The 72,089-nt window shown below is 37.7% G+C and overlaps 5 protein-coding genes across 12 annotated transcripts; 3 read left to right on the top strand and 2 right to left on the bottom strand.

Annotated features, from left to right (window-relative positions):
• The first annotated feature begins 23,176 nt into the window (after positions 1–23,176).
• On the top strand, positions 23,177–32,598 carry LOC105057191 (probable potassium transporter 9). Of its 3 annotated transcripts, none has more exons than XM_019854876.3 (10): positions 23,177–23,316; positions 24,237–24,337; positions 24,586–24,820; positions 24,910–25,155; positions 25,284–25,337; positions 26,682–26,942; positions 27,326–27,378; positions 27,486–27,609; positions 30,275–30,529; positions 31,041–32,598. In XM_019854876.3, exons 2-10 carry the CDS (start codon positions 24,296–24,298, stop codon positions 32,111–32,113), a joined length of 2,343 nt encoding a protein of 780 aa, XP_019710435.1. In that variant the 5' UTR covers positions 23,177–23,316; positions 24,237–24,295; the 3' UTR covers positions 32,114–32,598. The 3 variants fall into 3 exon arrangements, with proteins under 3 accessions (XP_019710435.1, XP_010937991.1, XP_010937992.1); XM_010939689.4 differs by lacking the exon at positions 23,177–23,316 and adding an exon at positions 23,859–23,981; XM_010939690.3 differs by lacking the exon at positions 23,177–23,316 and adding an exon at positions 24,001–24,130.
• Positions 32,599–33,430: 832 nt separating this feature from the next.
• Positions 33,431–41,849, top strand: LOC105057190 (uroporphyrinogen decarboxylase). Of its 6 annotated transcripts, XM_073248508.1 has the most exons (8): positions 33,431–33,670; positions 34,569–34,690; positions 36,175–36,285; positions 36,842–37,030; positions 38,382–38,507; positions 40,424–40,822; positions 41,526–41,542; positions 41,618–41,849. In XM_073248508.1, the coding sequence occupies exons 1-7, from the start codon at positions 33,556–33,558 to the stop codon at positions 41,535–41,537; spliced, it is 1,074 nt and encodes a 357-aa protein (XP_073104609.1). In that variant the 5' UTR covers positions 33,431–33,555; the 3' UTR covers positions 41,538–41,542; positions 41,618–41,849. The 6 variants fall into 6 exon arrangements, with proteins under 6 accessions (XP_073104609.1, XP_029123969.1, XP_029123968.1 ...); XM_029268136.2 differs by having other exon boundaries at positions 41,488–41,849; XM_029268135.2 differs by having other exon boundaries at positions 41,526–41,849.
• A 5,193-nt stretch (positions 41,850–47,042) lies between these two features.
• LOC105057189 (CBL-interacting protein kinase 18) lies at positions 47,043–50,627 on the top strand. Its single transcript, XM_010939686.4, has 2 exons — positions 47,043–47,272; positions 48,660–50,627. The coding sequence occupies exon 2, from the start codon at positions 48,997–48,999 to the stop codon at positions 50,335–50,337; it is 1,341 nt and encodes a 446-aa protein (XP_010937988.1). The 5' UTR covers positions 47,043–47,272; positions 48,660–48,996; the 3' UTR covers positions 50,338–50,627.
• A 9,050-nt stretch (positions 50,628–59,677) lies between these two features.
• On the bottom strand, positions 59,678–61,568 carry LOC105057188 (adenine/guanine permease AZG1). The gene has a single exon (XM_010939684.4). The coding sequence runs from the start codon at positions 61,531–61,533 to the stop codon at positions 59,890–59,892; it is 1,644 nt and encodes a 547-aa protein (XP_010937986.1). The 5' UTR covers positions 61,534–61,568; the 3' UTR covers positions 59,678–59,889.
• Positions 61,569–70,345: 8,777 nt separating this feature from the next.
• Positions 70,346–71,888, bottom strand: LOC109506616 (CBL-interacting serine/threonine-protein kinase 14). The gene has a single exon (XM_073248940.1). The coding sequence runs from the start codon at positions 71,815–71,817 to the stop codon at positions 70,489–70,491; it is 1,329 nt and encodes a 442-aa protein (XP_073105041.1). The 5' UTR covers positions 71,818–71,888; the 3' UTR covers positions 70,346–70,488.
• Between the last annotated feature and the right edge of the window lie 201 nt (positions 71,889–72,089).

Here is a 72,089-nt window from a genome sequence, read left to right on the forward strand (position 1 = left end):
AGAGCCGAACTGGAGTCAGCTCGTCAAAATACTTCAGCTCTTAAGTTGAAGGTCAAAAGCAAGAAACACTCCATTCACCGACTTCGATGGGAATGAGATGGATGCATAGCCGAACTCGAACCGAATGTGGACGACATCAGGCCAGCCTTGAAAGGTTGGCATTGGCCGAAGAAGAGTCATCTTCCGTACGAGCCGATGCTGAGTTGGCACGAGTCGATACTAAGCTGGCGAAAGTGGAAGCAGAGTCGGCGAGCGAGCCGTTAAGTCGAGCAATCGAGGACTTCAAGGATTCAGCAGAATTCAAGAAAGAGATCCTCGAAGACGGATTCGTCTCTTACTGCGCTGGGTATGAAGATGGTCTAGATGCAGTCGAAAAATTATATCCGAATCTCGACTTGAGCAACATCGTACCTCCAGGGTCGGAAGATGAAGCTACTGAAGAAGATGCAGTGTCGGCTGAAGGAAGGACACCGACAGCACCAGAAGTCGTCCAAGTCTCTGAAGCTACTCCAGAGAAAAGAGATGAAGGCAGCGACTGATGATCGGTGTATCTTTGTTTTTCTTTTTGTAATCAAACACTTATAATCAGACTTTGGTCCAATTTTGTAATCTTCTCTTTATAATGAATGAAAAAAAAATTTTCAAGTTCAAACTTTATTTTATTTGTCTGCAATGTAAGTAGTTATTTAGCTATCGAACATTAATCGATGAAACGAATGTTCGATAAAAATTTGTAGAATCATTTATTAGTCATGTAGTTATTTTGATGTACTTTAAGAATTAAGATAAATGATAATAAGTCGAATACCCTGGGTCTGACGTTTAGTCAGATTTGTACGTCAAGTCATTTGATAATCGATGGCAAGCCGAAAATCTTTCGATTGGCTGTAGTCAAGTCGGTATAATTTCAATCCGACCTTGGTCGTATTGGCATAATATCTCGCTTAGTTAGGACTAAGTCGGTATGATAGTCTTTCGACTATGATCGGCTTTTACAATGAAAAGCTGAGGTATATTTAATATCGAGACATAGTAACGTGCCCAAGCCTGAATAACTATCTTGTGCAGGTAAGGATAAAGGTTGGAGCACAAGAAATAAAAAAAAATCTTTAAAATCTGATTGATAAAAAAATCGCTACAATTAGATCACAAAGAGGTAGAATGCCACACTCAAGAAAAAAAAATGTAAGTGATAAGTTCTAAAGTTTATAACTCGCCACTAACACACAGGGGTTAGATAAGAGAATTCAGCAACACTCATTTTCATTTGAAGTCTTAATTGAATATATAGATTGCCTTCCTTTATATAGATATAAGAGAGAATATAAGGCAAATTCAGTAAATAGAAGAGAATAACAGAATTTTACTACTATGAAAATGATGGTGACTGCATCTTGCTACTATAGAAATGATGGTGGCTGCATCATGCTATTATGAAAATGATGGTGGCTGCATCTTACTATTAAGGCTGTATCTTGCTACTATGAAAATGATAGTGGCTGAAAATCATGGTGGCTGCTTCTTGCTATTAAGGCTGCATCTAGCTACAAAGAAAATGATGATAGCTACTAAATGATGAAGTAGAAAAAAATAAAACAACTTTCTAAACTTGATCTTTTTCAAGCAATAATTTTTTTCAAATTTCTACCAAGTCTGATTCGCACCACATCATGTTTCTATGCACGTGAGCAAACTCATCAATTTGGCTCTTGGATCCGCATATGGTATCTGATCATCTCTTTCTTCATGATGGTGCATATCATTTTTCTCTTGTTGAATAGGATTTGCCGTCAAATCCAAGTCATCCCCATCATCCAAACTATCCTCAAAGTAAGGAGAAAGATCTCGAACATTGAATGTAGTGGACACATTGCAGTCACCAGGCAATTCAATCTTATAAGCATTGTTATTCACTTTCTCGGAATGGACCATCAGCACGCGGCATGAGCTTAGATTTTTTTTGACTTGAAAATCATTTTTTTGCGAAGATGTATCCAAACAAGATCACCTGGAGCAAAGTGAACTTGTTTTCTTCCTTTATTGGCTGCCTTCGCATAAGCTGCATTCTTCCTCTCAATCTGCTCTTTGATGCTCTTATGCATGGACTTAACCAACTCAGCTTTCTTCTTCCTATCTATTCAAACTCTTTCGCTGATTGGAAGTAGTGCCAAATCAAGTGGGGTGATAGGATTGAACCCATAAACCATCTCAAAAGGAGAATGCTTAGTAGCATTATGAATACTACGATTGTAAGCAAACTCAACATAAGCCAAACACTCATCTCAATTCTTCAGATTCTTGTTAACAACAGTACGAAACAAAGAAAAAATGGTACGATTTATCATTTCAATTTGACCATTAGTTTGTGGGTGGCAAGTCATGCTGAAGAGCAATCTAGTACCAAACTTCTTCCACAAGATCTTCCAAAAGTAACTCAAAAACTTGACATCTCGATCAGACACAATACTCTTTAGTACACCATGCAGATGCACTATCTTCTTGAAAAATAAATCTGCAACATGTGAAGCATCATCGATTTTGTGGCATTGCACAAAATTAAACATTTTTGAGAATCAATCCACAACCACCATAACCGAATCCTTCCCTCTTTGTGTTCTTGACAGCCCAAGTACAAAGTCTATACTCAAATCTATTCATGGTTGATTTGGTACAGGTAGCGGCATATACAACTCTTGTGAAGTCTCTTTGCTCTTCGCCTTCTTGCAGGTGACGCATCTCTTAATGACGTGATGCACATCATGAATCATGACTGGTCAATAGAAGTGCTCTTTCACCATCTCCAATATTTTCTTCTCTCCAAAATGACTCGCCAATCCGTCACCATGAGCTTCTCTTACCAAAAGCTCTTGAATGGAATTGCTAGGAATGCACAGCCGGCTTAACTTAAACAAGTATCCGTCATGCTTGTAGTAGCCGTTTACAGCTCCTTTCTTGCACTCCTCATAAATGCTTGCAAAATTTGGGTCGCCCTTGTATTGACCTATAATCAGCTCAAATCTCATTAGTTTAGCACTAAGCAATGAAATCAAAGCATACCTCCTGAAAAGTGCATCAGCCACGATATTGACATTTCTTTTTTTATATTTGATCATATAAGGGAAGGTTTCTAAGAACTCCACCCACTTGGCATGTTTACGATTCAACATGCTTTATTTTTTCAAGTGCTTTAAGGACTCATGATCAGTATGGATGACAAACTCTCTTGACAATAAATAATGTTGCCAAGTCTCCAAAGTCTGAATCAGAGCATAGAACTTCTTGTCATAGACAGAGTAGCTCAAGCTCGCACTATTCAGTTTCTCACTGAAATATGCCATGGGACGTCCTTCTTGCATCAGAACAGCCCCAATGTCCACATCGGAGGCATCACATTCTACCTCAAAAGCTTTAAAAAAATTGGATAAAGCTACAATGGGTGCTGAACTCAATTTCTCCTTGATCAACTCAAAGCTCTTTTGGGGTGCTTCAGTCCACTTGAATTCTCCTCTCTTCTTGATGCATTCAGTGATAGAAGCAAGAATAGTGCTGAAGTTCATCACAAACCTCCGATAAAAGGATGCTAGGCCATGAAAACTCTTCACTTCAGATACATTGGTTGGAACAAACCACTCCTTGATCACTTTCACTTTTTCCTCATCAACTTTCACTCCATGTTGCGACACAACGTAGCCAAGAAAGACTATGTGATCTTGACAAAAATGATACTTTTTGAAGTTGTCATATAGCTTCTCTTGTCGCAGAACCTCAAAAATCCTCATGAGGTGCTCCATATGCTCTTTCTAATTTCTGTTAAAAACCAGAATATCATCAAAATATACAACCACAAAATCATCAATAAACTTACTTAGCACATGATTCATCAATCTCATGAATGTGCTAGGCACGTTAGACAAGCCAAATGGCATGACCCTCCACTCGTACAATCCAAACTTGGTCTTGAATGCGGTCTTCCATTCATCACCTTCCTTCATGTGAATCTGATGGTATCCGCTCCTAAGATCTATTTTTGAGGAGACCTTAGCTCCATACAACTCATCAAGCATATCGTCCAGTCGCGAGATTGGATAGCAATATTTTACTGTGATCTTGTTTATCGCCCTACTATCCGTACACATTCGCATAGATCCATCCTTCTTTGGTACCAACAGAGCTAGTACTGAACATGGGCTCATAGACTCCTTCACATACCCCTTCTTCAAAAGATCCACAATTTGTCATTGCAACTCTTTGGCTTCCTTAGGATTGCATCTATAGACTGGTCTATTTGGTAAGACAGATCTTGGAATGAGATCAATCTGATGCTCGATCTCTCTGATTAGTGACAATCCTTTTGGTAATTCTTTCGAGAATACATTTATAAATTTCTCCAAGATCTCCTTCATTTGTGGCGGAAGAGAGACTTCTTCACCTGGAACCTGCTTGGCTACAAGAATAAAAATAACTTCATGGTTAGTCAAAACTCACTTCACTTCCCCCTTGTTGGCAAACAGGTTCTCTTTTTTGTCCTTCTCGATCACAAGCTGATCCTTCTGGATCTGTTGTGGGTTAAGTGGTGCCAACACTATATTCTTTCCATCATTGATAAATGAATAGGTATTTTTGAAGCTGTCATGAATAGCCCTCTGATCGTACTGCCAAAGCCTTCCCAAAAGAAGATGGATGGCTTTCATAGGAACCACATCACAAACAACCTCATCCTTGTTAGACTTGCCAATAGAGAAAGGTACTACAATCTGCTTTGTAACTTTCACATCACCATCGTCAGTAAGCCATTGCAATCTATAAGGATGGAGATACTTAATGATCACCAGGTTAAGTTTTTTCACCAAAGTAGTGGAAGCCACATTGGTACAGCTACCCCCATCAATGATAACACCACATACCTTATCATGGATGGTGCATCTGGTATGAAAGATATTTTTGCACTGCTCATCATCCACTTTGGTCTGTAAGTTCAGGTTGCGGTAAATAACCAACAGCTCTCCTTTATCTGCAAACTTCACATAATCTTCTTCCACCTCTTCCAAAATAGCCTCATCTTCACTTTTAATTTTCTCTTGTGACTCTCAAATGAACATCACCCTCTTGTTTGGACATTTAGAGACTATATGATCGTAATCAAGACACTTGAAATACTTGATATCTCGGCTTCGCTTGAGAGGCTGCGAATTCCCGACCTTCTCTTTTTCTTTGGCTGCATCTATGGTTGCTTGCTGGAATCATTCTTTTCTATTTGTTTTGGAACCACCTTAAGGACGGACCATGGTGATAAGGAAGATGAGTTGGTGGTTTTACTCAGCTTATTTGCACCATGCTTGTGCTGTCTCTCCACCTTAACAGCAAGTTTAATCACATCGTCAAGAAACACATAAGATTGCAACTTAATTGTATCAGCAATCTCCTTGTTCAAACCTCCTAAGAACCTTGCAATGGTCTATTCTTGAGGTTCTTGCAAATCGTACCTCATCATCAGTATCTCAAATTTTTTGACATAATCCTTAACACACATACCCCCTTGTTTCAAGCTTTGTAACTTAATATACAGCTCCTGCTTATAATATTGAGGGACAAATCGTTTCTCCATGATCCGCTTCATAAGCCTCCAGCTCCGGATCTCCTCTTCTCCATCCCTCCTACACTGAGCTTTCACATCCTTCAACTAAAGATTAGCATAATTAGTGAATTCAAGGGTAGCAAATTTATATTTTTTTACCTTAGAATAGTCTTGACATTTAAAGATCTTCTCCCCACGTTACATCCATTTCAGATATTTTTCGGGTGAGCTGTTTCCTTTAAAGGATGGGATCCTCATCTTAATATTGTTTTCTGAACTCTTTTGCTGTCGCCTTTGCCATGGGTGTTCCTCCACACCATCATCATCATCGAGTTCGTCATACTCCTCTTCATCATCGTGATCAGCTCGTCGTGGTGCTGGATGGCCACGCCGCTGTGGTGGTAGAAAAAGTATTGCCAACCGCTCAAATGCTTGTGTTAGGCGATTGAGTTGCTCCATCATCTCTTCTTGATACCGTTGGAGCCCCATAATCTGAGCTTGTTCCAGACTTATGCTTCTAGGAATAACAAGAATCTCGTCTCCTCCAGACATGATTTGGATGTCAAATACTCCCTCAGGCTCTGATACCAAACTGACGTGCTCAGACCTGAATAACTATCTTGTATAGGTAAGGATAAATATTGGAGTGCAAAAAATAAAAAAAAAATCTTTAAAACTTGATTGATAAGAAAATCACCATAATCAGATCACAAAGAGGTAGAATGCCATACTCAAGAAAAAGAGAACGTGAGTGATAAGTTCTAGCGTTTATAACTCGTCACTAACACATAGGGGTTAGATGAGAGAATTCAGTAATACTTATTTTCATTCATTGAAGTCTGAATTGAATACATAGATCGCCTTCTTTTATATAGATATGAGAGGGAACATAAGGCAAATTCAGTAAATAGATGGAAATAACAAAATTTTGCTACTATGAAAATGATGGTGGCTGCATTTTGCTACTATGAAAATGATGGTGGCTGTATCTTGCTATTAAGACTGCATCTTGCTACAATAAAAATGATGGTGGCTGAAAATCATGGTGGCTGCATCTTGCTATTAAGGCTGCATTTAGCTATAAAGAAAATAATGATAGCTACTAAATAATAAAGTAGAAAAAAAATAAAACAACCTTCTAAACTCGATCCTTTTCCAAGCAATAATTTCTTTCAAATTTCTGTCAAGTTTGATTCGCACCACATCATGCTTCTACGCACATGAGCAAACTTATCAATTTGGCTCTTGGATCTGCATATGGCATCTGATCATCTTTTTCTTCATGATGGTACACATCACATAGTTGGTACTATAGCTTTTACAGTGAAAGCCGGTATGATTAATGTCGATTTTTACAGTAGAAAATCAAGATAAATTTTGAGTTGAAATATGGTAAGTAGTTTGGCTTTTACAGTGAAAATCGGTGTACGATCGATGGTTGATAGAAGACGAACATTCACCTATTGGTTCAAAATTATTTCAAGCCAAAATCATTAGTGACCCCCTCAAATGCTTTGTAATCATCAAAATCAATTCAAGGAGCAACAATCTCTCCCTTTTTGATGATGATAAAATACTTGAGTAAAAGCATATATAAAATATTGAACATGAATTTCAAATTTATGAAGATGCATCACTTCAATATCATAGTCAAGTATTTGAATAAAATGCATCATAAGCAGTTTGAAGATCAATTTGAAATTTGCTTATAAGTTCATTTGCTTTGAAAATTAGATAAAAAAAGAGCTGACGATTTTGGTTCTTTGACACATTTGCTTAACAATTTTGCTTATTACTAATTTCTTTATTGCTTATTGCTCATTTCTTTATTGCTTATTGCTCAAATTCAATTTTGATTCTCTACTTTCTCTTTTTGACAGCATCAATTAAGATTCTCTACTCCTCCTTTTAAGGGATCTTGAAAGGATAAATTTTTTTTACTCCTTCTTTTTGATAGCATCAATTAAGATCTTAAGAGATTTTAAAGATAGAGAAAAGAAAAGAAAGATGATAAAAAAGATATATTTTCTTTACTCTCCCTTTTTGATACTATATTTTACTTCTTTAGCACCCTTCTTTGATTGCTTATTTCTCTACTCCCCCTCAATATAGCAAACATAAAGGATATATCAACTTGCTCATCTAGAAGATATTGCAATTCATAGTATTTCTCAATACTAATATGAGTTATTTTTCATATCTCATAATTAAAACAATTCAATTTGATCACATTCATAGACATTCATTGAAAGTCAAAGCGCGCGCGCGCGCACGCACACACACACACACACACACACACACACACACATATATATATATATATATATATATATATATATATATATATATATATATATATATATATATTCAAAAATGACTGAATACAAAAGGTGTCCCAATACACATGAGTCAACTCAAAATATAAAAGTCATGGATAGAAACTATCCAAGAGTTAATTAGCCAACAAATATAAGGCCTATAAGATAGATCCTAGACATAGGAGATAAACTAATCTAGATCTAATAGATGTCATGGCTAGAGGGATCAGAATCTGAAGAATCAGAGATAAGATGAGGAGATGTAGGATCAAGTCCACGGACACGATCTCGATCGTATCTGCCTCGGCCACGGATATAGATACCAGCATGAGTAAAGGAGTGAGAGGATCCTGGAGCCTGAGAAGTTATGGACTGTGCTATAAGAGAAAGTCTGATGGTGTCCAAAGGATCCAAGGCTCTCGATACAGACTGCATCAGGGTACTGAACTGAGTGAAAGCGTTCTCACTGGAGCCCCTGATCTCTCTCCTCAAAAAATCAAAATCACTCTCTAAGACTCCTCGAAGTCTAGCCGCCTCTGCAGTTAGGTCTGAGACCTCTGTGATATCCTCATGCGGCTGGAGATGGGCTAAAACTAATACTTGCCCCTGAAAGTCTAATACTCTGCCTGTCAATCTCAAAATACATCCCTCAAGCTGCTCAATGCATACCGACTGATTAGTAAGCATCTGAAAAACAAAAAAAATATGAGAAATCAGAGTCTGATCTGAGTCACCCTGGGATGTCGATCTCTGAGCAAAGACTGAAGTGGCAAACTGCTGAGATAGAATAGAGGCAACACGTTGGGACATCATCTCAATCTGATCATCTGCTAGTCTGAACTCTGAAGGATGTGCCCTACTCTCTGACTGTGAAACTGAAGCATGCCTCCTCACAGACTCTGAAGGACCAACCTCATGATCAGATATGAACTGAATATCTGGGGATGCTCTGTGATCACGAAAAGATGAAGATGGTCCCTCCTCCTCTGCTCTATCCTCCGTTCTATCCTCCGCTCTCTCCACAACACCCTTTGTCCAACCGCCATCAGTCTTAAAAAAACTCATGCGATGCAGTGTGTGGCGGTTGATGGTGTCGGAATGAGATAGTCTAACAACTGCCTCTCCCTCAAAACTAATTTCGAACCTTCTAAAAACTAAGATGAGTGCCATACCAAAAGGCAAATGAGCTTTGGACCTGTTCAGGGTTTCTCTCATGGTCTCAAACATCAATGCTGGAAGGTTCAGGGGGTTTGGGTGATCACATGGTACATAATGCAAATATCCCTATCAGATAGAAGGTCATGTCTACCACTCATAGGGACAAACAGTTTGGTTACCAAGTGATGTAACAGTCTCATCTCAATAGAAAGAATCTTTGTTTCCAATTTATTTAGACTTCCAGTATAGGTTCTCCCTAAGATAATATTAATTCCTTCTTCTTTAATAGAGAGCTCTATATTGGTATAGCCTTCACAAGGCAAATACAGTATCTGTCCCAAATGTACTGGATCAAGGATAACATCAATACCTTTTACTGTAGATTTCACTGTTCCATTGCTATAGCTCAAATTTAAGTAAAATTTTCTGACTAGATCGACATAAGTATTTTCTTTTAAAGAGCAGTAAAATTTTCATCCTTTATACTTAATCTTCGATCCAATAGTGAATCCTTCTTTTTCAAAAAACTTGAAATCAATATTTTTTTCGAGTTTTACTTTTCGGTCAGATAGAGGTACCTTGCTTGGGCTGATTGGGGACTGAGTGAAAGTTGAAGCAGGACTTGGAGTAGGGATTGGAGCAGGAGAGGGCTCGGTTGCTAATCTCTTTCTGCGCACACTGTCTTCCAACCCGTGAACGGATTTTCTTCTTTGTGGTAGCTTCGTTTTGGGAGCCATTAGGTCAAGAGAGACTTGAAAGAAGCTTAGGAGACTAAATGTGAGGCAGAGAGGAAAGAATTTTGGAAAGAAAAAGGCAAGAATTTGAGGAGTTAAATCATCGATTTGGAGAAGAGGGGATGATTCTAGGGCAAGCTCGAACCGTCCCAAATGAGGAAGGGAGAGGAGAGGAAGTTGGTTCCTTAACGGGTGATTTAAGGAGTGAAAATTGATGGGAGGAGATATTTGAGAGAAATCTTTGATTTGAGAGAGAAGAGATGGAGAGCTTTTGGTTCGGTGGGAGGAAGAAGACAAAGGGTTGAGTCGGCTCAAGAAAAAAATTTCAATAAGAAGAGAGCGTCCGAAGGATTTTGACAAAATTGCAAGATTACCCTAGGATCGACCCTGGGGGTCGACTCATGGCACAGAAAAATTCAAAAGAAGGATGGAACAATTTCAAAAAAATTTGAAACTCTGAGAAAAGAATATTTATCCAAGTATTGATCATGTGAATGATAGTTTTGAGCTTTTGAGCTCTTAAGAAAAATGAGAATTGAGCTCAATAGATTTGGTTCAATGAATTTTTGGCATTAAAAATTTGGAATCAGAGAGATACTTAAGCTGATGGATCAAGGATTCCTAGTTTTCTCCTAATTTCATAAAATCTATCTTCACTTAAGGTCTTGGTAAAGATGTCAGCCAATTATTTTTCAGTATAAACATAGTCAAGAATTATTTCTTTATTTTGGATATGTTCTCTTATGAAATGATGTCTAATTTCAATATGTTTTGATATAGAATGCTGAATTGGATTTTTAGTTAGATTTATAGCACTAGTGTTATCACATCTTATGAGAGTTTCATTGAGTTTGATGCCAAAGTCTTCAAGTTATTGCTTAATCCATAAGATTTGAGCACAACAACTTCCGACTGCAATGTATTCAGCCTCGGTCGTAGACAGTGCTACCGAGTTTTGCTTCTTGCTAAATCAAGAGATTAAGTTAACTCCAAGAAATTAGCAAGTTTCACTAGTATTTTTTCTATCTAATCTACATCCAACAAAATCGACATCTGAATATCTTATCAAGTCAATTGATGAGTCCTTAGAATACCATAGTCCTAGAGTTTATGTACCATTTAAATATCTAAGGATTCTTTAACTGCATTCAAGTGAGATTCTTTCGGATTTGATTGAAAGCGAGCACAAAGACAAACACTAAACATAATATCTGATCTACTAGCAGTTAAATACAATAGAGAACCAATCATGCCTCTATAAAATTTTAAGTCTACATTTTTACCTCCTTCATCCTTGTCAAGTTTAAATGATGGGCTCATAGGTGTACCAATTGCTTTAGAGTTCTTCATTCCAAATCTTTTGAGTAGTTCTCTTGTGTACTTGCTTTGGATGATGGAGATTCCTTCCTTTGTTTGTTTGATTTGGAGTCCGAGGAAGAATATAAGTTCTCTCATCATGCTCATCTCGAACTCCCCCTACATGAGCTTAGCAAAATCTTGACAAAGAGTTTCATTAGTAGACCCAAAAATAATATCATCAACATATATTTGTATAACTAATATATCATTTTGATTTCTTTTAATGAAAAGGGTTGTGTCTACATTTCCTCTTGAAAAATCATTATTAAGCAGAAATTTGCTTAGCCTTTCATACCAAGCCCTAGGTGCTAGTTTCAAACCATATAATACTTTGTTTAATTTAAAAATATGATTAAGAAAAGCATGATTTTCAAAACCTGGAGGTTGTTCTACATAAACTTCTTCAGCAATATATCCATTTAGAAAAATACTTTTGACATCCATTTGGAATAACTTAAAATTCATAAAGCAAGCATATGCAAGTAGAAATCTAATTACTTCTAATCTAGCAATAGGTGCAAAGATCTCATTAAAATCAATTTTTTCTTCTTGATTATAACCTTTTGCAACTAATTTCACTTTATTTCTTATCACATTTTCATGTTCATCCAATTTATTCCTATATATCCATTTTGTGCCAATTATTGAATAATTTTTAGGTCTTAAAACTAAAGTCCATACATTATTTCTTTCAAATTGATTAAGTTCTTCTTGCATTGCATTTATCCAATTATAATCTTTTTCAGCTTCATCTATGGTTTTAGGTTCAAGATGAGAGACGAAAGCAAAATAATTGAATATATCTCTAAGTGAAAAGCGAGTTCTTACACCATGTGTAGGATCACCAATGATTAGTTTCTTGAAGTAATTATGATCATACCTCCATTTTTTGGATAGATCATTTATACCTAAAGGTTGTTCTTATTGTTCTTCACCTTTCTCATCCTGTTTGTCTTCACGTTCTTCATCATCTTGAATGGTTGAGTCTTTTAGAGTGATCTCTTTCATCCCTTCTATAAGAGGATCTGCATCATCAATACCTTCATTCTTCTTTGAAGGAAAATCGTTAGTTTCATCAAAAATAACATGTATTGACTCCTCTGCTATTAAAGTTCTTTTGTTGAAAACTCTAAAAGCTTTGCTAGAAGAAGAGTAACCAAGAAAAATCGTTTCATCAAATTTTGCATCAAATTTTTCTAGTCTTTCTTTACCATTGTTCAAAACAAAACATCGACAATCAAAAATATGAAAATATGCAATATTTAGTTTTCTTTCTTTCCAAAGCTCATAAGGAGTTTTTTTTTAAAATTGATCTAAATAAAGCATGATTTAATATGTAACATGCCGTGTTAATTACTTCCGTCTAAAAATATCTTGGAAGGTTGCTTTCACATAGCATGGTACGGACCATTTCTTCAAGAGTTCTATTTTTCCTTTCTACTACCCCATTTTGTTGGGGTGTCCTAGGTGCTGAAAAATTATGGTCAATACCTTTTTTATCATAAAACTTTTTAAAATCTTGATTTTCAAATTCGATTCCATGATCACTTCGAATATTTTGAATTGAATTTTTTTTTTATTTGTGACTTTTCGAAAAAATTTTGAAAAAATATGAAAAGTTTCATCCTTATGTGCTAAGAAGAAGATCCATATAAAACGAGAGAAATCATCAATAATCACAAAACCATATCATTTTCCACTTAGACTAGTAGTTCTAGTAAGTCCAAATAAATCCATGTACAATAGTTCTAATGGCCTAGAAGTTGAAACAATATTTTTAGATTTGAATGAGACTCGTGTTTGTTTATCCATTTGGCATGCATCACAAATTCTATTTTTTTCAAAATTCAATTTAGGTAAGCCGATAACTAATTCTTTTTTAATAAGTTTTGAGAGTGAATGTATGCTAATATGTGCAAGCCTACAATGCCAAAGCCAACTAGTCTCATTAATCTTGACATTCAAGGTTACTAGGCATTGCATGTTTATTTTGAAAAGATCATTTAAATATACCATATAAATATTATCATGTCTATGCCCAACAAATTTAATGCCTTGATTAATAGGACTAGTTACAGTGCAAACTGAAAATTCAAAAATGACTTTGTATCTTTTATCACAAAATTGACTGATGCTTAATAAATTATGTTTTAAACCATCTACTAATAAAATATTTTTAATATACTTGGAGGGAGTGATACCAATATTACCTATACCGGTGATCTTTCCTTTGCCATTGTCTCCAAAGGTGATTATCCCTCAATTTTTAACATCAAGTATGATGAATTGGGATTCATCACCAGTTATGTATCTTGAGCACCTGCTATCAAGATACCATCTCCGGTTTGCTCCTTGGGATGCAAGACATACCTATACACAAGAATCAAGTTTTAACTTTAGATACCCAAATTTTCTTGGGTCCTTTTTGGTTAGCCATAATGATTCCTTTTGGAACCCATATTTTTTTTACATTGAAATTTTTAGATTTGTTAGAAAAATATGAATAGGATTTGTGTCCTGTTCTACCACATTTAAAGCAAGTTATATTTGAAAACTTGTTGTATGATGAGTTTATAAAGATATTTTTCAAAAATTTTTATTTCTTTAAAGGGTTATATCTAAGACCGACTTTATCATAAATGGCCTTTTGATTGTCAAGTATCATGTGAAGTTTATTTGAACTTAAAGTAAACTTTTCAACCATTGATTTTAACTTGACAATCTCATTTTTTTAAGTTCAGATTTTTTTGAGACATGATTGATTTTTTATTTGAAATACTCTCATTTTTTTTTAGTAAAGATTGATTATTTGATTTTAATTCTTTGTTCTTTACCCCTAGCTTCTTTATTTCATCAATTAGGTCATAAAATACTTCATTAAGTTCTTCAAAGGTAAAGTCAATAGGAGTTTCAGTATTTACCTCATTTTCATGTGCCATAAGGCATAAGCTGGCTTGTTCATTTGAGTCTTCTTCTTTGAAACCTGACTCATTACTTCTACTCCATGTAGCCATTATGACCTTTTTCTTGTACTTCTTGAGACTCTTCTTCAGTTGTAGGCATTCAGACTTAAAGTGTCCCGATTTTTTGCATTCATAACAAATAAGACATTGCTTTTTATCCTTCTCTTTGCTATGTTCCCCTTTTGTAGGTGGCCTCTTCCTCATTCTTTGTCTTTTTTTCTTCAAAAACTTCTTAAATCTTCTAGTAATGAGGGTCATTTCTTCATCCTGCTCTTAATTTTCTGTATCATCGGATTCTTCATCAGGTTGAGCAGTGGATTTGAGGATGATTATCCTCTTCTTTTTGATATTTTTTTCTTGGTGTTGTTTCATGCTTAGCTCATAAGTCATCAGTGATCCTAGAAGCTCCTCCAAGGATAAGATATTTAGATCTTTGGCTTCTTGGATTGCGGTCACTTTGGCCTCCCAAGTCTTTGGTAAAGACCTAAGAATCTTTCTTACGAGATCACTGTTAGAATAAGACTTACCAAGACTTTTTAGACCATTAATAATATCAGTAAAATGAGTAAACATCTCAGTTATTGATTCATCATGCTTCATTTTGAAAAGTTCATATTTATGCACAAGCATGTTGATTTTTGATTCCTTCACTTGATTAGTTTCTTCATGAGTTACTTCTAATCTATCCCATATTTTTTTAGCTGACATGCATGTTGAAATACGATTAAATTCATTAGCATCTAGAGCACAATATAAAATATTCATGGCTTTAACATTTATTTGAGCCATTTTCTTATCAACTTCATTCTCTTTTTTTTCAGATTTGGTTGATTCCACACCATCAATTATTTTAGTGGGTGTGTGTGGTCTATTTACTATGATACTCCACATATCATAGTCAAGTGCTTGAATAAAGATTTTCATCCGAGCTTTTCAATAGGTATAATTTGACCCATTGAAAAGTGGAGGTCGGTTTGTAGACTGCCTCTCAGCTAATGAAGTACCAACTTGAGTTGTCATAGATCTTTAACTCTTTGATAGTTAAATCAAAGTAGAGCTAGAGCATCGAGCTCTGATACCACTTGTTGTCTAGCTGTGCAACCCAAGAGGGAGGATGAATTGGGTTTCTAAAAATTTGAAGTTAATTTACAACTATGAGAATTTTATAACAATAAGCAGGATAAATGTGGAGAGTAAAATTTATGCAAGGTGTAGAAGCTGGATGCAAGAATGCAAGAAGATAAGAAAATTTAAAAGGAGAGTAAGTAAGCACAACACAAATAAAAAGATTTATAGTGGTTCGGTGCCAACCTTGCACCTACGTCCACTCTCCAAGCTCCTACTTGAGAATTCAAATCCACTAAACCGTATTCAATTCGAATACAACGTCGAAATCTCCGACTCTAGTTATTCCAAGCTAGAACACTTATTTTTCAGGTATAAGCTAACCCAATACAATCCGATTCAAAGTTCAGATCAATCTTTCCATGTTTTGAAATCCTTCCAAAGTAAAAAATATCAACACAAAATAGAGTATAGCAGTTAGTCACACAGAAATACAGATGTAGCTCTTTTAATGAGCGAATAAAGCTTTAAATATACTTTACACAAAGAGAAGCAAGCTTTTCTGATTTTTCTCAAGATGGTTGAAGACTTGAATGAGCTCTTGAGGGGTTGGTGAATTTGAAATAAAAGATTCTTTAACTTCAAGAGGGCTCTTGCTTGGGGTTGAAAATGAATGTTTGAAGAATCTTTTCAAAAATCTTATTGATTCCCTCCTTTAAGTGCCTTTTATAACTTCAAATAATGGTGGAGAGTAATCTGGACTGAAATAGAGCCGTTGGAGTACATTAAATGGGCATTAAATACAGTCAAAATGAGCTGAAAACTTGTCGTTGCAGAATTTTTTCGTCACAGGGGTCGACTCATAGGGTCGACTCATGCTCATGAGTCGACTCATGGGGTCGACTTCTGTGGCACAGAACAGAAAATGACTATTCTGTAATTTTAGCCTACACAGCAGCAGAGGTCGACTCATAGGATCGACTCATGCTCAGGGGTTGACTCACAGAGTGTGCCAGCCAAAGAATTCAGCATGCCGTTCAGCCCCTTTTACCATGAGTCGACTCATGAGGTCGACTCAAATATATAAACATGATTTTCTTTCAAAATATATATTCAAAAATATTAAAATTACCTTCAATAGATTACAAATCTTGTGTTCTTACTCTTGAAGCTTCCGAATCAGAACTTGGTAAAATTTTGATTTTGCTCCTAAAGTATAATAAATCTTTTTCTAATCCAAAATCATTAGTAACCCCCTCAAATGCTTTGTAATCATCAAAATCAATTCAAGGAGCAATACAGTGTTTCTCCGACTTTTGGTTTTGTGAGTAGAGACGGAGAAGTCAAGTACTTTTTTAAGTCTTCGAAGGACTGTTGGCATTCATCCGACCATAAAAAGTTCTTCGTTTGCCGCAAAGTCTTGAAGAAAGGCAAACATCTTTCAGTCGACCTAGAAATAAATCGACTGAGCGAGGTGACTCTTCCATTAAGTTACTGTACTCCTTTTTGGAGCTCGGGTGCTTCATGTTGATGATAGTTTTTATCTTCTTAGAATTAGCCTCTATTCTTCGTTGTGACATAAGAAATCCAAAGAATTTTTCAGAATTCACCCCGAATGCACACTTAGTCGGATTCAACTTCATCTGAAATCGTCGAAATATGCTAAAGGCTTCTTTCAGATCCCGAACATGCTTCGAAGCTTGGGGGCTTTTCACAAATATGTCATCTACATATACCTCCATATTTCACCCGATCTGTGCTTTGAAGATCTTATTGACAAGCCGTTTGGCAGGTGGCTCTGGTATTTTTCAAACTAAAAGGCATCACTTTATAACAATCTATATCTTTATTGGTTATGAAGGCTGTGCGTTCCATGTTTTCAAATGCCATTCGAATTTGATTATATCCGGCAAAGGCATCCATGAAGCTTAAAAGTCGATGGTCTGAAGTTGCATCAACCAGTTGGTCAATTTTTGGTAATGGAAAGCTGTCCTTTAGACAAATCTCATTCAAATTCATGTAGTCGATATAGATCCTTCATTTTTCATTGGCCTTCTTACCATTACCATGTTGGCAAGCCAGTCGGGATAAGTGGCTTCTCTGATGAAGCCTGCTGCGAGAAGCTTATCGATCTCTTCGTCGATGACCTTTTGTCTTCAGAGATAAAAGGTCGTTTCTTCTATCTCACCGGCTTGACATTTGGATTGATGTTGAGTCGGTGAGTTATTACATCCAGAGAGATGCTTGGCATGTCGGTGGCCGACCAAGCAAAGATATCGACATTTATTCTTAATAAATTTATTAATTGCTGTCGCTCCAGATCAGACAGCTGTGATCTAATTGGACCATCTTTTCTAGATCTTCTTCTTTTAGTGGGATGAAAATAAGTTGTTCAGTTGGTTCACTCCTCTCTTGATTCTCTCTTTGGTCCAATTTGTTGACGGATAGAGAGTTTTTAGGTTTATTGTTTTGAGTGGAGACTAAGAAGCAGCGTCGAGCTAACTGTTGGTCTCCATGCATTTCTCCGACTTCATTCCTTGTCAGGAATCGGATCAATAAATGGTATGTTGAGACCACCGCGCTTAATGCATTAAGGCTAGGTCGTCCGAGTATGGCATTATAGGCCAAAGAAACTTGGACAACCATAAATGTCACAAAAAAAAGTGCTCTGCAGTGGTTCAGTTCCTGTGAGAGAAATTTTCTCTTCCACAGTCACAGCATCCCCAGTAAATCGGACCAATAATATTGAAATTCTTCTGAGTCGATCAGTCAGTAGTCGCTGGAGGATTTCTGAACTTTCACCTGGAGCCGGACAAGTCGATGCTCGATTTTTCAAAATTTACATTCAAAGTCATCCAACCACCATTGCCGGAAGACTCCCGGGGTGGAACCTCCCGATGAATTTGAAGGAGAAGCAGAAGGCGTCTGCGGTCGTTTCCCTTCCTAACACGGTGAAGATAGGAAGGAGAGGAGGAACGCCGTGAGTGATGGGTGGCACGGTGAGAGTGCCGAGAGTAGTTGTCCGTCTCGGTGGGAGTGTCGAGACGGTTGCTCTGAGGAGGAAGAAGGTGATCGTCGGGGAGGACGGCGGCTGTGCTTGGAGGGCACTGACTGTGCCACCAGTTATTCCGCCGGCGGCTGCTGTTGCTGCTGTTGGAGGCTTTTGACTGCTTCCGTCAAAACATTCGTCTGCTGCACAAGTGCAGTGATCTGGACATCCATGGTGGTGATCACGGGATGCGAAGACTAGGCTCTACTATCGAAGGTGGGGGAGGGGGATCTTTCCGATGGAAAGAGTGCCTCACCAAATCGATTGAAAGCTGGGCTCTGGTTTTCGGCATGATTGATTGCGGACTTTCTTACCGCCCCCTACTTGGCGCGCCAATCTGTTGAGGCCAACTCTATATTGTCTGTCGCCGATGATGAGTACCTGCAAAATAGCATCCTCACAGACCAGAGTTGTGTCCGACGGAGACCCTCCAATGCTTAAGTCAGAGTGGAAATTGGTGAACAGTAGTAAATTGAATATCGAGTATAGCAGAGTTTTGGTCAGAAGTGTCTTACCAGTACTGTTCCTTTATCCTCTTTTTATAGATGAATCTGATATAACCGTCAAGCACATGGTTCCACTTTTTATAGCGCTAAATTATCGAGTCATAATTGTGGAGTTAGTGGGTTGTCAATTTTCAGTAATTACCATGACACGTAGTTGACAATCGTTCATAATGGTTACAGCACGTTGAGCAGATTGATCGACTATATGTCGGTTATCTTGATATGTCGATAGAACGTCCGAATGACTATCGCTAGTAGTTCTGATATACCGATGGTCTTAAGTCAGAGATTGTTATGCTGTTGGTCGGTAGTAACCGAGTGTCAATCAGTTTGCTGACCATGAGTCGATGTCTGCTGATGCATAGTCGGAATTGTATATTCAGTTGGTCGATTGTTGTTGAGTCAGATGTCGGGGGTTAGTTGACTTAAGTCGGAGGTCGATTGACTTAACCCGACACAAAATAAATTTGAAGTTTCTCTCCTCTTAGAGTCAAATCAGAAACTCAAAAAGAAATGAAAAGAATAGTCGCATCTGACATCGGCTGTAGAATTTGATTTTCAAATTTTTTGGATCAGTAACTCCACTCCGAGAAATTCTTTGTGCAGTACAGGCGGTGTAGAAAATCCAACATGGAGTGCATCACCTCATTCGATTGGTCCACGTAGCCACCTTTTTTCAACGCATATTTAATGCCTACAGTTCTGCTTTTTCGTTTGAAAATTTTGAATGATGAAAATATCCCTACTCTTAGAAAAAATTATGACATCTTATGTCCATATCATGGCATCCTATATGCATATTATGACTTCGGCATATACAATATCATAATATAGCACAGAAAATTATGACATCCTGCCTATTATGACATCCCGCGTCAAATTATGATTTTTTGAATACATGATGCCATAATATGACTTAGGATGTCATAATATAGGAGGAGTATTTTTATCTAACCACTTTTTAATACCTATGTAATGTCTGTAGTTTTTTTTTTTTGTTTAAAAATTTTGAACGATGAAAATATCTCTTTTCTTTGAAAAAAATTATGATATCCCGTGGCATATTATGATATTCTGCGTCAAAATTATGATAATATGGATATAAGATATTATAATATGAAAAAAATTATGACATCCCATATGCAAAAAGTCATAATTTGATGCAAGATGTCATAATATGGCACAGAATGTCATAATTTTTTAAAAATATTTTTGTTATTCAAAATTTTCAAATAAAAAAATAAAATTACATACATTAAAAGTATATTGAGAAGTGATGACTATATGAATCAATCAAGTAAGATGGTATATTTTATATCAAATTTTTTACGCGGCCCATAATGTACAAAAAGATTTTTCATTTCACTCACCTTGACACAAGCTATTTAAAAGCGGAGGACCCAAAAAAGGAGCCCACTAAAGGAGAAAAATAAGATATGGCAAAAACACAGGATAGAAGTTGTTTCTTTTTATTTTTTTTCCGAACCTTTTCAAAGCCTCGAAGGGCTTTGTTGCTACATAGGATTTACCAGTTGCTTGAGAGGTTGAAAGCCTTGTACGCAAGCATATTTTCATGCAATCTTGTTTTTACTGAATAACAATATGATTTAAGTCTACTATAAAATTGATAGACCAATAAACTTTGAAAGTCTTGCGACCAGGCTAGTATCTTTAGTTGCATCATCTATTAAAATTAAAATTCGAAAACTCTCCCACATGGCCTGGTGCCAGTGAAGATCTATAAATTAACTTGATACAAAACTGCCCAAAGACGATGGGAAATAAATCTAATTAACCATTAGATTGGATTTGGATAGTAAAATTAGATCCAAATCTGATTGGATCGGATTTGGATTTAGAAAAATTCATACCAAAATTTATATATATATATATATATATATCTGTATGTATAACTATAAATGCATATATATATATATATATATATATATATATATATATATATATATATATATGTGTGCGCGCGCGCGCGCGCGCATTTGTGTCTATGTATTTTTATGTTAAATGTAAAAGAAAACCAGCGGTCAGCGAAACCAAAACCACGTGCTCCACCAAATTTATATCCATGTAATTTATAATAGTTTTTTATATCATATTTGTTATGGTTAAATATTTATATTGGACTTGATTGTTGTAGTATTTTTTTAATTTTTTATATATTTTAATCGTAGGGATGCCTACATAACGATAGTAATAGTTGAATAAGTGCTCGTTAATATATCTTTTTATCTTATTTATATCAACAATTTTTTTGTTCGTGCTTCATAAATATAATATTATATGTGCAATTAAATAATCTAAAAAATATTCCAAAAGTGTATCCAATAACTTGTTAAATGCATGATTTTCACTTGAAACTTGACTGGATAATGGACCTCTCTTAAATTGGATATTGGATATGGGTATAAAGATTTATTTGGATTTAAATCCAACAAAAGTACTTGAGATTTAGTGATGGATGTTTTCAAACATGACCAAATCCCATCTATCAACACCTCGATCTAGGGATGCAAATTGGTTGGCTCAACCTATGAGCTGGTTCAACTCCGACCTAATTAGATCCAACTAAATCTATGTTTAAAAACTTGCCTATTGAGTTAGATTAAAAAATTGGATCCAAACTAAATTTTGGGTCGAGCGAGTTTGGGTCTTCTACTTTTGAATTTGACCCAAGCCAACCTAATCCATATATCATCCAAGTCTAATTCAAGTTGACAAAAAATAGGCTCCACTCGACCCAATTCATATAAACTTTCTTCTCTTTCACTTTAATTCAAATTCATTTAATGAGCTCCCATCTAAACTAAATCATCTTTTTTAACTAAACAACTACATTTCATTTCATCTATTTTCACTTAATTATATTTAAATATTTAGATTTTACTATTTGTTTTGGTAAATAATTCTTTATAATACCCTCAAGTATACTAATACATATATTTTAAAACTTATAGTTAGCTAAAGGAATGGTCAATTACTTGAATGAAGTTAAATTGTTTTTGAATGAAAATTCAAGTTAAGTGGGACCTTTTTAATTTTATCTAATTTTTTTTAATGATCTTTAAATTTAATTATCAATTACTATAATTCAGTTTAAAAAATTGTAAGAAGCTTAACTTAAACTGTAATCCCAATCCGAACTCATCTTGAAGGGTCTTGACCAGATCCAAATAACCTGCTGAGTCTCAAATCTTTTCTGTGGACTTGATCGAATCTGATCTAATTAGCTAATAGGTTAGGTCTTGCACTATTGCTATAAAATCATAACTCGAATATGAAATCAGATTGGGTTTGGGTCTAATATTCCCCTATCTGATTTGTTTGCAGCCTTACCTCCACCCATACTGTATTATTCTCAAGAAAGCAAGAGGTATCCATATTTTAATTATTCAGGTCTAAAACGGACCTTCCAAGATTTGAATGTAAAATCTTCAGTTGCTGCGTAGACGGATGCAACTATTTTGAGAAACCCCAGTTCATCACTTGTACTGAATCATAAAAAAATATAGTTTTTATGTTCAAGGACATAAAAGAGCTTGCGAAGTCAAATCTGAAAACCTTCTTAAATGTAGCCAAAAAAAAATAATTACTCGGTAGGCTTTCAAGAAATCCTTACCTTTACACCTCCGGGACATTTGTCAGGAGAAAGGACAGCCGACCTTTTGGATTCGGTGAAACCGGAATATTTAAAAACAAACAATAATTAAAAAATAAAATAGAGATCAAAATAAGTTTTTCAAATGTCTTTCTTCCCGCTTGAGGTCTCCAACCGTCCCACGTTGTTGATTCTCTGCAACTAAAGCTCACACCCCACCCAAAAAAAACCACCTTTTTTTAATCTAATTAATTTAATTCTTTTTAGTTGCTTTCCCTTCTCCCACCTTTTTCTTTTTTTTTTTTTTTCACTCCCAAAAAAAAACTAGAACCCTAACCGGCTCATCTTTTTCTCCTAAGCGCAATCCTATCCTCTTTCCCAATTCCCATCTCTTTCCATGGATTTAAATCGAGAGCTCTGGCGGTGGGGAGCTGTTTATGCATCTCGAAATTACTTGCATTAATGGTGGCAGAGCAGCTCCAGAAGGATTAATTAGGATTCCTGAATGATTGAACTGTCGGAGGCTAATTGGAGTGTATGAAAGATCTTAATGGCTATCCGGAGAAGTAGATTTCCTGCGGAAAGTCCAAGAAGATAGAGATCAGGAGGAAAATAGGGACAAATGAGGGAGAGTGGTGAGTCTAATCTGTAAATTTTCCGTTATTTTAGTAAAGATTCAGAGAGAGAGATCGAACCAAGTGTGCCGAGTTCGGGAGCAGAAGCTTTCTGCGGGAATCTCTGGTGGAAAAGTTTGGATTTTTACTGCTTTAGAGACCAGTTCTTTAAATGGGCTGGGATAAAGTAGAAGACTTTGGGTTTTAAGTACAAAAGGGTTGGTGGAGGGCAAGGAGAAGAGGAGAAGCGGGGACTAGGGTTAGGGATTGGTCACTCACAGTGTTGGTTGTGGTGGAAAATATGCTGTTGGTAACGATCGCTTTCGGCTCTCGCTTGTCCAAGAACTGCAGTGTTCCACAAGGTTTGGACCACACCAACTCCCTCCAGTCGGGTCTTCTTTAGCTACATTGTTTCTGCTTCCTGCTTTCCCTTCGCTTCTTCGGAAAATTTTGGGTAAAAATTGTATCTTTTTCCTTCCATGAGGTGGATTTTCATGTCGGTTTCGACAATTTGTCAAACAACACAATTGTTGTGGTACGGAAGTGAGAAGATTTGTACAAAAAAAAGTGGATTGAGGGATTAAGTTCTTCAATTGTTTCTTATTTTCTGTTTACAGCCTCTTTCAAGTTTAACATTTACTCTGTTACCGGGCGGTTGGTTGCCTGTATTATGTGGCTGGAGATGGGAGAGATTGACACACTTTTCACGTGATGTTGCTCGCTCGGCTTTATCTCCATCTTTCAATTTTTTGAGGGCTCCACCATCTTGTTGCATGCTTTCGTTTTTGGCCTTCTGTCCCCTTTTCTCCAGCTCGAATCCCACTATTTTCGTTTATGACATTTTAAATTCCTGGTAAAATTTCTTGTATATGTCCGTGAGCATGCTTTCGGTTGCGTAGATGGATAGCTTTGTGCTTCACATGGTTCTGTCCTTTGCTTCTCTCCATTGTAGATTATAATCATACTGGGTGATTCTCTTACAGGAAAGTGGTTCACTTTTAATGAATGCATTGTGAGCATGGAGAAAGTAAGTTGTCTGTAGAGATGCCTTCCCCGTTTGTGTACTTGGATTTGGCCTCATGAGAGTGTAATGATAAAAAAATAGTGTGGGAGAGTGGTTTTCTCAGTCTTAGATACAGGACATAGAGAGGGACAGTGCGGGCGTGGGTGCGTGGGGTGGGTTTACTTACTGTGCTTTTATTCCGGTTGTCTGAAATCTTCTTTTGGGTTGTTCATTTTCTCCGGTAGCATCTATTAAGAAACTCATGCTGTCCTAAAGCAGATCTGCCTATGGAAGTGCCAAAACATAAAGGTTACATCTGAAGATCAAGTTCCAGTTTGATGATGGATCCTGAGTTAGGAAGGGGTTTGAATCCTCAAAAGGTTTGTTCCAAACCAACACTCCTGAAAAAAAGAAAAGAAAACTCTATTTTCATGCCATTATCAGTAATTTACATTTAGGTGCTGTACAATTTAGGGGTTTGCAATACAAGCTTGTGTTTCATCTTCTATCATGCCTAGAGCTTGTTCGGTTCTCCGAGCTTTGGTGATAACATGTTTTAAGCATTATCTAGATTTCTTTTCATATTTTTGTGGGTTTTGCTGAAACTTGATTACCTAATTGATTTCAGAAGGATTCTTGGAAGGCACTCTTGCTTTTAGCATATCAGAGCTTAGGTGTGGTATATGGGGATTTGAGTATATCCCCTTTGTATGTATATAAAAGCACCTTTGCAGAGGATATAACACATTCCGAGACAAATGAGGAGATTTTTGGTGTGCTTTCATTTGTGTTCTGGACTCTTACCCTTGTCCCTCTTTTCAAGTATGTTTTCATAGTTCTTAGAGCTGATGACAACGGTCAGGGTATGTATTGCAGCTTCTGAGATTTATTTTCTTGAAGTAATAAGTAAACAAGCTTGTCCTTTTATTGATATTTGTTCATGAGTTTGCAGGTGGTACTTTTGCTCTGTATTCTTCAATATGCAGGCATGCCCAAGTAAGCCTTCTGCCTAACAAACAGATTGCAGATGAAGAACTCTCTACTTACAAACTAGAAAGCCCTCCAGAAACAAAGAATAGGTCAAGGGTGAAAATTTGGCTTGAGAGGCATAAGAACTTGCACATTGCCCTGCTAGTAGTGGTTATGCTTGGTACCTGCATGGTAATTGGAGATGGTGTACTCACTCCAGCCATATCAGGTGCTCCCCTCCCTCTGCCCCCTCCCCGCCCCACCACCCCCCTCTCCCCCCGCCTCTTTCCTTTTTGATGCTTAGATTTCCACATTATTTGCTAATCTTATTCTCTTTTATTTTTTTCCCTTGCGTAGTTTTTTCTGCAGTTTCAGGGCTTGAGCTGGCCATGTCTAAGCACCACCATGAATGTAAGCTTTCCAGCTATCTCATGAATGTTTTTGGTTTCAGCAGCAGTCTATTGGTAGCCCTCAAAATATGACAGATCTCTAGATATAAGTGAGGACCCCATAACACCCTTATTATTTTTTAACCTTTGTTTGTTCTTTAGGGTACGAATCTGTATTAACAAGGCAACATCTAAACAATTAACAGGTTTGTAGAAGAAACAGATGACTTGAGTTTCATATACCAACATTGATGCTGTTTTTACTTTTCTTCATTTATTTATTTTTAAATTTCTGGTCAGGGCTAAGCTGCATGAAATCTTGTGATGTCAGGGTTGTGACTGTCCTTGTCTACCAACTTAAGGCCACGTGCATTCTTTCACAGCCATTATTTTCTGTTAGTTGTTTAATGTAGAGATATTTTTTTCCAGGAAATGTACATTTGCTTCTCTTTCAGTCTTCCAGTTGTACAGTATTTTGTCAAAACAAATATCGTTATCATGTTATGCTGTTGTACCCCCCCAAAAAAAGAAAAGATTTTAGCAGTTATTCATATTTCAATCTTTGCAAGCAGTCTTGTGATGCTACTCCCTTGAACAAGTTTATAGCGGAGAAAGAACTATAACAATCAGGATGCAGGACTTAAATAGCAACTACATATGATTAACACATTCTATTGTGTGCATAAAGTAACTATCTCCTCTGCTGTTCTTTTTTAAAGTTAATCAAAGTCGGCTAGTTTTAGGGAATGATATGTAAAGGAATTTTATGTTGCAACAAGCATTTAAAAAATTAATAGAAAAGTGTTTTGAATTGTTTGACATCTGGAGAAGTCCAAAGAAACCTGGCTTTGATGGTTCTTACTACTTCTCGAGCAAGAAACTAGAACTTCTACGTATATACCTGTTAGCTTGTTTATATAATGCAATTCCACTGGCATGAATCCAACGACACTACTCCCTTGAACAAGTTTTCAGGATTTAAATAGCTACTACATGTGTTTAACAGTTAACTTATTCTATTGTATGCATAAGGGAACTACCTCCTAGTTGTTCTTTTTTAAAGTCAATCACAATTGCCAAGTTTAATATGCAGGGCATGAAATAAAATATCCAAAGATATTTTGGGTTGCAACAAGCATTTAAAGAAGGGGAAAAATGCATGTTAGCTTGTTCGACATTTTTAAGAAGTCCAAAGTAACCCGGCTCTGATTGTTCTTATTAATTCTCAAACGATAAACTAGAACTCCCATGTATTTAACTGTTAGCCTGCATATATAATGCGACTATCCTGGCATGGATTACCAGTAATTACATATTCTCTATGTCTTTCTTTTTACTATCTGATGACTTTTCTTTTTGTATGCAGATGCTGTGGTTCCGATTACTTGTTTCATATTAATTTGTTTATTTGCACTCCAACACTATGGTACCCATCGGATTGGATTTCTATTTGCTCCAATTATTCTGACTTGGCTACTGTGCATCAGTGCACTTGGCATCTATAATATTGCTCACTGGAACCCACATGTCTATCAAGCACTTTCCCCGTATTACATGTTTAAATTCTTGAAGAAGACCAAAAAGGGAGGCTGGATGTCCTTGGGTGGAATTTTACTATGCATAACAGGTAAATTCGGTAACATGCATAAACAAGTAGAAATTATTTTTTCGCTCACTAAATCAGAAAATATAATTGATCTTATTTTACATGGGGATATTTATAGTTGATTTGGTTTTGAATAGAGTTTTCCTCCAAAATGAACTACATCACTATTTTCAAAAATGTCTCTAGGCAATAATCAATTTGGAGACAGTATTGGATGAAAGTCAGAACTATGTCAGATGAAATTACAAGGGCAGCTGAGTCGGTCTGTGAAATAAAATGAAACTAGAAGGTTTTATCAATGTCAGTGGAAGTTTTAGGGCAGAATGTGATAGATTTGTCTTGTATGAAATTGTAAAATAAAACTTGGATCAGTAGCTGAAATCTTGCATTGATTACTGTTGCAGGATCAGAGGCAATGTTTGCAGATCTCGGCCACTTCTCATACACTGCAATTCAGGTGCTTTTGCCTAGGATTTTTTCATTTGTTAATTTTCTTTTTCTTTTTTCCTTTTTGTCAGGTTATGACTGAATCTCCTATTCTGTACGATTGTGTACCTCTTGTAGATTGCTTTCACTTCACTAGTTTATCCAGCTCTGATTCTGGCATACATGGGTCAAGCTGCTTATTTATCAAAACACCATAAAATCTACACAAGTTACCAGATTGGCTTTTATGTCTCAGTTCCAGGTATGTATTGCATTTCTCACTTGAAGGAGCCATATACACGTGAATCTTTATTGGAAAGTAGTGACCTATATGGCTGCTTGCCTAACCCTCCTTCATATTAGCTAAAAGGACATTGTTCTCTGTTCATGCAGTTATTTTACTGAAAAGCAGGATGAACATAGTTGCTTGTAAGCTGGGCATATATGATTGCTCAGAAGTTCATGTTCACGCATTATTCACATGGCTAAATGCAAAACTGCCATGCATCGTACCATTTCAACTAAATGTTGAAAAAATTAGTTCATTTGACTTTCCTTTCTTGAGGGAAATTAAGAAACTACATTTAAGAGTGTAAATTCATGGAAGGAGAGTTTGACTGCACTGTATGAACTGGTTAAAGTGAAGTTACAAATATGAATACTAGAGAAGAAAGACACATTACAAGATAACATGTTCCAAACAGAGCAAGGTCGAATGTACATGGGAAAGCTGGAAGATGCCATATGGGAATTGTTCAAATTTATCGACTTGGTTTTGTGTGAAGAAGATCAATAGTTGGGGTGCTTCTAATATAGATATTGATGTGAATGAAAATAAAGGAGAAGTTAGTTAATGTTGATGCAGAATGGGCATTTAATAGACTTCCAAGTGGGCCTATTCGACAACAAGGTAAAAAAAGAATTAAATGCATGTCCTGCTACCAAGAGATATAATGAAGCAGTTACAAAGGGAGCTTTGTTGAGTTCGTTCATGTAATTTATAGATCCCATTGCAGACTTCAGAAAAGCCCGAGCATGCTTCGTTGGCGAGTTGTGAAGAAAATCCTTCTTCATGTGACAGATAATAATTTCCATCCTGGTCTTATTTGGCATAAATCGAGACACATTGCTTGGGAAGTGGCTAGGAAGAATTAAAGTTAATCCAGTTATATGTTCTCTTTTCTAGGAGATTTTGAGTTAACGACTTGCTCATTAAAGTCCCTTGATTTCGTCTACCAAGGGTAAATTGCTACCCGAGTGTTGATCAATATGTTTGGAACAAACACTAAATGCATAAATTGGTGTTAGTAAAATTCAAGTAGAATTGAGTATATAACTATATATGCTTCAATTCCAAGCACCTGTTGGAACTAGGTGGGTCATTGATTTTTTTCTTTTTTACTATTACAACAATATTCAGGAATAGTGTGTTTTCATAGAGCTGTGTAAACAGAGATACATCTCATTTTTAGCACCATTGGGTGGTTTGTTCTAACTGTTTCTGCAAAAATAGTGCCTAAAAGAGACATCTATAGTAGTGGTTTGGAACGTATGGTAATTTTGTTGCTTAAAGACAAATAAAGACTTTGAAGATAGGGATTTTGTTTCGACTTGTTGCTTGCTTTATCTGGGCAAATACTCTTCAGTCCTCTGGGCTGACTGCTGATGCTGCAGCCATCAAGAGCTCAACACAATACAACACACATAGACATTGTATTTGTCCTAACATATCTTTGCTGGTGGGAGCCTAAGATCTTTACAATCAGTGGATGTAAGGAAGGTGAGTCGCCCCTGTCAGTTTGCTGCATGATTGAGGTATGAGTTAAAACCCTATCCATCAAAAGTGGGGGTGATGACATAGATGCTTTAATTTAAATGTAAGCAAAGGTTGTATTTGCCATCAAATTGTAGAAATTCAGTCAACAAGTCATCATCAATTTCACCCACATTTGGCCATTTTTGGATGATTATGTTTGGCTGTCAAATGTCATGTCATAATTTCTTCTGTTTGCATTATCTTGAAGACAATATTTTTATTATTAGTTTCTCGATAGCAATATTTTAGATGGGAAAATATGACCTTTAAGAAATTGCCAATATCAAATGTCTTCGTGAAGCCAAATACTCATGAAGGGTTTCTCAGTATTATTAACCATATTATGCCAGTCCTGTCTGCTAGCAGATATAGTGGAACAATGATTTGAAAACCTTAAAAAAAGGGGCTTTTGTCATCAAATTTGTTTACCACAATGGGGAAAAATTAACTGAGTGAACACCCACAGAACACTGGAATTTGAGATAAGAAACCTGGTTCCGACCAGATATGAGGTGCATGTTCCTATAAGCGCAAAGCCCTCTTTTATCGTTTGAAGGTTAGTAGAGCAGCATAAATATTTAGAGCCCAGCCCAAAGTATCGTGCCCTGTGGTAATGCAAGAGCGTAGTCCTTCCATGCATGAGCAAGCAACATTTTTCCTCAATGCAAGTAACAGCAATTGCTCCTGTGTAACTCAAGTAACCAGCCAAGTAATATAGTTACTCCTTATCAGTAGAGGATTCTGAAGTTGCTGGTTCTTTTTCCACTTTAGCTTCTTTTAAGTCTGAACTGTATTAATCCACTATCTTCAATTTATTCCAGTGGCCTGAAGCATTTGTATTGCCTGTTGTAGAAGGAACATCAAGCAACTAATCTTGATTCCCACAAAATTCAAATACTGCTCAGATTAAATTGTAGTCCGTTCACAGTATTAATTTCTTCTAGTGTGTCATTTACTTCTTACCAAACAAACATAGAATAATAGTTTTGACATTTCTGTCTTTGTTTTCATTTATTAATTTTTTGATATTGTGTTTGATCTGATTCTGCTTATTTCTGCATAATCACTATGAAGAACCAAATTTGATTCTTAGACCATTTTTGATTTTTAGAGAGTGTAAGGTGGCCTGTGCTTGGACTAGCAATACTAGCTTCAGTGGTGGGAAGCCAGGCAATCATCAGTGGAACATTCTCTATCATAAACCAGAGCCAATCGCTTGGTTGCTTTCCTCGAGTGAAAGTAGTCCATACTTCTGAGAAAATTCATGGGCAGATCTATATCCCAGAGATCAATTGGATGCTCATGATCCTCTGCATAGCAGTTGCTGTTGGCTTTAGAAACACAAAACACATGGGCAATGCTTCTGGTATGTTTGAACTACTTAGTTATTATTTTTTTCTTTTGATATCTGCAGCCGTATGCCACTTATGATACTACTTCTTTCCAAGACGCATTCTCCACTCGACCAGCATTATAGAGCATGAATTAAATCAACAATAGCCTGAAGCCACTGTACTTTCAAAAAATCTTCAAATATTGCTTGCAACCATGATGTCCATCTTACCTAGATCACTTACCGGTTACCCTGTATATACTACTATTATCGCATAGGTCATACTTGTTTAATGGAGGCTTTTAATCTCTTCTCAAGTTTTCAATTAGAATGCATCAAAAACTATCATTTCCTTGTAATATAACAAGCATGCCAGATGTATAGTTTCCTTATAAACCCATGTAATTTCAGATGTTTATTCCTCTTTAACAGCCTGTACTTGTGCACTTAATGGTTCTTACGACTGACTGCATCATGCCTTCTGTTATTTTGCTAAATCCCTTATCCAGTCCTAACATTCTGTTTTCCTTGGAATGCGATACAGGACTAGCAGTAATCACCGTTATGCTGGTTACCACATGCCTTACTTCTCTGGTCATGATCCTTTGCTGGCATAAACCCCCACTCCTGGCCCTTGCTTTTCTTCTATTCTTTGGCTCCATTGAGGTCCTCTACTTTTCTGCCTCCCTCATCAAATTTCTTGAGGGTGCCTGGCTCCCCATCCTTCTTGCTCTCTTCCTCATGGCTGTCATGTTTGTCTGGCACTACACCACAATCAAGAAGTATGAGTTTGACCTGAGCAACAAGGTTTCCTTAGAATGGCTCCTGGTGCTTGGTGACAAGCTCGGTATCATCCGTGTTCCTGGCATCGGTCTTGTGTACACTGATCTCATCTCTGGCATTCCTGCTAACTTCTCTCGCTTTGTCACCAACCTCCCGGCATTCCACCACATACTAGTTTTTGTCTGTGTCAAATCTGTTCCTGTCCCTTTTGTGCCTCCTGCAGAAAGATACCTTGTGGGTCGTGTTGGACCGCCAAATCACCGGTCATATCGATGCATTGTTCGATATGGCTACCGTGATGTCCACCAAGACATCGACTCTTTCGAGTCTCAGCTCATTGCTAGTTTATCTGAATTCATACGATCTGAAGCATCATATGGTGGCCCTCGGTCTAGCAATTCGATGGATGGGGGTGAGGACAGACTCACTGTTATTGGAAGCAATGCATTCGCATGCCCTTCCAGATACGATTTTGAGGAGAATATCCAACCAGCAGGTGTGTCCATTGAGTTCCACTCTGAGGGGAATGCGACGGAATTGTTGCCTGTTAGTATGGGGAAGAAGGTTCGGTTCTTTTTAGAGGATGACCATAGCTCAGAATTGGAGAAGCATGCGAGGGAAGAGCTCGAGGAGCTATGTGTGGCACGTCAAGCAGGGACTGCATTCATACTGGGGCATTCACACGTGCGAGCAAAGCCGGGTTCATCCATCATGAAGAAGTTGGCGATCGATGTTGTGTACAATTTCCTTGGAAGGAATTGCCGGGGCCCAGACGTGGCACTGCGAGTGCCTCCAGCATCGCTGCTTGAGGTTGGGATGGTTTATGTATTATGAGATGAAGCCTGTGCAGCCATCTAAGGTCATCCCTTCCAAAGTGTTCAGGGAATCTACTATTTCATTTCCAGAAAATATAAGAGTGATGGTGTGCCAGTTGTTATAAAATCTTCGCAGTGTCTTGAGGGCTACTGTCTGAGGTCAAGATTGTGTATGTATTTTGTGCTGAAGCCTGTGCAGCTGTGTGAGTAAGATCATCCCAGCCAAAATGTTAAGGAATGCACCATTAAATGTTAGGAAAATGTAGGAGTGACACCGACTGTTATTGCAACATCATGGCCTTAAGAATTTACAATGGGTATCTGACTGTTAGATCTTACCTCAAGAAAGTGAATAGGTGTAATGGGAGCACCTCTCTTTTTAAAACCAAAGTAGTCTATGGGAATGGTTTCTGTGGTCTTGAATTTCACTGTATCTAGGATGTGGTCGATTCACCGTCAGAATTGGAATATAAATGGATTGGAATAAGAATTGAAATTGTTATATTTTTTTATGTATTTGATTTGTGACTGAAATCAGAATTAAAATTAAAATAAAATTTAAATATTATTTGAAAATCTGGATTGAATTGTAAGATATTTTTATTCCTTCTAAAATCGAAATGAAAATAAAATTTTCTTTGATCAAACAATTGGATGTAAGTTATTCGATCCATTCCCATTCTAAAATCCAACTCTTTCCAATCTACCAGAAAGTTATTGCACTGTTGAGCTAGGTAGTTTGACAGCTTTTCACAGTCACAGCTCATGTCTGCTTGACACACCTTGATGAAGATAAATATTTTATATACAAGTATGCTTGATACTTTCTGTTGGACCTTACGTTGTATTAGAATCAAAAACTACCTATCTGGATACATGTGAAGGTATAAATGAAGAACTAGATGATCCAATTTTTCATGTGAACAAGAGAATATCTGAAGTACTCCAAATTCCATCATGTTGCCGGATTCTTGAAATTTCGTGTAATGTATGCTGACCTCGGATTCACCATAAAAGCGAATCCTGAAAATTTTCTATATGATCGGAGATTTTTTTTTTATATATTTTTGTAATCCAGAGAACATCCCATAGATTATCTAACATAAAATTGGATACGAATGTAGCTATAAGCTTTGTGAAGAGGCAAATTGATTTGCAGCTCTTGATTTGACTTCCCTGTTCCATCTATCCAGTCATCCAACGGCGAATCCTTCTTGCACGCGAATGATACAACCTCGGCGTTCAACGATCCACGAATCCAACGGTCCCGCTGAGGGCATTTATGTCAAATCAGGATAACCTATGCATTTCACTTCTCTTCTGCTATACAACGAGCCTGCGAGCTAAACTAAACTGGGATAAGGTTTTTAGATCACAAAGGATCAGGAGCGGGAGAGGGACTAATATCCCCAATAAGTTCAGAATTATCTGGAACAAGAACGAGTTATTCCTGCGAGCAAGATGTCGGCGTGCATGTATAGCCCTCTTTCTCTGTCTTCTCCGTCGACTGTTGGAAAATCGGCATTTGGTTTCCGCTCGAAATCGAAGCTGCTCACAGTCCGCTGCACTGTTGGAGGTATCTGCTTTTCTTTTGTACTTTTTGCCCATTTTTTTGTACTTTCTGAACTTAATTCAGAGAAATTTGCTCATCCTCTCGAGTTAGGGTTTTTGTTCTCTTTGTTGTACTCTTTATAATGCTCTTATGATACGTATTGGATTATGTCTCTTCTTCCCCAAATTCTATGGATACGCCTTGCAAATTTGCTTACTCGGTGTAGTTATTATTCATTGAATGATTAAAAGTTCGTAACATTGGGATTTCTTTTTTTGTCGTAAAAATCAATACGGTAAGCTTTGGTCCTTTGGACGTGAACTGGATCTCTCTCTCTCTCTCTTGAAGTTAACCCAATTTCCCCAGTTGAATTCTTACTCCATCTTTTCCTAATTTGCCTTTTCATGTTGGAAACCGGTTCAGATGGGGGACGAAATTGATTTAAAGTGCTTTTTTATTAGATATCTGTGTACCCTTCGATATTTATAGTTTGCAATTTTGAGTGGCGATATTCCCAAGCTCATAAAAATTATAATCTATGTTCAATGTACGTCTATTAAGATGGAAGTGTAGCTTGTAATTCACTTCAATTTCTTAAAATGAGATCAGTATTACATTTACACCTACAGCTATATATGCTGAAAAACAAGATCAATACAAAAGAAGCACCAAGCATATACAGCTATATATATATATATATATATATATATAAAAGAAGTGTATGTGTGGTTTCTACCTCCCTACATCAAACATCTATATATTATAATTCTGTTTTTTTCGATATTTTTGAAATGAAATTGAATACTAGTAAGAAAATATATTTAAAAGATTCAAGTCAAAAAATCTGATTTCTTTACTTTCTTATGCTATTTGTGTTTTGGGGGCCTAACTAATAATTTCTAATTCCTTTTTCTTTTCCCAGAATTTGTTGCAGAACCAAAAGTTATGAGTGTTGCCGAGCCACTCCTGGTACGTGCTGTTCGAGGAGAAAAAGTTGAAAGACCTCCAGTTTGGTTGATGAGGCAGGCAGGGAGGTACATGAAGGCAGGTTTAATTTGTGTTTCAGCTTTGCCTATGAGCTGCCAAATGTATTTTCATTTTTGGATCTGTACAATATGTTCCAGCTGATAAAGGCTTAGTCAAAGTAGTTAATGCTTTTGTCTAAAAATTTTACTTGCCTATAACAAAAAGGACTTGTATTATACTAACACAAAAGCAGAGGCCAGAACTATAGAGGTATATGGTCTGGGATGACCAAGAAATATCCTGGAAATTGATGAGAAGTGGGTGCTTTCAGGGGTAATTCAAGAAAATGATGCTAAACGCTAAATTTTAATTTGTTATGCAGGATCATTGATATTTGGAATAATGTATGGACAGGGCGGAGATGAAAAGGAATATGCATATTGATTGATCTTGAAAGGAATGTAAAATCTATTCGAGATGAAATTAGTTGTTATGGACTGTGCCATCACGTATAAACAGCTAATGGGGTAAACACTCTGGTTCTCTAGCAGTAAGTGTGACAACAAACTTTGGAAGTGGTTGTGGCATCAAAATTGAATGTTATTGCAACTAAAATCATAATTATACTACTGAAACAGGTGGGAGAAATCTTACCTTGAAACATGGTAATCATCTTTTTCTAGTTGTCTGGTATCTTAAAATCGTTGCATGTATTTAGAATTATATAGTGGTAGTTTAAGTGTCATGGTGTCTTCGTGTATATCACTTAGAGAAATATAATTATGGGGAAATTCATATAGTGGAGGTGTCATGGTTTCTTTGTGTATATCACTAATATGAATTTACAGTTGGGCGGAGATTCATAGACTAGAGGTGATGGAAGCAGCAGAGTATTGATCAAGTGATTGTGTTTCAGGAAATGCATGAGGCTTCATGAGGGATAATAAGGGTTAAGGATTCAGCGATAGGTGAGATACAAAGTATGGAAGTTAGTGAACAGGATATAATAGCCTTAGTTCTAGATGAAAGGAGGAAAAACTAATGATATTAGTTTATATATCAATGGATCTTTACAGCTTTTTAACATATTTCAGCAGAATAATTATTTTAAGGAATTAATGTGACGAATATGTGGGAGAGGGTGGTTAGACGTAGACTGAGATGAACCCTATAATGTATTTCAATGGAGTGGTTTTTTTTTTTTTTTTTTTTTTTAAGTCATATTATGGATCTATAAAGAGGTTACTTGAACTCTCACATGGCTTAATGCTAGCATAGTCAGTGATTTAATTTTGATCTCTTCTTATTAAATCTATTGGTGGAGAAATTTACAGCAAGGTGAAGAACTATATTTGGTTTTTATACATGTGGAGGAAAAAAAAAGAGAACAATTTAATCACTAGTCAACCTACTTGAAGTTGGTGAGAAAGGAACATGCATATATTTGTTTTGCCAAATATGTTTTCTATTTTTTCATGCATACTCTTATTTCTTTATCTTGCTCACAAAAGTATTTTTCTCAAATCTCAATGATAATGTAGTCACTTTCTTTTCTTGAACAGAGTTATCAAAAGATCTGTGAAAAGTATCCTTCTTTTCGTGAAAGATCAGAAAATGTTGATCTTGTTGTAGAAATCTCTTTACAACCATGGAAAGTTTTCAGGCCTGATGGGGTGAGACACTTATTTGGAATTATTATGTTGCTTTTATTTTTTCTTTTATAATTATCAGAATGACTCCATCTTGATTACTCATAATCTACAATGGGGTCAGGTGAAAACTTGTGGTTGTTTCTCCTGTTGTGTGTTCTGATCTTTCTGTTCACTTGTCTGTGATGTACACGGTATGTGATTGCACCATAGTTCAAGTATGTGCTAGTAATCCTCCATTAACCAAATCAGGGAGTCAAGTTGTGGTCTATAGAAGTCAAACATGGTAAGCCTTGTAATGATTCTCAACTCAGGTGTATCATGGATTATGTAATAAAGTGGCAAATCTGTAACAGTGCATCTTTGATATCATTAAGATCTGGCATTTTTGTTGAGTATGATAACCTGGTTGGTCCATTTTATTTTAGTAGAGATGGAACCGTGTTATCACATATCTTCTTATTCGCACTGGATCTGATTTCTCTTGTTTGAATATGTCTTGCAGAATAGCTGCTGCTTCATGTAGTGCTGTTAAATTCTATATATTGTTGACTTCATTTTTCACTTCATTTTCTTGCAGGTTATATTATTTTCAGACATCCTTACCCCTCTTCCAGGGATGAATATACCATTTGACATAGTAAAAGGAAGGGGTCCGGTGATACACAGTCCTTTAAGAACAGCTGTTGATGTTGATCAAGTGACAGAATTTGTTCCTGAGGAATCAGTTCCATATGTTGGGGAAGCTTTGACTATCTTGCGGGCAGAGGTTGGTATACTATATCCTTTCAAATTTCTGATGTGAAAAGGTTAAATACATTCATGTTTTTGTTATAGTTAACCTGGACTCTTCTATTCAGTTTTGATACCATCATTGGATGTGTGTTGTTCCCCCTACTGGTGCACAACTTATAGTACCTTTTTCAGGTCTCTTTCAGAAAAAAAGGAATCCTGGTTTTCTGCCCCCAGAACACTACATACCATTCCTAGATAATCTTTCGCATTTCATTTGGACACACTTGTACATGCACTTTCAGTGTGCTAGAGTACTCAAACATATTCAGGGAACACTAGGAACATAATTTTGAGACATAAGGGACATTGACTAAAGGTTCTTGTGGTTTTGTATTTGAGAAATCAATACCGTTTGTATGGCATTTTTTTTATGCATTATTGATATTTTGGCATTATCAGTATTTTCTTTGGTAGATTATAGGTGACGTGTCTCTTCACTATTCTTTTATTATGAGAAGCAATTTGATACTTCATCTACATTGATATTTAACACAAAATCATAGTGTGCATGTACATGCACATAAAGTACCCAAAAGTGTATAACTTTGCTGCTTGCATCTTCATTCCAAGATTTTGAAGAGCTTGAAACCTACTGGTGCAACACAGCATCAAGGCATTTCAGGCCTGAATTATGCCTGTTACCTCTGTTCTTAGGTCTTATTATTGGAACTACAAACTTTGATTGCTTCCAGACTCTTAGATCTTGACGGGTTCTAACGCATTGATATAATCGCCGCTGTAAAGCTTCAGTATAGTATGATGCTTTAATTGGAAGCTATTGTGTTTTTTTGGTACATATTGGAAGCTATTGTTTAAAAGAAATATAAATATCAAATTATCTGCTCCACTTTTCTGACAAATTCTCTTAGATACATTATCATTTAAGATGCTTTCTCTTTAGGGTCTCATCTTTCATTCACAAGAGCTTTTGAACCAGTATATGAGAAGTGCAAGTTATCATTCTAGTTTAGGTAACCACATTTTCTGCTAGTCATTAACTTAAAATGATAGACAAGTGAAGGGAAAATCTCCTGATTTGTTAATCATTATGAGGATAGACATATCCCATGTGGCATGGAAACATGGTCATATTGCCATAAATGGTTTCTGAAATTCCTACATTGTTGCATGTTCCCAAGCTGTAATTATGATGAAAACTGTAATTTTTTGCTATCCACCTGTCCATCCATCTATCCATCTATCTGTACAGAGTTGTCCAGATTACAGATGATTTTGGTGCTTGATCAGGTTAAAAATGATCTATATTGTCTACTCAATTATCCTTGGAATTGTCTGCATTACTGATGATTATGTTGCTTGCTCAGGTTAACAGTTATGCTGCTGTGCTGGGCTTTGTTGGGGCTCCTTTCACTCTGGCTTCTTATGTGGTTGAAGGTGGTTCACCAAAACACTACACAAAGATAAAGAGTCTGGCTTTCTCTCAACCAAAGGTATATGTTAAATTTTGTATTCATTGAATACACTTCCTAAAATTGGTATCATCCATTTTTCCTGCAGTTAAAGCTGTTGATCACCATTAAGTTCAACACCTCTTGCATGTCAGCAGAATGTATTATACATTTAGGGATGAGACCTGTTATATATGCCTGTTCATGGTAACCACTAAAAGAAATCTGAAATGTTGATAAGTTGATATACTACAATTGAAATATAAACTATCATAAAAAGTCAAGATTATTAAAATGATTTATATAGTAGTGTTTGAAATTCATATATTTATCAAAATATAGCTGATACCTAGGAAACAGGACAAAGATAATCAAAGTTCTTTCTTCTTTTCAAGGGAGCCGTTCTTTACATTAGTTACCATTCTAGAGACTTTCTGTGGCAAAAATTCATTGCTATTAATGGTTTAGTTGCCTTTCAATGCATACCATGATGTTGGATGAAGCTTGAATAGCATATAGGCGAATGTGGTTCCTGCATGAAATTGGGGTGTCATATGGCTGGAGGACACTATTTCTTATGGAGTGAAATCCCTGCGCTTGATCTCCTTTCCAAAGTTTCCACTCTTGTTATAATGGAAAGAGAAAGGCATGCATAAAAAAATTGGCAACACACCCAAAACTGTCCCTTTTCTTTCTATTTGATAATTGAACTGATCTTATTTGGTGGGTGTCAAACAATGAGCTTTTGAATGCATGACTGTTACTGCTGGCCCCTTGGTTGAAGTTTCTCTAACCGTACTTTTTTACTCCCTGCTTAGGAGAGTTTTCAAAAGCCTACATAAGGTATTTTTTTTACTTTAATTTTAAGGAAACTATGACCATGGAGGGTGAAATCCTATCAGTTTGAGGAGCAACTGATACTAATGTAAAACAGTCATTTCTGGCATATGAACTGTAAATATATACCTTTTCACCATATGCTACCACCATGTAATAGATAGATCAGTCAAATGCAGCAGCTGCCATAGAGAAATTGATACCATGGACTCCACTGGAGACAAACAACTTGAGAGGGACAACTTACAAAGGTGAACCGGTCTAGACTTCAGAGATAGTACTGATTGAGAGATTTGAAGGGCTAAAGGCTTCCATAAAGGTTTCAAGGTAAGACCATTTTAACCTTTATGATGCCGCAGAAATGGCTGACTTTGTTTTCGAGATAACAAAATGTCCTCAAATGTCATACCCAACAAACATATGTAAAGTGATATAACTTCTTGTAGCTTTCACCAGCGAGCTGAATGCCTCCTGTGTGGAATCAGTCTTCCTAATATTGTGAACCATATGAATCACCACAAGAGTCAAAGTGAAACACTAGTAGGCAGGAAGGTCCAAAGGAGCCCAAGAGAGGGGCATGAGGACAAAAGTGCAACGTTCAAGTGTGAAATACCATCTGGCTTAGAAAGCAAATTCTGGTATTATGCATCAATGCAATTGGTCGCTAACAAGGGGCATTATGCAATGTTTACACCTCATGTTGGGCCAGGCCCCAACTCATATAGCACTTACCTACAGGATATGAGTTAAAGATGTTTGTGTATATTTAAATCACCATTCGTTGACCACTTCTGATGTGGACTCAAAGGAGTTGGGTCTGCTGGTTGGCACCCCCTCGATGCATGTGCTGGTGAGTGGTTCCATGTTCGAAAACTGAAAAAGGCAATGCTGCTGTTATTTTTTTTTTTTACAAAAAAAAAAGCTTTAACATAGCATATGTATTTTGGATGACATGATCTCATGAGCATGTACATTTTGCATGATGACCTCCTCATATGCAGTGCTCCTTAAGCATGTCTGCTTATATATATGGTATATGAGTGTGCATACGTGTGTGTGTGTGTGTGTGTGTGTGTGTGTGTTGTTTTTTGCTATTTAGTATGATAGTTTTTTCTTTGTAGGTTCTGCATGCTCTGTTGCAGAAATTTACAAACTCTATGGCAAAATACATCAAGTACCAAGCGGACGAGGGAGCACAGGCAGTCCAAATTTTTGATTCCTGGGCAACTAAACTTAGCCCGGTTGATTTTGAGGAGTTTAGCCTACCCTATTTGAAACAAATTGTGGATTCTGTTAAGGCAACACATCCTGATCTACCTTTAATCCTTTATGCAAGTGGTTCTGGGGGCTTGCTCGAGAGACTTCCCTTGACTGGTGTTGATGTTGTCAGCTTAGACTGGACGGTAGATATGGCTGAAGGTCGGAGACGTTTGGGATCCAATGTGGCAGTCCAGGGAAATGTTGACCCTGGTGTGCTTTTTGGGTCAAAAGAGTTCATAACCAAGCGGATTCATGATACAGTAAGACAAGCTGGTAGTAATAAGCACATATTGAACCTTGGTCATGGCATTATAGTAGGAACACCAGAGGAAAATGTTGCACACTTCTTTGGAGTGGCAAAAGACATTAGATACTAAATATTGTTCTTCCTTTCTTTTAATTGATTTTTGTAGTTATTTTTGCAAAATAATTTGAGAGATTCTTATTATAAATACTATAGAGAGAACCAAAATTGAGATTTTTCTGAAAGATTCACTCTCTTGTTTCATAGTGTAATTAGTTCTTAGCATACATACTAAATTTGACTAAAAGGAAAATCAGGTAGGCTGCAATGACTGGATATTTCAATTTCAAACACAATAATCAAACGTTACCATGGATCTGACCCCCAAGTGCTTAAAATGCATTGCAGTGCTTCAATATTCTGAATCGGCTTAGTTTGTAAGCCCAGACTGCCATGATTAAATGAAATGGATGAAATTACTCATACAGAAGATTAATTTGATAATTTTATTCTGATTCCAGCAATAGGATTGTTTGCAATTGGATTTGGAACATATTTCTTACTGTTTTTTCCTGTCATGCTCCGAGTTTAAACCTGAATTTTAGCCAACCAACCACTAATTGCTAAAATTTCAGCAGATGATTTTTTTTTTTTTTTTAACTTTCATCTTTGTTTATTTAGGTTTGGATCTAATTAACGATCTGTCGGATTTTCTTTAGGCCTTGGGTTGACTCAGGTCAGTTCCACTCATTTAGCAGGGGGATGAGATATATGTTGGCTTAATTCATTTGCATGTGATATCGTGATGCAGCTGGCCCCGATGCTTTTGAAGACAGGAAAACTTGTGGTGGCCCTGATGAATACCATAGGTCTCTCTGCAAGCTGGGAGTCACCTGCTTCTCTCATTCCTAAATAGAAACAAGCATTAATATATGTGCATATTATTCCATGCAAATATGTCCACAATAAATGTAACAACCATTTGCTGCAGAAGTTTATCAAAATAAAATACAGGATGTATGCTTTGAACTTTTTCTCACTTATACCAGGGTTTACAAAAATGTCTTCTTTATAAGTGCATGTAGCATCAACCATCCATGCCATTGAAGTATAACAAACTATAGATGATTTGCAATGGTCTGTCAAAGTTCTCTCTGTTCATGCCTGAACTTCCTTTTTTTCTTCATTTTGTCCACACGATCAAATCATAACTGTTCAACAGAACTGTATGCAATTTACATTCACAAACATTCGCTCTTCACTTAATTTCTACTCTCTTTTGTCCAAGATATGAACTTCTCTTTCCTATTGTAAATTTAATTGAAAGTTGAATTGCTATCTCCCTCTGACTATAACATTCATCAACATGAAACTAAACTGCTCTTTTCATTTGATGTGCCAACAACCGTTCGCTCCATGGGTTTGCACCCCTTCCAGGAACTTGTCCACGGAGGAGGTCTAGACTTCAAGTCATGAGTATTACTAAAAAAATTAATTACTACTGATGTATATTTTTAATTGAAACTTAGATCCATTATATGCCAAGGTAGGGCAATTAAGCAGACAAATCATAACTATTTATCTTAGACTGCAGAAAATGCAAGTCAATCAAAATTAGATATATTACATGCCGGGGTAAGGTAATTAAGTAGATAAATTATAAATGATCCTACCCAAGTTACACTTAAACCTACTCAGAAAGCCATAAAGCTAAACTCGATCGGCTGGAAAATCTGAATTTTGAGCCAACAAGTCTCTACCAATAATTAGCTTCAAGCTCGGTTAATTGACACTCTCCAGTTGTCAATGTGACAGGGGACCGCTAACCTGCCATTCTTCTAATACAACAAACATGGCTATGTTGCAAATAATAATAGAGTGTGACACGCTCACGTTAGAAGCAAGAAGACAGTATTGTTGGGGCTGGCCCCTCTACGCATGCATCACTAGGGTTGTTCTGCTGTCCTTTTTACGAAAGTGACCCATGTGATTATATATCTTTTTTGAGTGAAACCAAAGATTTGGTTGAATGCAAGGTGCTGCAGGTGTTCAAATGTTCTCATTCTCACTTGATTTTTACTGTTAGTTTAGAATGATCAGTTTGTGTTAACGAAGTTAGATCTAGTTGGAAAGGATCATGATAGGTTACTGTTTGAACTTGTCAAGCAGATTCGAAGAACTTTGGTTAGACTGGAGTTGTAGTAGTTCAACTTTGGAATTAACTTCGATATGATCTAGTTTTATTGAGGTCAAGGCTTGGTCATTAGATATCTTTGGACACGAAAGAAGACCTTGTTGAGTTATTTACCCTTAATAATGCAGAATGTGAAACTGAAAACAGAATAAATACATTTTTCCAAAACATTGGACTACTTCAATGTGAGTTCAATGAGCTCAATGTATTCCACATCTGGATTTTTTTTTTTATCGTGTGAGTTTTTGAGAGAGAGAGAGAGAGAGAGGGAGAGAGAGGTGTGGGGGACTTGGGGACTTGGAGACTTGGGCCAATTATGATGTTTTGGATATTGAAATCATCAAAAACTTGAAGCTAATAACTTTGTAAGAAAAGCTTTGTGAAGTTATCGTGGATTTAGTTATAGGGCCAAGTCGAGGTAAGAACATTGTGATGTATGGTAACACAAATGTTGCAGTCCGAATAGCATGTGTGGAGTATGCAATCATATTACTCATACCTATCTTTAAACTTTTGATAAAAAAAATAAAATTTAATACTTAAAAAAAAAAAAAAAAAACTAGCTTTAAGCTAAAGATCCCTGTATGGTATAACAACAGTGTGAGATGGGTATTACACATTAAGTCAGATTTAATAATTGATTCCGTGGCAATAAAAACTAAAATTAAGGCAAGTGTTGTACATCCACTTTCTTTTTTTGCTTTTGTTTTTGTTTTTTTCATTTTTCGAGTGAAGTGTTGCACCTCACTTGTATTGGTCTGCACATTCACATATCTAAATAGCAAGAACCCTGCTTACTGCTATACTATTGCACCTAACTTGTTTCTAGCTAGATTAGACTCCTAAATTGATTTCTTACTGCTGTAAGCAAGCAGCTCAAATACTCCATATCCAGATAGGATGAAACCCAGGCTATTGTTGCACCACGTGGATGTCAACCATTCAATATGGCCGATACATGAAGAACATTTTGTCTTGGATGTCGTATTTAGGGCAATGAGACCCACAAGAATCAATTGGAAGCTATCAACTCACAACATGGCGTGCATTGTGACTCCAAATCATATATGGTTGGCTATGATTGGCATCCATGGCTGTCACATGAACAATATTTTGTCTCGTACGTTGTATCTAGGACCAGGAGACCCACAAAAATCATTTGGCAGCCATTAACTCATCGTGTGATGTGCAATTTGATGATGTCTATGGTCTAACCATAGTGGGCCAGGGTTTACATACATCCATGGCTGTTACGTGAACGATATTCTATCTCCTGTGTTGTATTTAGCACGGTGAGAACCACAAGAATCAAGCAGGAATCGCGAACTCACCATGTGGCATGCCATTTGACGATAGATACACCAATCACCAACATCCATGACATTACATGAGCAGTATTTTGCTCGTATGTTATATTTAGGACAATAAGACCTACAATTTTTTTTTTTTTTTGGTATAGGACTACAAAAATCAATTTGGAGCTATCATGTGGCATACATTTTGACTTTAATTATAGTTAACTGTTTTAACGATCCAGAGTTTCATCCAAAAAAACTAATCACAAATTATTATTTAGATTTATTGATCTTATATAAATAGATACGAATTATTATTTATTTTCATTGACTTTATATAAGTATCCAAAATCTATCCGATATATAACTAATATAAGATTAAATATATTCTAACATGGATCATCTACAATCTCTCATTTAAGTTTTGATGTCCTTATTAACTTAAAACTTCAAACTCAATTAAATCCAATCACACACATCATGATTGAGCGAGGATGTACAAATAGTCTCGAAAGAGATCCATGTGCAATATTGTCTCTGAGTCTCTAAGGATTATGGATTGTATCTTTTTTAATATTATTTTGTTGGATCTTTTCCAAAGAAATAACTGATATATATTATTTGAGCTTATTGATTTTGTAAATATCTTAAGATTTATTCAATATATTACCGATACGAGACTAATATATATGCGTGCGCGCATATATATATATATATATATACACACACACACACATGCACACACATACAAAAATCCTCACAATTATAAATTAAATTTTATCTATCTATATCTTAATCAAAAATTTTGCTGTGGTACTCCATTATGATAAAATATTATAAATAATATTTAAGATATTACATATTATAATTTTTATATATTTTATTATTTTTAAAAATAATATTTTATTATTATATTTTTTTTATTTTTTTTCCTCCAACTGCCCATGGCTTCTCCATACTCACCTCTGGCCCCGGCCAGCACCACCTATAGCTCATTCATTCACCATCTCCCTTCCCAACCCATCCATCGACGGCTCCTCTACCCCCCTCACCCCCACTCTCATCAGCGGTCCACGCCTCTCCCAAGGTGCGTGGCTGGTGGCTTGTCCTCTATAGCCCCCCACTATCTTGGGAGCCTGCGGTGTCTCTGTGATTTACCTCTCAGTCCTCTCCAACGACGGCAGCCGTCCATAGAGAAGATATTTTGAAACAAAAAAAATTATGATACGAGATAATTTTTATATTTTAAATATTTATCATATCAATTATGCACATAAGCATCATACTCAATTAGAATACGGTAAATTTATATTTAATTTAATAATTAAAATTAAATAAATAATAAAAAATTAAAATATTTTTTAGAGTGCCGTAAGGCCGTTTCCAGGTTGGGCCTTTTGTTCTCACTGGCCGGAAAGTTTGATTGGCCATTGAAGTCAGTTATTAACCGGCGAGGAACGGTTGCTTGGTGTCTAAGCGGCGATGCCCGCGACAAGATATACCGAGGTGACAACAAGCGTTATCACCAGGCACGTTTCACCCAAGCGGGTAGAGAACATGTCTTCAAGTGATAGAAGGACAAAGTTCCTGGAGACACGAGCCGTTGTCGGCATGACGTGTCGTACTCAGCGTATTAAATGTGGGTCCATCGTGGAATATTCTCGTAACGCGTCGCGTAGTGTTAGGTGAGTGGCCTGTTGGGCCACGGTGGTTTGGTGGCTCTTGAGCCACCCACTTCCTTGTTGCGGTCCGCAAAACATTATAATGAAAATAAAATTATGTAGGAATTGTTTCAAATAAATTAAGGCCTAATAATTTCTATATATATATATATATAAATACATAAATATAATTTGGCCTGATGCCGGTCATGACTAGCTCTAATTGAAGGATGCCTTATATCGAAATCGAGGTTAATCCCGGGCAAGATAAGATATGGATGGAAAGGATAAAAATAATAGTTATTAAGAACAAATATTTTTAAAATATGATCAAACTAATAAAACTCTAAGTATCTTATTTATTAAATAATAAATTGAATAATTAGCAATGAAATCATGTTAAAAAATTTAAAATTTATTAAAATTATTGTGATGAAGTTTGACGTACAAAATGTTAGATTTGAAAAATCTTTGATCCAAACCAAACTAAAAATAAATATATTTTAGGTCTGAGACTTTGTCGACAACCAATTTTATATAATAGCTTATGATGCTTGATTTATTTTGTAGTTGCTTTTGATATCTATATGATTTTTAATAATTATAATCAAATTATTATGGTATACAGACAAAATAATCTATCAGCAGGTGCAACCTATTTTATTAAAAATAGTATTAGATAGATTCATTCTATCATAGATAAAGTTTTTTATAGATTTTGATTAATTTTTTTTCACTTCATGATCAATCATGATCTATCATGATTAGCAATTAATAAAAAATTAAGTAACCTATAAATTTTTTAATAAATTTTTTTTACTTTACAATCAATCATGATTCATTATAATTAATAATTATAAAAAAATCAAATGATATATAAATTTTTTATTAATTTTGCTTATGATAAAATGAGTCCATCTCATAGTTAGCAGCCTCATTTGTTGGTGGACCCACCTCTTCAAATTCATAGAAAATAGAAGAAAAGAAAAAGGTAAAAGATGAAATGCTTGGAATAATTTTGGGAACTTGGGGTTGATTTTGGGAAACTAGGGTCAGTTGGGTACTTTTGGAGGGTTCCGAAGGGGAATTGTTCGGGAATCTTCAAGGCATATAGGGCGACACGAAGAGTGAGAAACGGATCGAGACATTTGTTTTCGTCCTCCCGGTGTCCCATTTTGCTTTCGCCTCTCTTCCCAAAAATATATTATAATCTCTCATATCCTTCGTAGCATCGATTTGCATTGTGAATCGCCCAGGATTTAGCTTCAGACATTTGTTTCAGTTCTTCGTCGCCGGTAGTCGTCGGGCCTGAAAAGGTAAAAATTTCAATTTTGTTTCGATTCTGGTATTCTTCTCACTGTGATTCTGTTCTATCGGACGCAGTTTTCTCGATTTTTTCTGCGGAGGTTGTTGTGATTCTAGGACGAGAGGATGTGGAAGTATTTTATTTTTTTAAAAGAGAATTTATTGTCTTATGGATTTCTTTAAGAAACATATCTTTATGGATTAATCTCAAGATAGAATTAGACTTCCCGTATGTTCGCTTCTTCTTTTTTTTTTTTGGTTAAATTTTCTTTTCGGCGTCCATTGCTTTATTATCTCTATTTTGCTATTTAAAAAAATATCATCACTGTCTAAATGAAACAGGGTGGGTAATACCATCCTTTCCGTATCATTTTTTAAAGTCACTTTTTTTTTTCGCATTAAAATTTTGAATGATTTTTTGTTTTGTTACCATTCTTAGTTTTACTTTTTGTGATGCATTCTCCCTTGTGATATCCCAGGTTTATTTCTTGTTGGTCTCCTTGAGATTATGTTCCTTGTGCTGCTAATGATGTTGTAATGTGATTGTTTTCTTCATACATCCTCTCTTGGTGTATCTTTTCTGATCTTTTCGTTCTTCAGAATTATGTGTTCTTTCTCAAAAGCTTTTAGTTCTACTGCAAAAACGTTTAGTTCTACATAAACCTTCCTAACATCACTTGCAAGTTTCCTGATTTATTCTTTTTTTCTAAGAATTTGAGCAATTTTGACGAGGCCTATTTCCAAGAAAAGAATAGGATGCTACAGTATTTAAATTTTTATTGTTATTTCAAGAGTTGATTATCGTCTGTGAGATCCTTTGTATTTTTTGGTTGTAGTATATTTACTGAAAGCTTCTTTTGTTTTAGGATGTTTTATTGCATGGTTCTAAGATCTTTTTTTTCTTTTTTTTTTTTTTTTTTGTGGGTGTGGTGTGGTTGGGGTGGGGGGGGGGGTGTTGGTGGGCGGCCTGGGGGGGCCTAATGGTAGATGGATGATGTGGTTGTGAATTATCAAGCTTGGGCTTTGTCGCGCCTCTTCTTTCATTGTATGCTTAGGAATTAGTTGATGCATCATTACGTGATGGTGAAGGCTGGGTTGCATGAGTTCTTATATTATCTTCTGCACTTCTGTATTGTCTCTCAGATGAATATTAGCACAAAGTGTTGTTCTCTATTTGATATCATTTTTTGCTTAATCTTGTTGAGGGTCTTGCTTTTACTAATTCAATAACAATTTCGATATTATAATTTATTTCTCTCGCTTTTTTTTGAATATAAAAAGCCATTTCTTGTTTTGCATTAGATTCTGCCAATTTGGATTTATCCTAATCTGGGATTTTTTTTTTTTTTTTTTAATCTCTGGCTATATTGTAACTTGTGTTATTGTGTTTTCCTGCAGTTTCTAGCTAAAAATTGGAAGACAAATATCAGGGAATGCTGAAAGATGTGCTTGCATGCCAAGTATTTCTCGTCTAAGGTAAATGACAGTGTAGCTCCATCTGAGCTGCCACTGTTCATCCTTGATGAGGTTGGAGCACAAACCTATATCCAATTGATGCTCCATGCACAATTTCTCAATGGAGCTAGAAATCATCAGAAGGCTTTTGTGTTAGATCATGATCTTGTTGAAGATGGTTGAAATCTTCTGCCCTGCAATTCCTGCTTAATAGAAATATATTCTATCAGTGGGACAGTATCGCATTTTATTGTGTGCAAGTGAACTGTGATATCATAAAATGGCAACTGAAAATAAAGGGAGTGTTTTGATGCAAAGATATGAGGTTGGCAGATTGCTAGGGCAAGGCTCCTTTGCCAAGGTATACTATGCTAGGAATATTGGGACTTCCCAGACTGTAGCTATAAAGGTTATTGACAAGGAGAAGGTCTTGAAGCTTGGACTTATAGACCAGATAAAACGAGAGATCTCAGTGATGAGATTGGTAAGGCACCCAAATGTTGTGCAGCTTTATGAGGTCATGGCTACCAAATCTAAGATATACTTTGTGCTGGAATATGTCAAAGGTGGTGAACTATTTCACAAGGTGTCCAAAGGCAGGCTCAAAGAAGATGTTGCCCGGAAATATTTTCAACAACTGATCAGTGCTGTGGACTTCTGCCACAGCAGAGGGGTTTACCACCGTGATCTGAAACCTGAAAACCTTCTTCTTGATGATAATGGAAATTTGAAGATCTCAGATTTTGGTTTGAGTGCCCTTGCAGAGTCTAAGAGGCAGGATGGTTTGCTTCACACAACTTGTGGTACTCCTGCTTATGTGGCTCCTGAGGTGATCGGCAGAAAGGGATATGATGGTGCCAAAGCTGATATCTGGTCTTGTGGGGTGATCTTGTTTGTGCTTATGGCTGGATATCTCCCTTTCCATGACCCAAATCTCATGGAGATGTACAGAAAAATTGGAAAAGCAGAGTTTAAGTGCCCCAATTGGTTCCCTTCAGATGTTCGAAGGTTACTATTAAGGATTCTGGATCCAAACCCAAGTACAAGGATCTCAATTGCAAAAATTAAGGAAAATCCTTGGTTTAGAAGGGGACTTGATCGCAGACTATTGGAAGGTGATGTAGAAACAAAAGAAATTGTTCCTGCTGATGTTAATGCAGCTTTTAATCCCTCTGGTGACAACACAGTCGAGGGGAAGCAGGAGATGGGGAAACTCAGTAACTTGAATGCTTTTGATATCATATCTCTTTCAGCAGGATTTGATCTTTCGGGTTTGTTTGAGGAGACTGACCACAGGAGAGAGGCAAGGTTCATTTCCAGTCAGCCAGCATCCACTATTTTCTCAAAACTGGAGGATACAGCCAACCGCTTGAGGTTGAAGGTAAAGAAGAAGGATAGTGGGGTGTTGAAGATGGAAGGATCAAGGGCAGGAAGAAAGGGGGTGTTGGAGATTGATGCTGAAATATTTGAGGTCACTCCTTTTTTTCATTTGGTGGAGATAAAAAGGGCAAATGGGGATACCTTGGAGTACCAGAAGATGTTGAAACAAGACATAAGGCCGGCCCTTAAGGACATCGTTTGGGCATGGCAAGGTGAGCAGCAGCAGCAGCAGCAGCCTTAGATTATGCTTCCATAGGAGTCAAAGATCATTCCATGTTTGAGTAATTTCTATATGTTGTTTTCTTGTTATTGCTGTTCTTGTTTAAAAAATGTTGCCTTTTTTCCCTGTGACCATATTAAATTACTGAAGTTATTCTCTCATTATAGTGTGTGCATCACTATTGGGCAACTACCTCTATAATTTAGAGAGTTTGGCTTCAGAGCCAAGGGTCTGGTTGGTTGCCCGTAGCTATGCATATTAACTCAGTTCTACATAGTGGGAGCCTTCTTAAGGCTTTTCGTTGCTCTTTATGTTTTGTTGCCCTGTACTGAGACAATGAAGAAGGTTGGTGAGCTACTATAACCAGGACCTCACGAGAATGATAATGGTTCCATGGAAAGCTCCCATGTTGGACCATAAATTCAAACAAATTGGTTGTTTTAAACAACAAATCATGAGATTTTTCCGTTAATCTGGCAATGATTAGGGTAGCTGTTCCAAAAGGTATCCCTACCTGCACCATGACTGCTTTATCTACCGACCTAAATTTGAAATGCATTTCTTAACCATCAAGAAGTGATAGATTGCATATACGTGATCTTAGGTGCTTTTGTTACTAACATTCAGCTTGAAGCAAGTTTGATCAAATAATCTTAAGATTGTATTTGGTGCATTGCAAGACAGTGATAATTTAGATTATCTGCAATCTAGATAGATTGTCATTGATTACTGTATTTGGTACACGCATATAATATTATAATAAAATTATTGAAAATCTTGATTGACATATTTGATATGATAAACAGATTACAGGTAGTATAATATCAAATTTTTAAAATATTTTTAAATTAAATTTATTAAAAATTATATCTTATGCATAAAATTTTTAATTTTTTAGAACAAAAGAATAAAAATATATTATAATATATAATATATAATGTATTATATATATAATATATTATATAATATATTATTTTATTATTTTTATTATTTTTTCTTCTTTCTCCTTCCTTCGCACACCACAACCCCCTCCAACCCCCGGTTGCTCTGCCCCGGCCCCCCGATAGTCGCATCTCTGGCACCGCCCTCGGCCCTCTGGCCGTTCGCGCCACCCTCTGCACCGTCCCCTGGCTCTTTGGTGAATCCGCAACCCCCGTCCTCTGCAGCTGCCTCCATCGCCTTCTTCACCCATCCGCATCGTCGCCCTCACCCACACTGTCGGTCCCTTGCACCCCACCCCCCGCAGCCATCCGGTATGGGGCCACCGGCGGTGACTGGCGTCGTTTGATTCCTGCTGAGCCCGATCTTCCCTTTCCTCACATCAGACAAAAAAAAAAAGAGAAAGGGACCGTCGGCTCCTCCACACCGTGTCCTCCTTCGCACAGTGACTGCAAGTTGCCATGCGGAGAAGCAGCGGCGACTCCGACCGCAACATCTGAGTAGTTAAAGGCACCGGACATGACTTGCCAGCAGCCCGATTAACCAAACAAACAAGAAAAAAGAGGGGGGGGGAGGGGTCGTTGGATCCCATCTTGACCGGTATTTTTTCTTTGTTTCCCGATGGCTACCGACAGCCGGCGGTTGGGAGATGGTGGTGGTCCGTCGATTCATCGATTTTGGAGTCACTATCGGTCAGATTTTGTAGAGGAGGGCATCGGTTTTGGTTTTCCTCTTTCTGCTGCCCATCGTGAGGAAGAAGATTGTCTAGATTTTGAAAGATATTTTTGTTCAAAAAAATTATTATAAAATTATCAAATATATAGTAATTTTTATAGTCATTCCTCTCATTGGTAATTCAGATTATCTTTTATGAGGTAATCTGGATTACCTGATAATTTGGATTATCAATTCAAAAAATATGTTAAATATGATAATTTGATAAAATTTTTTAAATTATCAATAATTTAGATAGATTGTCAGTTACCAAATGCAAACTCAATTGGTTTAGGTCTTATTATTTCACTTCTCGTCCTGATATTACTTTCGAGTTTGACAGGATATCTGCCTGATTCACCCTACGCTGTGCATACAGAAGGAAAAAAAAAGTTGCTGTCAGCAACTTAAAATCATGATCCTGAGCTGTGAAGGAGGATCTTTTGTATTGGTTAATTTTATGTTATGGTGCAGCGGAAAAGTATTTAAGACTTTTCTTGTTCTTGTCGGTTGGTATGATCAAGATGCCAAACAATGAACATCTGAATGTTTGCGACATGATTAAGTGGATAGCTAGTGATACATAAGTCGTGCGGTCCATCTGTGATCAAATTTAGTGCCATTTGTTTCTGAGCTTTTCTTAAAAACCTGTCTGAGTTGACGAGTTAAAAATATGGCCTAGGTTGACTTTAATTGAAGTGCCAAGGTCCCTTTCCAACAATAACCTGCCCCATTTGTTTGGTATATGAAGTTTTGAAAGTTGCTTGCAGTTTGTAATTTTATTTGGAAATTGATTGAAGATATTAAGTGTTAATTCAGGTGGTGCAACATCATTAATATAAGATTGTGGATTCCAGTTTCATCCAAGTGCTTCAAGACATGAGTTATTACAGGTGCAATATTGTTCAAGATCTATAAAAAAAAAGGTCATCATTTTCTGTATTCTGTAAGGTGTCGACCAAGAAGTCTCCTTGTATTTTTAAAAATAATGATAATACTTTCCTATTTAGCACTTAAAAGCAATTAATGCCGCATAATATTGGTTCCTTTGTGAGCAAAACAGATCCTGGTTCCTTTTCATTTTGGCCAAAAGATTCTATTGGTTATTCTGAAGGTTTGGATGATTTACTCATCAAATGCTAGCTGGTCCAGATTAATCATGCTTTAATAGCATGAAAAAAAAAATGTTGGATGACAACATGCCCACCCTAGAAAAAAGAGAAGGAATTCATGTATGTGAAAAAAGATTAGCAGACTTTAGTAGCGTATTTAAGCAGTATATGTGCTTTTATTAACAGAGTATGATTTTTGTTACTCAGTTGTTGGCATTTTGATCTAGATCTTGTGTTCATTTTTTGGGCCAATTACTTATGTAGGAAGAGGTGTGTGAAGCCATGAGTGAACCTTCTCTTATAGTAGTTTTTGGGTACTTTGGAAACTTTTGTTCTTTGATTCTCTTAATTGTATTCATACAAGAATTATTTGAATCAATTGTCTTATCAAAAAACAAAAAAATCTCTTCTATTACGGTGGTTCTTTTTCCTTGGCAGCTTAGTTTGGATCTAACCATCTAGCCAATATTGCACCTTAATCACTTGCTCGCATCAGGAAGTGATGGCCATTGTAGGAATTTCTCTTGGTAGCTTCTACCTCCAAATTGTCCTTGGGATCCCAAACATCATAAGATATGGATGAGAATGATGATGCAGACTTCTTGGTGGTGATCCATGACACCAGTGTGGAAGAACCAGCAAAGTTTAGATACCCTTCAAGCCAATCTCTAGTCACTAGATTTTCTACCTCTTCCCCCTTCTCCTAATGTCCAATGGGGATCAAAGCCCCACATAGGGTGTCATATTTGGGCTGGTTTTGGGCCCATGTTTTTTTGTTATTTTGGTAGGAAGGCCCATGTTTACTTAGTGACATTGAATCATTTTGGAAACTCTAAGCTTGGCACGTGGCAGGCATTTGTTGGACGTGTGGCCCAAAATTAAGCACATTTCTTCAACCTGAATCAAGAGAATTCAAAAATGCTGACATGCCAACGTCCAATGAACCTCCAAAATGAGGCTTTTAGCGGGAACTCCTTTGGTCATAAAAAAATAGGAATCTGGTACTAAGGTTCCTCGGATGCTATAATCTATAGTAAACCACCTATTTCAAAGTTAGGCACCACCCACCAATGTACAAAACTATAAATCATATTGGTTAGTTCAGTAGTCTATACTTTTTTATTTCACCTGGATACCATATGAAATTCACATTCCCATATCTACAGGAGAGCATGTTCAGTCTGAATCCTCTGAGGGCATATTTGGTTAGCGTGTTGGAATTTGAATCGGAATCGAAATACATTGGAATGGAATAAAATTTAAAGATTAGAGAAGAGTTTTTTCTTTAATGAACACTAAGAGAGAATAGGTATTGGATTTTTGAAAATTAAAGCATTTCTATTCCTTTTTGAAATTGAAATAAGTATGAGATTTCTTCGATCAAATAGCTGAAATGAAAGCCACCCATTCCTAACCTCATTTCGACAACTTTCCCCAACTACACATGCAAAGTTGGTGGCCAATGACTTGGGAGGCGACGTTGTTGAAAATTCGTGGTATTTGTGCGGCACTGAGGTCTGACTTCAAGCTGGTTATCAATTACTTGGCACAACCGCTACTCTCTTTTAAAAGGCCTCTTGGACCGCTGCTGCCCACTTCAAGCGTTGAAAGGGCTGGTGTTTGCCATTTCCCTGCTCTGTTTTCTCCATAGACTTTTCTTGCAAGAATCCTCCCTTAGAAAAAAAGGAAAGAAAAAAAAAAGTTAAGAATGAAAAAAATCATGTAGGCATAATCTTTTGGAACAGATTTACAGATATGGTCGGCCTTCTCCAATAAACTAAAAGTAGTTGTGTTAACGTTTAATTGATCCACGAGTCTCTACTCCACTTTATAATTTGGTGATTCCCATTTTGAATCTATTACGTTTCTTTTTACAGCCTTCGTCCGGTATTGGGAATATGCTTTCACAAGCATCAGCGCCAAGTAGTTTGCCATGCGCCTAAACTGGACCGAACTTGGGCTGCTTTTGTTTTATACGACAATGAAAGTTAATCTTGAATGATATATGGAGAAACTACAATCATGTTCTGCAAGAATTATTCTGGGATGGCAGTCATACTTTTATTATTTAAAATCTCTCTTTTTTTTTTTTATGGAAAAAAATAATGTTTCATGATCAATAACAATAACATAGGATGCAAATTGCAGACACCTTAATATAATGAGGCTAAAAGTCCTCTTTCTTTTTTTTTTTTCTTTAGATGTTTTTCTCCTTGGAAACTCATTGGATGTGACACTACCTTGGAATCGAGGTGAATGACATCACTCACGAACTAGATTTCTTGTTTTTCTATGCAAACAGAGACCTAACTAGCTTGCTTTTTTTTGGTAAGTTGGATGACTTGATTGATATGAGTATAGATATACCTGTGGGAACAAATTAAGAAGGAACATTTGTTTAAGAATCCTATAATGTTGTCCTAGTATGATTAGTCACATAGCTTACCATTTAGTCAGTAGTACCATTAGTTTTCTCTTAGACATGTAATACCTTAATAAAGAGTAGGACACGCATCATTCATCAGCAATCACGCAAAAGTAATGAATTTTGGTATTAGCATGAAGTTGACATGAAAACCATCTAAGGGATGTCAAGATGTCTTACCATTCGTCCAGTGGTACTATTAGGACATGCATCATTCACCAATAATCATATAGAAGTAATAAATTTTGGCATGAGCATTAAATCGACCTGAAAACCATCTAACGAAGATCAAGATGTCTCCTTCTAGATAAATACAAGAAGCTTTCAACTTTTGGTCCTGCATCATTCACCAATAATCATATAGAAGTAATAAATTTTGGCATGAGCATTAAATCGACCTGAAAACCATCTAACGAAGATCAAGATGTCTCCTTCTAGATGAATACAAGAAGCTTTCAACTTTTGGCATTAATTCCACCATTGACATAGCAGTATCATAAATATCTTCTCAAGGTATCTAAAGCATAGCTAGCTTTCCTATTAAAAACTTTAATGCTACTATTAATATCACAATACTTGCATTATTGTGAGCTAAGCTAAATACATCGATTTTTGCAACATAATCCAGTATACAAACTATAACAAATACCAAAATACACTAGCATGACATGTTTGAGGGAGGGCATAGGTTGGGAGGCATAAGCATCATTTTTTTCCGATCATGATGATCCAACAGCCAAGTCAAATGGTAGGTTAGGTTAGCTGAGATTTGTTAGGTCCAGGTTTGGCACATCCCATTTATAATCTAGAAAAGTGAAAAACCTAGGCGTAGTCTACAAGGTAAGCCATCTCTAACAATTAGGGTTGGCCCAAACCCCGTACCATAAAATTCTCTTAGTGAGGGATGCAGAGGATTCAAACACTCGCACCAGCTTTAGTCCTATCGACTAGACCACTCAGAACTATTACCAGGTATCAAGTGCTAGAAATAAAAGAGACAAATTTCTAAGAGGCACCAAGTCACCATCCAATTTATCTCCTTTTCATGGTTTAGGTGCAACATAACATCCCATTACTGTGTGAAAGATGAGGAAAGTTGACATTGCGAGCGGAGGAGCCCTTGTGGTGGTGGCTTGCTACTTGGGAGACAACGTTGACTACACTTCTAAAAGATGTTATCTCAAAAAAGAGAGAAAAAAAAAAAGGTGTTTCCACTGTATAAAGTTTGATATGTCGGCAAGATATGTAGTACGAGCTAGAGATACCAACTCGACCATCTTGAGTTGGGGGTCTCTATGGACACATTTCATTCACTTTCGCACTTCTTTCATGTGGCTCATTAACTATGTTGATGTGTCATGATTCTTTTTTTTTTTTAAAAAAGGCTTAATTTGAATGCCTGCCAATTGACATGGAAGTTCTTCTTGGGCCGGACAATTCACTATTTAACTCTTCTATTACTTTTCATGGTTAATTTATACCAATCCTCTTTTATCATGTTGTACTGAAAAATTTTCATGTGAATGAATAACCTACTCCTCTCCTTAGGGACCATTTGTACCATATTTTTATGAGAAAAAAATAATAAAATAAATGATAAATCCTACGCACCAAACGAGAAGATAAAAAAAATATCAATAATTTTTTTTCTCATATTAAATAATTGAGTGAAAGTAATTAATTCAAAATTTTCATGATCGGAATGTCTTTATTTATTTTTTTTATTGATGGTAATCTAAAATTATAATACCAGCATAATTTTTATATGGTACCAATTTATATTAGAAATTATAATATTATGCTAAATCTAAATTTCTAATTTTCAATCTAATTCTTTAATTTTTTCTAAGTCAATTAATAAAAAGTGTGGTTGTATTTAAATAAATTTATTAAATAAAAAACTGATGATACTAAAATTTATTTATAATAAAAATTATATTTTTTAATATATATATATATAATTAGCTTAAAATATTTATTAATTCATTAAATATATTTCAATATTTGAAATAGTTCATACTGATAAGCTTTATATAAATGAGATATAAATGGCCACAAATGAATTGAATAAAAAAAAGTGATCATTTGAATTATTTATTTAAGAGTATTGTTAGAAATTTGATAATATTTTATATAAAATTATTTCTAACTAAACATATAAATTTTGTTTAGTATCATTTTTTATAATAATATTTTCTATTAACCAAATATGATAAAATTTATTTTTCTATAATTATTTTTAATAAATATTTTTTAAAAATTATCAGATTATATTCTGATGTGGCACACTCCAACCAAAAATGTCCTTATTGAAAATTCTTTAATGTCGCATTGGTTAAAGGATTTATTTTAAGTTTTCAAGTCATCCAGTTGCTATTTTCAGGATTTTTTTTTATTTTAAATTTCAGTGGCATAATAATTTTTTTTTATTTCTAAAAAATAAAATATATAATTAAAAATGTATTTTATTAATTATACTTTATTGAGATCAAGTACGTGGGGTGCGTGACCAACAAATAATAAAATTGCATCATGTGGGGATGCTGCACCTATCACGTTGGAGGTACTTAAAGCCGCAAAGTATGGCGGCCTAACCTCTTCTTTTGGAGAAAACAAAAGATAAGGCTGTTCATTCACACCCTTCAAAGCCCTCTGAAGGTGGTGGCCACATGTGAGAGACCCCAGTTTTTTCAAGGAAAAAAAAAATATTAATGATCATATGTGATTTTAATTTTCTAACAACTTAGTGGGTCTCACACAAATGCTCTCTCTCCCCAATCAAATAGTCCAAAAGATGCACATACGGCAAGCAACTTGTCAGTCGAACGCAATAATGTATACAATTTATGGGAATCCAGTTGTTGAAAGGTACTAGGATACCAAAGTTTTTAATTTTTTTTTTTACCTCTCTTTTCTTGGTTAGGTTGGACCAAGTTTAAGTGCTTGCCCACACAAGAAAGATATATGATACTTGCTTGTTGAAAAAATTACGTGCAAAATAAACTGTTGACGTATTTTTCTAATTTTTTAAGTTTGTTAACTAATTAATTTTATTTGATATAGACGACCTTTGATTGATGAATGATTGAATAAATTGTAGCCTTATGCTTTTGTTGCGTACAAGGTTAGGAGAACACATATGGGATGGACACGTAGAAACAATGGAGGTGGATCCCATGGTTACATCACCATGATATTAATTGAACCTATACTGGATGTTTGCGAATGAAGATAGGAATATTTAGAGGAAATAGATAAGATGGTATATGGTCGGAACAAATGCAATTCTAGCAAGAAATCTAATTTTCCCATATTTCCTTTTCAAGACACCAATCATTCCACCACGTTATATTCTTGCTACTCAGTGGAATCGTAGAGAAATCCAACGTATAGCCAGGGGTTCCCAGCAACACTCCAAAGCATGAGCTTCAGTTGTTTTCAATTCTTATATTACTGGGCATGTCTGGTCCATAATTCTTATACTACTGTTCTAATCCAGATGTGATTAATATTATTTTATTAGTTTTGATATATTTTTCTTACTAACCATATTGTTAGACTATATATTGATGTATATAATATTATAATTAATATACAAGATATAAAGAAGAAATATGTATCTTTTACATATTCTGTGTCTTCTTACATTTACCATTCCTTCTTGTATTTTAACAACTAAGACCGAGCATGACATTTGTTCAATCACCATTTATTGATTCTGAGTAATGTGAGACCCACATGAATTGACAGAGAGAGATTTAACACTAAGACATCATTGTAAAGCTTACTAAATTTATAGTAGCACATTCATGAGACTTGGCATATTAAAAGAAGTCTTATCTTTATAAATATCTGAAATTACATATATATCGTTACAAATTTATTATTTATGCATATGTCCTTATACATAAACTATTTTTTCATATATATCCAATAGATATTTGAAATTACATGTATACTTATATATTTCTATTTATATGTACATCCTTTTATATGCATACTTTCCTAAACTTACTATTTATATGCAGGAGGAAACAATTAAAGATATATACATAAATAGAAAATTTGTGAAAGCATATATATATGAAAAAAAATCGTTGTTATAAGAGTATTGTGCAAGCAGTAAATTTGCCAGAATATACATATAATCTAAGATATTTATAATCATATATATTAGAAATTCTGAATTAAAAAAAAGCAATCTATATATGATCCTAAATTTCCAAACAGCAATTGCCTATTTACATTTCCCAAATCTCTACTTCTGATGTAACCAAGATAAATAAAGCTCACGTAAAAAGTATATATATTTTTTTAAATAAGAAGAGAAATCTACAGGTGCGGTTCCTCCCATCTATCGCAATCTTTTGTGCTAACAAAAGCTCAGACCTCGGCCCCTTTTCCGTTAGTAACCGCCATGGTGGTGGTGTGATCGGTGGGACCAAGGCGGAGGTGGTCCCACGCGGCCCAGGCCCAGTCGAAGGAGTGGAGAACGATGTAGGTACCGATCCCGCCGATGAGGCCGTAGGCGATGGAGTACGTCAATGGCATCAAGATTAGCGTCATGAACGCCGGGATCGCCTCCTTCATGTCGTCCCAATCGATCTCGGCCACCGATTTCATCATCAGCACCCCGACCAACACCAGCGGTGGGCCCACCGCCCACGCCGGTATCGACGCCAGCAGCGGCGTGAAGAAGAATGACAGCATAAAATACCCCGCCACCGTCAACGCCGTCAGCCCGGTTCTCCCGCCTTCTCTTATCCCCGTGGACGACTCGATGAACGCCGTCACCGGCGAGGTGCCGAGGAGCGAGCCGGCGACGATGGCGGTGGCGTCCGACATGAAGGCGAAGTACTGGCCCTCGAAGTCGCCGTTCTCGTCGACGAAGCCGGCGAAGCGGGCCATGGAATAGAGGGTCCCGGTCGTGTCGAGGATGTCGACGTAGAGGAAGGTGACCAAGGCCTCCCAGAAGTGGCCTCCGCCGATGCCGGAGAAGCTGAGGGCGCCGGCGGTCGAGCGGATGGGGTGGATGTCGACGACCTTCTTGAAGTAGTTGTACGAGTCGTTGCCGGAGGGGGTGTCGGGGAAGGCGGTGACGGCAGTGCCGCGGAACCAGGAGACGGCGGTGACGAAGACGATGCCGTAGATCATGGCGCCCTTGATGCGTTTGATGAGGCAGAAGGCGATGATGAGGAAGCCAACGACGGCGAGCCAGAAGGTGGGGCTCTCCATGCGGCCGTGGAGGCAGAGGATGTCGCCGGAGACGGTGCCGCCGGGGATGAGCTCGACGGTGCCATTGGAGAAGGAGCGCACGGGTGCAAGGGAGGCGCGTGCGTCGCGAGGGCAGGCGGCGAGGGTGACGAGCGTCGACGAAGAGTAGCCGACGAGGCCGACGCCCTGGTCGTTCTGGAGGCCGATGAAGGCCAAGAAGAGTCCGATGCCGGCGGAGGAAGAGATGCGGACCGGGTGGGGGACGAGCTTGGCAAGCTTGGAGCGGAAGCCGAGTGCAGATATGAGAAGGAAGAGAAGCCCCTCGAGGAAGACGGCGGCGAGGGCGTTGCCGTAGGAGAGGTTGCCGGAGCCGTGGAAGCCGACGACGGTGTAGGCGAAGTACGCGTTGGCGCCCATGCCGGGGGCGAGGGCGAGGGGGAGGTTGGCGAACGCGCCCATGATGACGGAGCCGATGATGGAGGAGGCGGCCGTGGCGACGATGAGGTCGCGCCGGACGCGTTCGAGGCAGGCGGCGTAGCCGGGGTCGACCGGCGGGAACTTGCACGTCGGCGTGGGGTTGTCGCAGTCGGAGATGGAGCAGGTGGCGCCGGAGTCGGCGAGGATGGAGGCGTTGACGGCGAGAATATACGCCATGGTCAGGAAGGTGGCAGTGCCGGCGCGGAGCTCCGTCGTGAAGGTGGAGCCCCGCTCGGCGAGTTTAAGCCGCTTCCCAAACCAAGACTTGGCCACGGCCGAGTTAAGCCGGCCGAGTCGGGAGTTGGCCGACAGCGAGGCAGCCGGCGTTGGATCCATCGACCGCTGTGGGGTTGGGGGGGGGAGGGAGTCCGTAGGGGTGGGTTGGTTTAAAGAGGATGGAGGAGGGGAGGTGTAATTAGGGATTAATTTGAAATATTTAGGATTCTTTGGGGGTTTATGGGATCTTCCGCGGGTGGAGTCAAAAGAAGATTCTAATCCGCACGCACCTCTCGTTCGTTTTCTTTACCGTTAATTTATTTCCTCCTGTTCTCTTTCCAGGGCTTCGTTTACAAAGGATTCTAATATTTTCCTTCCTTTCCCACGAGATTCTTGCTTCCCTCAGGTAGACTCGTTCTACCGTAGATAAATTAAGCCAATAAAAAATTCACACATCAGTTGTTCTTCATTAATTGGTAATCATGATTGATGCCGGTTAGCTGTGAGGTGAAAAAGGAGTCAATCAAAATCTACAGAAGATTTTGCTTACGGTAGAATGAGTCTACCTAACCTTGTGTTCCGTCACTCATTTTGTTGTCTCTTGGTCTTTGGTATTACTTTGATTGCTCGGCATACCTTCCAACATACCACCGGAAAATTTTGCCACGTTTATATCTGAATACAGACAGCATGCATTCCCACTAATAATTTTCCACGTTTATTTGAACACAGCATGCATTCCCACTGTGTAGATTAGTTGGCAGTGGAATTGCAACTACTCCGACTTGTTTATGAACAGCTTAGCATTGGCTTAACGTAGTGTTCTAATTGTTTGAGCTTATCCATATAAGAAACAAGTATGGGTCAAACTACCTGATTCGCATGTGATGACATAAGCGTAACGAAACACCGGCACCTAAGTCTTGAGATCAACCCTAGTGTTCGTCGTGGCGTGTTTGATTAAAATGTGAAACAAATTGGAACACATATAGCTAAGTTTAGCTCGAGCACAAGCAGCCCTTGCATAAAATTTTAAACAATTCTAAGCTCATTTGTGCTCTGTCTCGGCTTTTTTGCAGTTCCTAATCAGTAGTGATGAAAAATTGTTGTTGGAGCCTGAATTTGACGAGGTTAAGTTAATTTTTCTTGATACAGCTGTAAGTATTACTAATGTAGAATAAAGTGTACTCAAAGCATGCTCCATCGCAGTGACATCTGGCTTTTGACTTCTATTTTCTGACCAACTATGAGAGAGAGAGGGTCCACTACACTGATTAAATTTAGTGGGCCAGTATTCAAAAGAGCACTTCTGTTGTGAGCGCAGATTAGTTGAATCCTTTTGGTTTGAGGCCTTTTGATGCTGTCATCCTCTTTAGGAGACAATACTGGATACTTCACCTCAAGAAAAGATCAATACTCGACACTGATCGGATTGCTCCAAGTACTAGACCCCTCGCCCAAGATTATTTCTTAGGCCGCTTTGTACCCCTATTATCAGTTTTGAACAGCTTTGGCCTTCAGCCTGGAAGTATTCACTTGGTATATGATTGGTCGTGGCCCAACAGAATATCTATAGTAATGCCGCTAGAAGGATAGAGGGAAAAAACCTTAGAGCTGTAATTGAGAACCTACTAAAATTGTAGCTATCTTCTTTTTAGAACAAAAGCTACGAGGCCATGTTAAGATACCATTTACCAATTTTCAATTTTTTTTTTATCAATATAGAATATTTATATATCAAATTGGTTCCCAAACTGATGTATAACTCGGCTTTTCGTTGACGACGCCTATATATGCTCGCATGAGTCGCACCTCTACTGCAACCTCTCCGGGACCTATAGCAGTATACTCTTTTCCATTAATACTTATTAGAATAAATTATAAAAATCGTTTTGAGATTTATCTTTTTACATTTCCATCCAATAATTTAAAAAAAATTTATACTTACCCCTAAGATATCATAGCGTTATTTAAAAAATTATAAAATTATAAAATGATCAAATTATTCCTCATACTTTTTTTAACAGGCTGGGGCTCATCTTGATTAGCCAGCTCCCTTTCTTCTTGAGCTTGTGCTCACACCACAGTGGAACGGATGCATCTTTTTGAAACAATCAGCGCCCCTTCTTTCTGTTCTACCCCTCTCCTCCCCCATCCCCCATTTCCTCCATCACATCTTCTCTCCTCAATTTTTTCACTAATATTTCTTCCATTCTTTCTCCTCCCAACCACTGCTCTCCCACCAAGCTCGCTCCCCACCATTATCTTCTCCCTACTCACTTTTGTTGTTGTAGCTCTTTCTCTAAGCCTCCGCCACTGCCATCACCATCGCCGCATTGCAGGTAAGGACGTCCACTCCAACAGTCTCCACCTCTTTCCCCCAACTCTACCACCTCCGACAGCCGTAAGCTCTCCTCCTTGTCCTCCTCCACCCTTGCCGCCTCCGACTTCCTCTTCCTAGGCACCCTCATTAGCTGCTGAGTCTACATGGATGAGTCTGCTGCCTACGGTTCATCATATCGAAAACTCAGTTCTCCAGAGCTCCACCCCTTCCCTCCTCTGCCTCGCCAGTGTTGAAATGTCGATGGAGGTGGTGGTGTTGGAGGCTCTTCAGAAGACTTCTTTTTCCCAAAGGTTCCTCCGGCTTGAAAGGGAACCCCAGGGGGTTGGCATCGAGCTCCAAAGAGATTTTCGTGATGGAGAATAGAAATATAAACGAGTCAAGCTGCTCGTGAGCTATTTGAGCTCGTCTCGATTTGGTTATTATCAAGCTTGAGTTGAGCTCAAGTAATTCGAATAATTTTTTGAGTCAAGTTCAAGTAGCAAAATACTCGGTTCAAAAGCTTGCGAGCCTATTCGGATTTTTATATATTTTTAATAATATTATTTTTATTTGAGTCGAGTCAAATCGATCCAATTTCGAGTTTTGTCTATTTTTCATTGAGTCAAGCTCGAACTTGAGATGTTAAGACTCAGTCAAGTTCGAGCTTAAATATTTTGAGTCGAGTTGAGCTCGATCTTCCAATTACTTAACTCAACTCAACTTGATTGCACCTCTAATGGAGATGTGTGCATGTCGAAGCTCCACTCTAAGCTCAGCTTTATATCGATCTCCAATATGGCATCTTTGTCCTCTCCATCGTTGCCCACCACTTTATCGCTGCCCGTGGGCTTGAGTCCTAGACGCTCCACTGCCAAGTCTCAGAGCTCTAAAGACGAGTATTATTGTTGGAGATGTTGGGCCCCGATCGTTCCTGCCTCCTCTTCCGCCACCGTCATTGTTGTGACCACAAACCCCCTCACCTGTAAAGCAAAAACTATCAACCAGATACAACTGCGGTAGATATTGCCCACTGACCTTACCCACTATCGAGCATGACAACCGTCATCTCCGGCCTTCGGATGGATTGAAGGAAATGCACATGTTGGGGCCTAACTTGTTCTTATCTTTTATTCAAGGTTATTTTGATCATAAAAATTTATTATGATGTGATAATTAGATCTAAATTAATAATATTAATGAATTATTTAACGACATTAGTTAGCCTGTAGAGTTGAATAAAATGTGAAGGATATAAATATAAAATTTTAAAATTATTGGATGTAACTATAATTTTGATGTAATTTTGAAAATTTTTTTATAATTTATCTTATCTTTTATTTATAATTTTATAAAAATAATATAAAATATATTGATAAATTCTTCAGCTTTATTCTCAAAGAAAAATATATTTGTGGGCCACACTGATTTGTAACATTTAGAAGCCATAAAGTATATTAATTTAGTGGTTGGAAACTGTTTTTACCTACATGCAACTGGTGCAACCAAATGGGCATGGCCCACCACTTCTATTGCACAAATGTATGCCCCAACTTCTTATGTAGCATTTAATATCTTAGTAAAAAATAATTTTTTAGTGTTTTTTTTGGAAGATAATTTGATTGAGCCAAAAAGGACTCACAATTTCCCTTGTCATCTAATACAACATTGTTTAAAAATTTAATTGCCCATATCATCTACTCGGCGAGAGAATAGTTTCCATGCGTCTTGCTAATTTGGCCCATGCCCCATGTAGACTAGCAGAATATTGGCTTTTTTATGAATTAAAAAAAAAAATTCAGACTATTAATCAACCAGGCAACCAGCCAGCAGACCTCCCCACAATTTTCCTTTCAAATTGTCAAGTAGCTGGTGTTTTGGAAGATAAGTTAACATGGAATAAGGAGTCCAAATCTTTCCGTATTTTTGTCACATTATAATTTAATGCCTTATTTAGATCTCCATTTGCAAGGACTCTATTATAGTATAACAGGCCAATTCCCTGGTCGGCAGTGGCCCATGCAGGTCCCCCTAATTCATGTCTTATAATGTCACTAAAACCTACTTCTTTGTTGTCATTTCCCCATCTTTATTGATCCTGTACCATCCCCTCTTTGGTCTCTTGCAGAAAATATGAAGTCCTTATCTGTTGTGTACCACCTTCCCCCTCACCTTGTTTCTTCAAGGACTTATATCCATCATACTTTTTTTTTTGCATATGGTTGGATTCATCCTGTAATTTGGTGATGGGGTGTATTATTTATTGTCTCTTACTCTCCATTACGTCTGTCATAACACTCATCTGTATGATGTTTTTTTGCACATTTCGTTAAGCTGAAACATGCTACTTTATGTTTCTCCTCATTAATTTTCTCCAGTGACAGAGCCAATAGAACTGGTGTTAAGGGCTGTATGAGGTGCTGGTGTTGGACTGCATTGGATGCTTCTGTTTCTCTACTGAAGACCTTGTCTTGTTAGCTTCATTCTCAGGAGAGTACTTTGCCTTCAACTCTGCTGATCCTTTCTGTAATTTCTCAGACAAACTCTTGAATATGGCTTATCGAGTTGGAAATGGGGGCTGGGTGCTAAAAATATCAGATTTGCTATGAACAAGTTTTACCCATTTCCTCTTGGATCACTCATTGAGCTGCACAAAGACCTGCTGTCACATGCAATGCACATGAGATCGACCGCACTTCACGAACTTCGATGCATGATCCAAGGAGCCTCCATGTGCAAAAAGAAGAATGTTGATGGGCTCAACTGTGGGCCCAATTATTACTGTTTTATGTCAAGTCATTGGAATGGATCCATTCATCAAAAAAAAAAAAATGAAGCATATTCTTTGTCAAGAATTGGCCCATCATTGGATGCCCCTGCACGACAGGACCTTGTGGGCCTCGCAAGAGAACCTTCCGACGAGCTTTGTCGGTATTTTGTTGGTTCTTTAGTCTCCCTCCCCACCTCCAACTCTCTTTTGGGGATACTTGATGTGTAAGCTTTTTACTTCTGTGACGCCTTCCAAAATTTTCCTCTTGCAGTTGTTCACTTTCATGGAATAGGAATTTGATGCAACGCTAGCTCGGGTCTAATAATTGAGAAGGGTTTAGTAAGACTCTGAGCTGCCAGAATATGATTCAGGAGCTGCGAGGGATTATTGGAGGAGGTATTCCAGCCAAATACCATAGAACACTAGTTTGCAAAATGGAATGACCTGTTAATTGAGAATATGAGAACTAGTTCTCTTACTTCTTAAGGCTGTCTAAGCTTTCTAGCTAACAGGGATGGCTTAGCTGCCTTTATTAGTCCTCATCTCTGCTTTGTTGTTGTTTGCATTTTCTTCCTCTTGAAGCTGAGCTTGGACTTCATCTGTCTTCACTGTTTTTTTTCATTTCTTTATTTTTATTTTTATCTAATAAAGCTGGTGGCATTTCTTGCTTCCCTTTCCCTCAAAAAAAGGAAACAAAAAAAAAAAAAAGAGAATATGAGAACTGGTTCAGAGATTGTGCTTCCAAGTGCATGATGGGTAACAATAGAACACCACATGTATCCGGCTTGAAGCCTTCAGAATCACAAAGAGACATCGATGATCTTAACTTCTGGGAAGTCCTGGGCCTTCGGCCCATTTCCACTTCCGGTATGAGTTTTGATCGATGATGATATGCAATGGTACTCGGGGGTGGCTGGGACTCGTTGTATGGCTGCAGAGCTGTGCTTGCTGCTAGATGTGTTCATCTGAGGGCTCGGTAACAAGCTAAGAGAGCGATTAGAGTTTGTGGTGCTTCCTGAGGGTGACTCTGAGAGGGTATATTGGGCGGCTAAAGGCCAGTTACAGTTACAGTGCCATGTTATAAGATCAATATTAGGTTTCAAATGCCTCCATGTAGGCAAGCTGGGCTATAGCCCAACAGTTGCACCATCCTCCAAAAAGAGAAGAGAAATTCTTTGTGCACCATGGGCGGTATAGAAAGTCCGACGTGGAGTGCACCGCCTCATCTGATTAGTCCACGTAGTTATCACTTTTTAACATACATTTAATACTTGCAGGTCGGCTTTTTCGTTTAAAAATTTTATATGATGAAAATACCCCTATCTTTTGGAAAAAAAATATAATATGGCCTAAGATATTATAATATGAGAGGGATATTTTTGTCCAATCACTTTTCAATGCGTATTTAATGCATGCAGATCGACTTTTTCGTTTGAAAATTTTGAATGACGAAAATGAATCTATTCTTTAAAAAAATTATGATATTTTGTGCATATTATGGATGCAGGATATCATAATATGGATATAGAATATTATAATTTTTTAAAAAGTAGAGATATTTTTGTCATACAAAATTTTTAAATGAAAAAATGTGCGTTAGAAAATGATGACTATATGAATCAATCGAATTAAGTGGTGCACTCCACGTTGGATTTTCTATACCGCCCACGGTGCACAAAAAATTTCATAAAAGAGGGAGATCGCAGTTTAAGGACGAGAAACCCGTTGGCCTTTTCCTCAGCATTACAACAAACACTGGACTGTTATTTTATAAATGAGAACGTTGTGTCACCCCAGTGATGGTTACAACTAGCTTATTCCTAACAAAGCTCTAGCGTAATAGTTTCATTAGGCCGTTAGACAATGGACAAGCTGCCATATGATATAAAGATTGGACTCTGGACGTCCACAAGGTGTTTTACACCCAACAGATACTAATCCTCCACTAGTTCTTCTTCCATCTTGCGTACGCTGGTTTGATTAATCCTCTAACCACCTGTTGAAGTGCTTAGCAGGAAAGCATGGGCTGTGGTGGTCCTATATGCCTACATACTTGCATGCACGCTCGTATATACATGATGAAATACTTGCAAGTAAATTACATGATGAAAATTATATTTAAAAGAACACATTCAAACAAGTGAAGAAAATGATTTTAGAAAATTATATGATTTCCGGCAGTCAGAGACTCATTTTACAAAATGGATTTTACCAAGTAATGCGTTAACTCATGCATATCATCTCCCTGCTTAATTTCTACTACAACAAATAACATAAGCTGGCTACAGAGTTTGCTTGCCCATGCTGTTCTCCTTGCTTTTGGTAGTTTTTTGGACACTTCTCGCACACCACATGCTTTTGCTTTGGGACTGCAGATAAAGCACATGGTTCAGCAAAAGACCAAAAGCAATCATGTCTTCTCGTAGAAAAGAAATCTACCACATATCCATGCCTTATCAAGATCTCTCCCATGAGTTATCTACACGGTAAGCTCTCTTTGCTCCTATTTGTGTGCCCTATCAGATCTCTGAGACAAATTATCTAGGCATGTTATCCTATTTGTGGGAACTCCCTGTTCAAATTATCTACAGGAGAATCTCTGTGTGCGCGCCTTATCAGATCACTGATCAATTATTTACGCAACCGCACCAACTTCTTCTCATCATGCCCATCGTCATTAATTAACTCTGGACCTCGGTGGATCGAAGGCATCTTTTAACATGAGAGATATTGAGATGCTTCTTTAATTAATGACAAAGGGAATAACAAACCTCATTAACTGAGCTGTACAAACCGAGGTGATCTGGATGCAGGCCAAACGTGCCAAGGTAGTTGACTGCTCTTCTGGCACGGCACTCAGATAAAAAGTTTGAAGCCTAGTCAGCAATGCACTGATCAGGGACATGATTTGAAGTTCCAACAACCATAAACCGCCACTTTCAAGTACAAAAAATTCCACCATGTCTCTAATTTGGATGCCTAGGTGCATAGCAGAGAGATTTCAAACAAAAAATAGTACAACTTATTATGTTCATGTTCACAAATGCGATCATAGTATTTATGTATACAAAATGTGTGTCCTTGGACTTCAACAGACCATTATATCTCCGCCTTCATCATTGTTTATTAAAAAACTTTTTATATGTACATCTATCTATATTAATCAAGCTAAAGCAAAGGTATAATGATCTAGTAAAGTTCAACATGGATCATTTCTGTAATGAAGATATATGCAATTTGTTTTCTATGGACATGATAATAATAATAATAAATTCTTAAAATTCTTGACTGCAAAAACTTGTTAATATAACTACTAAAGAAAATTTTGCAAGAAAAATCCTCATTATTTTCATATTCATAGAAATGGAATACTATTTCCTTTATTGCAAAAATGATACATTTTGGATCATACTTGACTATTATACCAAGTCCTTGTTAATATTCATAATAACATTTTAATCTACACACTAATTTACTTTTGTACAATCCAATCAATATGACTGTCTTGATTAATTAAATGTTGATGTTTAATTGAGCATGGTGGTATACTTGTTCAGTAAAGTCCAATGAATTGTTTTTTTCTTTGCAGGAAAAAAAAAACCTATTTTTGTTAATGTAGCATTAAGCAATCTTCTCTTGCAAAATTCTCATTGAAACAACCTCAGAGTCAACTTATAAAGCAGAAAACTTGAAAAAAAAAAATCCTTTTCGTAAGTATTTCTGAAAAAATAATTAATTAACCAGTCTCCAATTTACCGTCCTCCATAAAACAGGTAATCAAATAAAAAAGATCACCTGAGAAATCTTAGTTCTTACAATTATCAAACAGCCTTTTTTTTCCCCCTTTTTTGTATCCATCTCAGATAACTGTTTGCGAAAATACACCCCTTATGTGCATCGAAACGGCGCTTGACCGTTGATGATCTCACGGGAACTAATATCCCGGTGAGCCCAGTCAAATAAATTTAAAATAACAAGTAGACTCTCATAAAATCGGGTCCGGCCGGTCGGCCGCTGAACCGGAATTCGCGTTTCCCTTGACGGGCCCCTTCAGCGCCGGCCAAAGTTTCCCCTGAAGGAAACCCCTCTCGGCGTCTCCACCACTCTCCAGCTCCACCACCACCAACCCCTTGGCCAGCCGGCGGACCACCACCCTCGCTACCAGATTACCAGTTGGCCCCTCCACCACTACCCCTCCGAGCCCCTTCTCCCCCTTTCTCCGAACCACGAGCCCCTCTTTTGCTCCAATATCTTCGGCTCTGGCCAGGATCGCCGCGGCCGACTCGGCCGAGACGAACCGCCGACGGTCCGACGCCGGTCCGAACAGACCGGATAGGTCCAGCCCGGAGGAGAAGGATATTAGATCGAAGGCGTGGAGGGGCCGGTCCGGCTCCTCCGACTTCCAGAACCTTCTGTCCTCCGCCTCTGCCGTCTCCGCCGCATGGCACTTGGCCACCGCCGCCCACTCCTCCTCGCTGAGCCCCTTCTTGAACCACGGATCGCGGAGGATCCCGTCGATGGTAATCCTCGTTTCGGGATTCGGGTCCAGGATCCGGGCAATGAGATGCCGGAGCTCCGGCGAGGTCCACTCGGGGCACCGGTACTCCCCCCGGTAGATCTTGCGGTACATCGCCATCAGATTGGGGTCGTTGAACGGCAGATACCCAGCGTTGAGGACGTAGAGGATGACGCCGCAGGACCAGACGTCGATCTTGGCGCCGTCGTAGCCCTTCTTGGCGAGCATCTCCGGCGCGACGTACGCCGGAGTCCCGCAGCGGGTGTGGAGGAGGCCGTCGCCGCGGATCTGGTCGGGGAATGCGGAGAGGCCGAAGTCGGAGACTTTGAGGTCGCCGGCGTCGTCGAGAAGGAGGTTCTCCGGCTTGAGGTCCCGGTGGTAGACGCCGCGAGAGTGGCAGTATCTGATGGCGGAGATCAATTGCTGGAAGTAGCGGCGGGAAAGGTCCTCGGGGAGGCGGCCGCAGGCAACGCGCGCGTAGAGCTCGCCACCTTGGGCGAGCTCGAGGACGAAGTAGATCTTGGAGCGGGATGCGAGGACCTCGAGGAGGCGGAGGACGTGGGGGTGGCGGAGGTGGCGCATGATGGCGATCTCGCGGACGACGTTGTGGGCGCGGCCGCCCTTGGCGACGCGGCTCTTGGGAATGGCCTTGAGGGCGACGCTCTGACCGGAGTGGAGGTCGCGGGCGAGGTACACGCGGCCGGAGGAGCCGAAGCCCAGAAGGCAGACCAGCTCGTACCTCCCGAAGAGGACCTTCGCCGCCAGCCGCGGCGCATCCCCAACGGTGGAGTCCTGCATCGTCGTTCTGGTGTTTGTGAAATTGTCTTCTCTTTTTCGGAGAGAGGTTTCACAGAGGGAGTCGGGCGAGTGTATCTTCCGGTATGAGAGGGAACGAGGTCCATGGATGGCATATAAAGTTGAAGACGCGGTCTGGTGGTCCGCGTGGTATTTTTATGTTAAAAGGAACACGCCATCGAGACAAAAAGGTTTAAGTTCATGGTTGGAGGCTAGGGCGTGAGAATCACGGTGACGAGTTTCGCGTGGAGTACGGGAGACGGGCCTCCGTATTT

The sequence above is a fragment of the Elaeis guineensis genome, chromosome 14 (assembly GCF_000442705.2).
Source record: "Elaeis guineensis isolate ETL-2024a chromosome 14, EG11, whole genome shotgun sequence".
Classification (NCBI taxonomy): Eukaryota; Viridiplantae; Streptophyta; class Magnoliopsida; order Arecales; family Arecaceae; genus Elaeis; species Elaeis guineensis.

Excerpts from the sequence above, each read along its gene's own strand:
- LOC105057189 (XM_010939686.4), top strand. The coding sequence starts at position 48,997 with ATGGCAACTGAAAATAAAGGGAGTGTTTTGATGCAAAGATATGAGGTT.
- LOC105057191 (XM_019854876.3), top strand. The coding sequence starts at position 24,296 with ATGATGGATCCTGAGTTAGGAAGGGGTTTGAATCCTCAAAAG. Across the intron at positions 27,610-30,274 it reads CTTTTATGTCTCAGTTCCAG|AGAGTGTAAGGTGGCCTGTG; the intron begins GTATGTATTGCA and ends TTTGATTTTTAG. Across the intron at positions 30,530-31,040 it reads ACACATGGGCAATGCTTCTG|GACTAGCAGTAATCACCGTT; the intron begins GTATGTTTGAAC and ends AATGCGATACAG.
- LOC105057190 (XM_010939687.4), top strand. The coding sequence starts at position 33,556 with ATGTCGGCGTGCATGTATAGCCCTCTTTCTCTGTCTTCTCCGTCGACT. Across the intron at positions 34,691-36,174 it reads AGGCAGGGAGGTACATGAAG|AGTTATCAAAAGATCTGTGA; the intron begins GCAGGTTTAATT and ends TTTCTTGAACAG. Across the intron at positions 38,508-40,423 it reads TGGCTTTCTCTCAACCAAAG|GTTCTGCATGCTCTGTTGCA; the intron begins GTATATGTTAAA and ends TTTTCTTTGTAG.
- LOC109506616 (XM_073248940.1), bottom strand. The coding sequence starts at position 71,817 with ATGCAGGACTCCACCGTTGGGGATGCGCCGCGGCTGGCGGCGAAGGTC.
- LOC105057188 (XM_010939684.4), bottom strand. The coding sequence starts at position 61,533 with ATGGATCCAACGCCGGCTGCCTCGCTGTCGGCCAACTCCCGACTCGGC.